General features: G+C 37.3%; 1 long non-coding RNA gene across 1 annotated transcript, besides 1 other annotated feature; it reads right to left on the minus strand.

Moving 5' to 3' along the window:
- Positions 1-25,282: 25,282 nt before the first annotated feature.
- On the minus strand, positions 25,283-48,537 carry LOC124904212 (uncharacterized). Its single transcript, XR_007066209.1, has 2 exons — positions 48,028-48,537; positions 25,283-31,188 (listed from the first exon to the last, which is right to left on the minus strand). It is a non-coding gene; the product is annotated as an uncharacterized LOC124904212 (long non-coding RNA).
- Positions 41,366-41,566: a silencer, noted in NCBI's record as "peak307 fragment used in MPRA reporter construct". NCBI's record gives its function as "represses an SCP1 promoter by STARR-seq MPRAs in K562 erythroleukemia cells {active_cell/tissue: K562}" and the evidence as "EXISTENCE:reporter gene assay evidence [ECO:0000049][PMID:32103011]".
- Positions 48,538-72,089: the final 23,552 nt, after the last annotated feature.

A 72,089-nucleotide genomic window follows, 5' to 3' on the forward strand; every position in this document is an offset into this window, starting at 1 on the left:
TGTGTGTGTGTGTGTGTGTGTGTGTGTGTGTGTGTGTGTGTGTGTGTTTGGGAGAGGCAAGGAAATGCCAAACTTAAAAGGCATTTTAAATATTAGGTCAGAAAGAAGCCTAAATTAAATTCTACACCAACAAAGACATTTGCATTCATAGGACCAAACTGGGTAAAATTAAAGCTGGAACTCAATAGATATAAAATAACAATAATAAAATAATTGGAGGTTTTAGATTTCAATGAGGGGTCATTATATGCTCTTTCTATCAATATAATGGGCTATAAAGATGAGCTCTTGCCCAGTTATAGTTATTAAATACCACTTTTTTCCCCTAAAAATGCGATGCCTGAAGATGCTCTTTTGAGACTGTAATTTGGTTGATGACATTTTGACACCTCTGTTGGGAACTCAGGTCTTCATCTCAGGGAAATTCTGCATTTTGTGTTCTAAGACCTGACCCTGACCTCACCCTGCCATGTCGCGTCTTGAAGATTTGTCTCTGTATCATTTTTCTATAAGCCTCAAAAAATTATCTGGATGAATTTCACTTTTTTGTCTTGACACTTAACATGTGGTAAGTAGACAAAAAGATTTGGGTTGATGAATAGCAAGGGAATGCAAGAAGAAGTTTAAATCGCAAACTTGCATTCTAGTTCAAAGACCCACGCATTCCATGCTGGTGAAAGCAGACCTGAAGAAGCACATGAATACACTGAAGTGCTTTGGGGAGGGTAAGAACAATGGAAAGGGGTTTGGCAAACATGGGATAGGAAAAAAAAAAAAAAAACTAAAGGCTGGGTTATGACTCAAAAGCCTTATAGGAGCCAAGCAAGTAATAAAGGTGAGCAAAACGGGGCAGCAATAAAGAATAGTTTTCACTGCCTTAAATAATTATTCTCTTTCCTATCTTTCTTGAAAATGCAGACGTCTCAGTCCTTCTTCCCTCATCTATCCTTTGATAGAGAAATAAGTCCAAGAAGTATTAAGTTTCATCTTAAGAAAAATAAAAGTGTAAGCAAATGATGAGTCACTGAGAGGGCCCAGGGAGGGGAGGCTGACCCATCTAATGAAGCAGTGGCTATTTAGCTAATTGATGCTATGTAGCAAAATGGTCAAAGTGCTTCTAGAGAGTATCATCATTAAGAGAAAATGGGGATTCATTATTTTATGTAAAAATCTCCCAACTTAAAAAATATTTGCTATGTTTTGGCCAGGCATGGCGGCTCACGCATGTAATCCCAGGACTTTGGGAGGCCAAGGCGGGTGGATCGTGAGGTCAGTAGCTCAAGACCAGCCTGACCAACATGGTGAAACCCCGTCTCTACTAAAAATACAAAAATTAGCCAGGTATGGTGGTGCGCACCTGCAATCCCAGCTACTCAGGAGGCTGAGGCATGAGAATTGCTTGAACCTGGGAGGCAGAAGTTGCAGTGGCCAAGATGGCGCCATTGCACTCCAGCCTGGGTGACAGAGCAAGACTCCATCGCCCAAAAAAAAAAAAAAAAAAAAAGGAAGAAAAAGAAAAAGAAATATATATGCTATATTTTAACCAAAAGGAAAGACCCTTGTGAAGGCCAATATTGTACGTATATTGTGAATCACATCTGTAGGGAAAATCTGGCCATAGGCATCAATGACATCTCTGGAAAATGGCTGACAAAAGAGAAAATTCAGAGCCACAGCCAGGAAAGAAGATCTAACAAAATAGAGTGGACTTCTTCTGGACCACCCTAGATGAGAAAAGTAGCCCCATGGATGAAAGTTACCAAAAAGAATATTTCAGTGCCTCAGGGAGAAAAATAGCCTACAAAGTTAAACCTCCGTGAGTAAAACAGGTTGGCTGATGATACGACAGGTGCTCCACGATCAGCCTCTAGCTGGATGGTCTTCAGTTAGAGATCTTGCTTAGGAAATTTTTCTTGGCTCCTGTGTGAGGGCTCTACCATCCTTTCTAACCAGAAAAGACAGTAACTTTAGCCTGGCTCTCAGCAGTTAAACAAAGGAAACCACATAGCTTAAACTAAGTTTAGTTCCTTCATATTTAAAGTTTTATTTACTCAATGTTGACTTGTGTTAGGTAATATCTTCATGGGCTCTGGAGTAAGACTGCCTGAATTTCAATTGAGGCTTTATCATTATTAACTTTGTAACCTTGAATCAACAACTTAAGTTCTGGGAGTCTAAATTTCCCAATATGCAAAAAGGGTTTGGTAATAATACTTCTTTTACAGTGTTATTGGGTAGATTATATTAATACATATTAAATGATTAAAATATATAGTAATTGATTCATAAATATTAATCAGTTGTGATAAACGTAAAGTATCAGCAGCAACCATAGCAATAGCTGTGGTAGTCCTATGATGATTGGGGAGGTAATGGAAATATATTATAAATTTGGTACTTTAATATGATTCAAGCTACTAGAACATAAACTTTATAACAGCAGGGACTGTGTCTGTCTTATTTGTCATTTTATCCCTGTGCTATTTCAACAAGTTGTTGAAATCAGTTTTTAAATCAAGGGAGATTCTACAGAGACCCTTTATAAACTACACTTGGTAGGAAGACTATAAATAATAACCATAGTGTGCCCAGGTTTTAAAACATGGAAACAAGCCATGTTTGCCTGATTTAAAGTACAGTTTAGCAGATTCTTCACATTCCTGATAAATGTATCTCAAACTTTGAAAATTCCTGTTTTTGTAGACATCAATAAAGCATTGTTTTGTGAAGTTTCATTGAAAAATATGAGACCCCTCTAGATGCCAGATAAAAGTAACCTAGCTGGTTCCATTCACTCATAATAAGTGAGATTCAATAGCACATCTCTACTAAATCACAAATCACAGCGATGACACTAAAAATCTGTGAAGCCCAATGAGTCCCATCAACTGATCAGAACAGACACCCAGCCAATCAGAATAGATGTCAGCCATGAGCAACCAGTAGAGATGAACTGATGGGTACTGGCTGAATATTGGCCCTACAGATCAGATGCCTGGCTCTTTGGATCATTTATTCATAAATAACTATAACCTTAAGTGTTAGATCCTCAAATGTTAAAGCTCTCCTGTTTAATCAGATATGCTTATGTGATTATAGGGTTCTATGGTAACACTTTTAATATAATACTCCACGCACACACTACCATTATTATATTTTTATCTGTTTGGGCTGAACTGATGCCCTCACCAAACAGCTGTTCCAAGATCTGAAAATGTGGACTATGTTTTGCTTGGGGCACACTTACAATTATATCCTGGAGTTCTACGTGTCCACTCCAAGAGACACTTGTTTAAAAGAGCAGAGCCTTCTATTTTCCCTCAGCAGGTCCAGTGTGTCCTGTGCCTTTTTAAGTACTTTGTTAGGATTTAAATCAACACTCTAATTACAGGCAAGAGCAGAACATTAGAAACCAATGCCAAGACTGGAGAAAGCTGTTTCTTCTCATGACCAAAAAGAGTTACACAAACTGCTCAGATCTGCTGCCCTCACTAATGTGGAGGCACAAGAGGCAGATGAGAGAATCAAACCTCCTTCCTCCCTCCTTAGCATTTGGGTTATCATTATTTCTAAATAATTGTAAAATCAACAGGATTTTTATGGGCAACACATAGAGAAAGAGATTGGCATCAGGGGATCTAAATTGTACACTTCTTGTCACTAACAGATGATTCATTTGGGGCCATTAATATAAATTGAGATATTGTCAACATATGCTTTCTGTTTACCAAAACCTTCACCACTTAGGCTCAAGATCTATGTTGCAGACAGGACTAGACATCAGAATTGAAAGATATTTGACATTCTCTACTTTCATCTGTCTATTTTGAAAATAAATTTGGATTTGGGAAAACTGAATCATCACTAACCAGTGTTTAGTAAAATTTGGTCCTCAGACCACCTACATCAAGATCCCCTGATGTGCTTGTTAAAAATGTAGATTCAAAATCCTCAACCAAGAACTACTGATCTATCAGGGACTATGTCTTATCAATTTCTGTATCCCTAACTCCAAGCATGCTACTTAGCCTAGAAGTATTCAATAAGTTTGTTGAATAACATGACTTATTAATTAGTAAGATCCTGAGATAGATGAGTTGGTTGGGATTAAATTAACCAGGGCTTTGCTTTTATCCTCCTTCCCACTGATCTTCAGTTGGCAGGACTGACATAGTTGGAAAAAATGCAAGTCAAAACATTTTCCATAGTTCCCTTTAGGCTTCCAAATTTCCATCAAGTCTGTAATCTTTAAGAGATGAAGTTAGTCTTGGAGCAGTTCTATGCTGGCTAAAACTCAAAATAATCTAAAAGGTCTAGAGTTAAAGCCCAAACTTCAGACAAATAAAATATTCAACACCTGGTGAAGAGTGGGGAGAACTGTCTGTGTTGGAAATGCAGAACTAAAAGTACAAGATGAAGAGGGGAGCAACCAAGAAGTGCATTTGTCACAGGTGTACACACAGGTATCCTATGTAACTGGCTAGGGCAGACCTGACCACAAAGGAGTAGATGGCTTCTGATATGGTAGGATTTAGGTGTCAAAACCCCTCAGAAACCCTACATCGTCTCTTCCACCAGCTTTTCTTGCTCAAGCATGAAGAATCAGAATATTATGGAAATATACTTAACCACTGATTTCTATCCTAAGTCCCACAAAACTGGAGCTTACTCAATTTAACATGACGGACTGGATTAAATAAAGTTTTCATTGCATACCATCTCAGAATCTTCACTACTCCAATGGGCAAGTTAACATACCCTCGAGAATCAGCAAGTGCCATTTGTGTCTGTGTAGAGACAGAGGTTGGTCTGCTCAACTCAGAAGTAGTAAGAAGGAGTAGGCCAAGAAGGTTGACAAAAGAAGATAGTGAAGGAGCCTCAGCCACCCTAAAACACAAGCCAGAGGGCAGCTGCTCTCATGAATGTTAGTTACTTCATGATTTCATTATGTCTTTATACAGGGCACTTCTTACAAATGACACTGCTGACAACCCTGGAATGCTGACCCCAGTACTGTGCCCTCATTCTGTGTATCTTAATTTGAACAAACCAGGTTTGTCTCCTCAAAAGAAAAATAAAGGAGACTTCCTGGTTCTAGGAGGGAGGTGTGTTGACAACAAATCCCAGTAAAGACAACAGTGGCTCATGAAGAAACTGACCATGTGTTATCTGGAAAAAGATTATTTAATAATAGGTCTCTTTGTCTATGGGGTGGCCTGTGCTGGTTTTTCTCTTCCTGTATGTTCTGTCTCTCGCAGTGCTCCACAGTTTGACTCCTCCAGGTCATTATATACATGAACAGAGCCAAGACACTTTGACATTCGCTTTGGGTGATAATGTACTTGAAGGGATTGGAACACACCCATGGTAGGTCCTGTCCCCGACACATACACAGTGGTATGCCAAATACTAAAATAAAAGAAAAGAAAATGGGGGGGAGGGGGTCATGTTCAAAAGCACTAATTTAAAAGCTTTTTAATTTAAAAAAAAAGCCAAAATTTATCTATTTTAGCTCAGTGTCCCATCTGATCAAAGTCCAAGAACATGAACTGGGTCATAAAACAAGTAAAACACCCCAGAACGGGAGGATGAGAGGACTGGAGAAACACTGTCGGGAAACATGCGTGCACTGATATGGCTACAAAACCATCTTGCAGTTCCCAGCTCTGGTCCCTTCCTTCCATTCACTGGGGAGTTGGCCCTTCACCCCAAGCTTTTCCACACGGCACAAGAGCAGCTTCTACCCCGTCCTTGGCATTGTCCAACCTTCCGTTGCTCTGGCTTAGACTTGTCTTCAACCTCAACAAACCTGCTATGCCCTGCTTTTCTTACCATCTTCACTTTGTATTACATAGGTCTTCTGTGTAAGAAGGAAACGTTTATCTAGATGGTTCCAAACCAGGTTTGAAGGGGAAGAAGCAGGATCTTACTTATTTGAATAAATGTTGTCATCATGCAAGATCTTTTATGAAGACTATTCTCTTGGTACAGCTCTTAGTGATTTACTCCTTTCCCAAAGCCTTCTTTTGCTTTTAAAGCATCTATTGGGTTGACCTGTTTTGACTGCAATACTTTTAATAAGTGATCTATGAATGACTTAACTGCGTGGGTACTGCTTAAATTCATTAGAAAATCTGGAATTGAACTTCTGTCAATTTTTCTCTTCAAACTCTTGCTAAATGCGGCTAGCATCCTGATGTGAGAAAATGATGTGCACTTTTAAAATTGAAGTTCCCTGCAACAAATCTCTGTTGAACCAGGAATTCTACAAGCAATTGGAAGTGACACCTATTAAGCTTCTACTTACTTCATGTCAGACACTTTTACGTACCTCATCGTCTTATCTTCACCGAAACTCTTAGGGAGGTGTGTTCCCTACTTCATGGACAAGTAAACTATGGCTTAGAGTTGGGACTCAGACACAAGTCTATGCTATTTACGCTACACAATATGGGCGCCTAGTAAGGGGTGAATCTATTATCCAGAGTCTCTCTGGCTCTACAGCTTCTCCTCTTAACCCCTGCACTCTAATGGCTGCTTATTTAAGCTTCCTTGGTGGAGTCCCATCACCCACACCATGAGGTCCCTCCTTAATTTGGCTTCTGCCTGCCTCTCAAGCCTCATTGTGCACCATTTATCCAATTTAGAACCATGCCCCCAACTATGTGTCGTTTTCTCAACAGGAAGTGCTGCTTCATAGCTTTACAACATTTCTCTGTATCTACCCAGATCATTCCTATTCTTCAAGAGTCAGCTCATGTACTCATTCTGCCATGTTTACCCTGACCTCTACACCACCAGGCAGTTAGATAATTTCTTCATTGTGTTTCCATATTCACATATGTGCCTATACCACTTGCGAGCTATGACTCTTCCAGGTTTTCTTCCTACGGATAGCATCTCCAGGACCCAGCACAATGCCTGATGCATAGTAGGATCTCAGTAAGACTTTGTTGGCTGAATATATGATTCTGTAGCATAAAGATCGAAGTACTGACTCCAGCAACCTTTAAAGTTCAAAAGAGGGTTACTTCATACTGTTGTTCATTTACTTACATTTCTCATTCTTCCCAATCCTGTTTTCCTATTTTGTCAGTTCTGGCTTTGTCATAAGCCTGTAACCCCAGTTAATGCTGTTCTCATTATTTTTGTTTCTGTAGCTTAACTATACTTTCTGACATGCTTCCATCATACTTTGGGCTCCCTTTCCAGTTTCCCTGATATTGCCGTTTCAGTTCTTCATTCTTAGTTTCACTGTACATGTGAACTCCCAACACTGGTGTGGCAACAATTTTAAATGCCCTCCCTAACTCCTCAGTTTTAACAATGCCAGCAAAAACTAATCTAATAGAAAGGGGGAAAAAATGGCTCTTCATGCATATGATTTGCAGCAAGAGATATAAGAAAAGCCCTTCCCAGCTGGAAACAAATGTTCCCAGCTTTGGGCCCCTCACCTTGTGGCCCCAGGTGAACAGTGAACTCTTGGTGAGCAATCAGGCCTTGTAGTCTCGTAAGTATGGGAGAGCATCACTGCCCATCTCATCTCCTTCCTGGCAGATAAAACATTCTTTTGCTTCTAATTAAAAAGATTAATAAAGGAATAGAACACATCAGGCGCACATCAATCATTGCCCATGTGGTTCTTATTACTGTAATTAAAAGTTATCTTTCCCAAATTTCGGGATAAAAGTGCCATGATCTGCAATTGAAAACACATTGTAAGTTTTACATTTGCCAACTTCATTTGTTTTTCCTCTTTACAAGAAGAATGGCAAAGCAATACTCTTATGGCTGATATGTTTAGAGGTGTCCTTAATAGCAGTCTATCTGAAAAATGCACTTCTTTATTTCTTGAAACACCCTGAAAGAAGGTGCATTTCCCTTTTGTATTCAAAATGTATGATTGCTTATTTTTATAATTCCTATGCCTGTCTTTTCTTTTTGTTCAGCTGTCAGTGCCCTTGAAAATTCTGATATGAAAGGCATTTTTAATGACAAGTTAAAAATTTACTAAAGGCTCCACTATCATGCTTGGGCTAGAACAAGACAAACTTAATGCTTAAAGAATTTCTGTCTCCCAGAATGCATCAGCTTCCCCGAAATGGAACAAAGCACCAAGCCCCTTGATTCACCTGGAAATGTGTGTGATTCTGGGGACACTGAATCCTTTTATACAATCTGAAGGAGTGAAGTCAACCCTGGGTCAATTTCTGGGGGATTAGCAATGCAATTTCACTGCAATCAAATTTCATTAAGAACTGACAGGTCAACCAGGCACCATGGGCTTATGAGTTTATTAGGCTGCAGCCAGGGTGGGAATGGCTGGAGACATAGAAGGCGGTTCAGAAAGTTCATAGCTCTCTTTCTCTTTCTGGGTATGAGGTCTCCAGGCAAGAATGATTCTCCTAGGAGGCCAATTGATTCTTAAGGTTTCTGGCTTTTTCTACACCAGTTTATATCCCTCTCCCTTCTTTGAATCTACAGTTCTTACTGGTATTCCTTCTCTCTCTGGCTCTTTGTACTTCCTGGTTGCTGGAAGCCTTGCTGGTTGAAATGCATGAACATTGCCTTTCCCAAGGCTCTCGGCCTTCTGACTCAAGGCTCTATCTTCTCTCTGTTTCTCTTATCTGTGTCAAAGCAGGGGGCTTGTAACAGTCTTTGCACATCTTGCATCTGCACAGTTCAAAGCAGAAGTCTGCAGCCTCAGTGTTTTTTCTTATCTACTAGGCTTCCCTGTGCAAACAAGGGCCTCAGCAGCTTCATCTACATGGCTCCTGCACAGCCCAACTTAGCACACATTGAGATGGGGTGACCGCCTGTAAAATTCTAGTTTCTTCTATGAAAAAGTGCATACAACTCCAATTTGCACAAATCTGAATCTGCTACATAAAAACCTGACGTTTTACTATAGGATGGAGGGACGGGGATGGTAACAAAACAATTAACATGAATAAATGACTGAATGAATAAAAAAAAAAAACTCATGTTTTTAGCTTATTGACACAGAGCACCCCAGGGGCCTTTGCATAAGACCAAAGTCCTTGTCCTCAAGGACTTAATCACCTATTCCAATAAGCCATTCAAATTTGTGTAGAGCCACATTCCCAGATTGAAATACTTCCTTTCCTAAAATCATATTATTTCAATCATTCACGTGGCACTAAGTGCAGTGCTCTTTGTATCTTAGCGTTTTGTATTCATTCTTTCTCACCTAGGTTGTGTGTCTTTGGAGGCAGGGAGATCTGCCTTTTTTCTCTTTGGTTCCCAGCACCTTTCACAGTGTTCTCACATTGCAAATGCTCAAAGAATGTTCACAAGGATGATGACTTTTAGTGATTCCCACAGTGGGTAAAGTCAGAACATTACAGAGTTAGCCCAGCAGGTGGAAAGCATGCACATGGAAATGCCTGTAGTTATGGATAATTAATACCCTTCTGCCATGCCTGTCTGTGTCAGAGGCTGTCATCTTGGCCTCCCCTGGATTTCTCGCAAGCTGATCGTCTGTGCTCAGAGCCTCCCTTGCCTACACCAATGTACTGAGGCAATGGGGCAAAGTATGGAGTCAGAATTTCTTTCCCTGAGAAAGGATCTCAGTTTATCTAATCAGTGCTTAGAAAAGTGCAACGGAGGAAGCAGCCAGTTAGCTGCACTTGCGGGATGGAATCTTAAAAAACCAAATTAGCATATTCATAGGAGCAGGTAACCTCTGCAGCTTTATGAAGAGAATGGAGCCTGGCCTGGGTACTAGCCCCTCTGCCAAACCCACAGGACATGGACCTAACCTCAGATGGAAAGCCAAACAGAGAGATGGAGGTCAACATTTTTTCAGCTCAGAACTAGAGTTTCCTAGTTTGGGTCCAGGGCTATAGAGAAGGACTACATATTGAATCCAGAGGCAGAGACCAAATATGCAGAAAAAGATTTTTAAAAACGGAAGAGACTCTATAATGCCAATACTTTAAATGCTCAGAGTATATTCTCCAAAGCAGTCAGTTTTTGTTATCTTGTCACCTGCTGTTTTGTTATCTTGTCATACCCCTATAGTTCTTTACTGAGGAACTTGCCTATATTGCAAGTTAAATTTTCCAAGGGAGAGCCATACATTTCAAATATTCTAGGTCTGCAAATATTTTCAATGAAATCAAATGAAAACATATCATTTGAGACCACAGATATTTTCCACATTTTTCTTTGTTCCTCTTGGATACTTTTCTAACTTATGTTTGGTTTCATCACTTTTTAAGACAAGAAAACATATCAGTGGGACAGTTAGAGCACCAGCCCAACAGAACACTCAGAAACAAGCAACAGAAGCACATTGTTTAGGCTGCAGATCCTTTTTTTACTTTTCCATATGTTGGTCTACATGGAGCTAGTGATAAGGCAGAGTGTCTGTCACCCCGACAGCTAGTCTGGAGGCTCTTGTAGGAAAAAAAAAATACAGCACAACACATTGGTTGGAAATGGAAATGGACGTTTGGATGAAATGTTTTGTAGGTAAGAGGCTTGCTTTCCAACTAGTCTGCAAAATCCTTGAGACAGAGCCATGTACCTATCATCCATAATGCATGGCTTATTTTTAGTATACATTTACATACAAAGTTGATTTGAAGTCCTCGATGAACACTTCTTTCCAAAAAAAGTTTACTGGCTGTTGCAGAGATACAATCTCCATTTAAACGGCATCCTTCGTGCTTTGCCTTGGTGGCTGGCCATGCATTTTAAAGACAGTTTCTCCTACCCTGTTTGAATAAGGAGTCCCACCCCCAAAACCCAAGAGCAACTTAGCGATGCTTCATCCTGTGTCATGTTTGGCCAGGGCTACAGTTCCTTTTATCCCTTTCACTCTTTGATTATCAGGTAAGTGACACTTACACCTATGCATAACTTTCAATGTTGTATATTAAGGGCATTGTTTTCTCAGATACATATTGAAGACATGCTGTAATTCAAGATTAATAGAAGGTAACACAGATAGCAGAGGCCAAAGAGATGGGAACTTTAAATGGACCTGCAAGAAACTCCTCCTCCTCAAATGACAGCAATAAGTAAGGAAGATGAGTAATTATTGCTCTATTACCATAACCTGCCATGTTGTGGAAATGAGTTTAGTTCTAAAGTAATACTAGTAGGCTGTGGGATTCCACTCAATTTGTAGAAGTCCTGTAAAATCTAGATTTACATTCCTAATGGGTCCCAGGAACACACGAGAAATTCAACAGTAAGCCAAAACTGCTCTTGGAGAGGCCAGAGAATTCCCAGCCAGCCTGAATACACACTGACTATGTGATGGTGAGATCTTTGCCTAGAAATCTTCCCACACCTGCTCTGACCTTCTCAAGAGTGACTTTCCAGAGCTAAGACTGGCATAGACTGGCTTTGAAGGTTTGTGAGAAATAGGGAGCAGTGTTTCATATAGTCATACCTCATCTTTGCCATCTAAAACAGCTGCTGAACTATTGAGCCAAGGTTTAGAGAAATGGATGGGATGAGCTACCTAGAGTTTAGTACTTGAATAAATGTTACAAAATCTATATGGTGAATACCGCTAAGTCTTCAGATATTTGAGGTATCTTTTCTAAACTTTACAATAGCCCTGAATTTGGTTTTAAGTTAGAACAAGAAAGCCACATAGGAACAATATTTCTTTTAAATTACTCCATGCTATGAGATTACATGGGGAGCAGATGAAGGCAGAATAATAGAGTTCAAAATATTGTATTTCAAGAACAAGAAATAGTGTTTAGCAGGACTTCTGAACATTTTGAACATGTCTAAAAGCAAAAAACAAGAGCCTAACCTAAACATTAAACATTAGGAGAAGGTTATTTATTCAGATCTCTGTTTCATGTTACACAAATAAATAATAAACAAGGGTGCTGGGTTTTCAAATAGGATGCATTCTGCATTACGAATTTAGATGCAAATGTGGTGTGATGATCATCAGTGTTTATCATTTTACCATCATGATATAGGCTATAGCTTGTAGGCAAACTGCCTTAGAAAAATGGGCTTCTCCAGCTTCTCCTGCTCCCCAAGAGGAACCACAGAAGCAAACTAAGCTTTTTCTTCAGTTTTCTAGACAGACCATCAATAATAGAGTGTAGAACAGTGAAGGGCCCCCAAAGCAAACTCACTGTGGCCTGGGTAATGTGAACCCTCATCATTTTGATGATGCCGTTTTGAGAGAGATTTGTTATGCTGCCTATGTTTCATTTCCAACTGATCTGCTGTGACCCATTTGAACTGACCAGGGACAATAGCCAGCACCTGAAATACAAGCATCTCACTTCATTCACTGAAATAGGGCCCTCAAGAGCCAGAAATTCTACTGGTTTCATTGCTTACTGGCTTGTAGTGCAGGTTGGGTAATGTAGAAGTAGACTAATGCTAAGGAAACTGGTAGCTGGATTAGTTAACATTATTCTCCTCCTTCCTCTTCTCTTTTCTTCTGCAATTCCTTGAAAAAGCTTTTTTAATGGCTCAGACAAACCATAATTGAGCATGGTACTAAATGCTTCAACATGCATCACAGACTTAATCATTGCAGAGGCCCTGTGTGGTTAAGCATTTTATAAATAAAAAACAAACAAACAGTAGCATCGACAGGTTAAGTAATTTGCCTGAGGTTGCACAGCTCATGAATAAACCCCAAGCCCATATAAATCAAAAGGTGTTAACCACTATGCTGTAACTGATTTTTACGAGCCACACTGGCTTCAATTGCCAAATTTCTGAAGAACATATCCCTTCATTCCCACTCCAGCTTATCTATCTTCATAACACCTCCTGTACATCACTTTTATCTTCTTCTTATATGACTTTTTAAAAATTACATTTGGGTTGCTTTCAGAATTATTCCTGATGTTTTGTTTGGGCAATATCTCCCGCCACTTCTAGGGAAACTGACAGAAAAGTGTTCAGTCAGCAGAGGCCAGTTCTTTATCCCTAGGAGCTTGTCTATAATTTTGCATTATAATTTTGAATTATGTTCTCAAAGTGGCACCTTTAATTCTATTTTGGGCCTCCAAAGAGCCAGATGCACCTTGACTATGGAAAGCAACTGCTCAAAAAGTCATAGAGGGATAGACAATGGCAGGTGGAGAATACATCATGCTGCCTCTGAAATTGAGGGTCCACAAAAGGAACATAAAAGACAAAACAGGAATGAAGTGGAGGTCAAAAAGTACTAAACTCTCTTAAGTAGGAATGAGGAAGAGAAAAATAGTCATAACAAAAGAGATATAAAACAGAAAAAGTCCGTACTGAAGATCAAAAACTAATGAAAAGAACAAGGTAAGATTCCTTCAACAAATTTGCATTGAGCACCTACTGTCTTCTAGAACTGGAATATAGAAATAAACAAGAGAGGCAAACTCCTTGTCCTCCTGTGGAGTCTATAGTTTATTGGGAAAAATAGATATGGACCAATTGTCTGTAAAGCTTGAAGAGTGTTTAGGGTGTTTTTAAGCTCTGCGAAGCACTTTAGTTGCTGAAAACTGAAGGGCTAGCACAACTTGTCTAGGAAAAGATTAGTAGAATAAAGAAGTAAAACTAATGCATGAAAAATGTCAAAGAAAAGTCTTAACAATGTTCTTTATCTCCTTATGTTTTGACTAGCCTAGTTCAGTAGGAAGTTCATGTTTCCACCATATTTCATTGCTCTGTTTTTGGACCATTTTGTACAGAGTACTCTGAAGTCTGTTTAGGGATCATGCTCTATGACAACTTGGAAAAGAAGATGGTGTGTCTGTATATTTTTTTCTTTTGCCATTGAGATGTTTGACATATTTGGGTGCACAATAAGCAAACACAGATGTGATTGAAGCAAAATAACACAAGGAAGTAATGATGAAAAGCTGAAAATGAAAAGGCCATGCAGCGTATTTCACAAATGATTTGAACACCAGAGGTCAGACCATATCAATCCTATGGTTGTGCTCCCAAATGAATATCATATTACAGGAAATACACATTGGAGAAGAATTAAAAAGGTGCACAAGGTGGTAACCAAGATCTGAAAGTCTTGGTATGCAACAGGGTTAGTGACTGAGCTCCGTGGAAGGAAGAGCTGGTCGTACAGTGGTGTTCCTCATTCTGAGACTCAGAAGACCTGCAGTTCCATGGTTGGGAAAAAAGATAGATGCAAGACCAAAAATTCCAATGAACTACATCTGAAGCAATGCCATTACACATAAAGTAATTTGGGAAGTAGGCTCCTAAAGTCATCAGGAAATGCTCCACATATGCACATACTAACAGAGAATTGGGAAGAGGAAGTGACTGAGTACAAGAAGCAGCAAAGTTGGGAATGGGAAGAGAGAGCTCAGCTGTCTTGATTTCTCCAGAATGCCTTTTTAACATCTCAGACAGTGAAGTGGAGAATGCATACAGGGCTGTTACTAACGTCACCTACTCTTCACGGCAAATGAAAAATGTCACCACTTGGCAACTAAGAAAGCTGGCAAGTAAAATGGGGGAACAGAAAGTGATCAACAAGAAATTTACCATGAAACCAACAGAAAATGCCTGGTAACTTAGCAAAGACTTATTTTCCTAAGCTATGAAAATAATTTTTCTATGGTATAGCTAGGAGAATTGCCTAAAAGTCTTAGAAACGCCCGGTGATTTACTGACTGACCTCGTTACCTCCCCTCTGCTCCTGTCCTCTGCATAAATTGTCCTACTTATCAGATAATGTTTGGGGAACTCTTTCCAGCAGCTGTCTATTAGCTATCTTCAAAAATTCTCTCCTTAGGCCACAGAAGTGGGTACTGAGGCATTACTGCTCTAAATGATATTCCTTAATAGAAAACATTGTTTTTCTATTCATTCCTTCATTCGCTCATCACATATGCTATAAGTGCTCTCTGCACACCTCATGCCATGTTTAGAGGCAGATCTGGAAAAGATGACTCCACGTCTCCACTTTTGCACAATGGACTTTCTGATTATCTCAAGGAGAGGGAGTAGATGATGCTATAAATGAATATTCTAGGGTGCTCTAACCTCGTACACAGCTTCAGTGAATGCAAATTGTTATCGTAGTCTTAGTGGCTTTGTTTCTAAACTACCTCAGGCTGGCTGGTCACCATAACTTTGGTCCTGACAGATGGATACAGGACTAACTGCAGGGTTTCAAGTATATTCAGAGTATAAAGCCAAAAACAAAAAATGCAAGAAAAAAGCATCATCAATGTATGTTAGACAAATAGTAAAAATATTATGCCATTATTTTTTCTCATTCTAGTGGAATATTCAATTTCTTATTTTGTATTTGTAATTCTGTGTTCCTTCTTAAAACAAGCTCCTTCCCCTGTCCACAGCTGTATATGCTTTAGGCCCCACAAAACTTAAATTTGCCCTTGGTGGAGAGATGTGAATTCTTCTTTATATGTTCTGCTGTTATCTAGCTGTGACTACTAGGGTTGGTCAGCAAATTTATTTATTTATTTATGGTTGTTGTTACTATTATCATTTTTTAAAAGGGGAAAAAATCCTTGTTTCTTTATTTTAAATTTTTCCCTCTTATTTCCTGTCAACAAAAACCCCAAATATTTTCCCAGTAACAGAAACCAGAAATCTGGGAGTCAGTCTGGTCCCTTAACCTGTCAAAGCCAAACCAATGTATGATTCTTTTGATTTTGACTTCCATATCTCTCTCAATTTCATATCCTTTCCTTCATCCACCTCCACTCTTGTGACCACTGTACAAGTTACCATCACTCAAAACACTCCTAGGTTCTAAACAATCACAGTGAACTTGTAGGAGATACATTTTACAAACTTTCTGCAAAATGTTCCAATAATTTATACTAAGTATCTTCAGGTCATTTTGTTTTATTTTAAAAATCTTATTTCTTTCAATATTTATTTATTATTTTACCTCATGTTTCTTTTAAACTTACATAACTTTTAAACTTACATATTTTCAATGAATGGTATTGGTGAGTTTTAGAAAACGTTAAGCAGTGGAAATATACTTGTCATGGTAAAATTCATTCTAGTTAAGGGATCATTTACAAACCCTCCAGCCCTCCCTACTTCAGCTTGGTAGTGCATCTACTACAGCAGTTCAGCCTCAAAGGTCATCTGTGGGACTTCTATTGATGTTTGGCTCTGGAATTCCTTTTTATCTTTCATATATTTAAGCCCTGAGTTGCTACCTAATCTAAAATTCCCTCAAGTGGACATTGAGTTATCTATCTCCTTATAGTTCTCATTGGACCTAGTACTGAAACACTGGAAGTCCTTACTAAGTATTTGTGAATTTGTTCAATTTATTTGAATTATGAGATTTTGCACTGGTAACCATCCATCCATCCACCCATTTATCCATCCATCCATCCATTTAACAAACATTAATTAAATGCCTATCTGTGCCACTATGGATGCCTAGAGTGGGAACAAATGAAAGCTGGGCTGTTCTGGTGGAAGTGGGCTGGAGGACCTGGAGTCCGGCCTAGCTAACTTCCTCCCGGTAGCATTTGAAGCTTACATCTGTGGATAGGTGTGAGCCATGTGTGCCAGGCACTATCCCCACAACCTCACTCTGCCAGGTACTTCCTAGGCCATGTGCTGGCGATATAACAGTTAACACTATACAGTGCCTTCCCTCCAAAAGCTCACATTGTCATGGGCAAGACCAGGAGGTAATGAGACAAACCGTAATGACTTCGCCTAAAGAAGCTAAAGAAGTTACACAGTGGGGATATCTTTTGAGCTAGGTCTTGAAGAATGAGGGAACCATCCAGCAGGCATATAAAGTGGGGAAGCACTCCTAGGATAGGAATTGGCATCAGCAAGGGCATAGTGGTGTGCAAGCACATGCCAGTGAAGACAAGAGGGGGCTTCTGTGGCTCCAACATAGCACACATGGAGGTGGAGCAGAGGTGTCACAGCAATGGGATACTGTAGAGCTTTGTTGACTATCCTGAATGCAACCAGCAGCCACCATCGCTTTTAAATGGGGAGATGTGATCAGCCTTGCATTTCAAAGCTAATATAGAAAACACCTTGCTGGTTCTGAGCCTCCAGAGCAGGAATCCTATACCCAGATTCCAAAATGATTTGTCACTTGGTATATAACTGTGGATGTCTGCCAGATGACTCATAGAAGCCGCTATCACAGACCCATCCCTCTGATATTAATTGTACTTAATCTGAACTGTGAAACTCCAATAGTGTTGAGGAACGAGAAAGAAAACATGTTTGAAACATAACTCTCTTATTTTAAAAGTTTTCAAAGAAAGTAAGAATTCTGGACAAGGAACTACAATATTCACTGTCTTTCTCTAACTGTACATTTCTTCTAAACAATTTTCTGAGATTTCTCCATTGATTAAAGTTAGGACTTCACTGTGGGAACCCTAGAGTTTTAGACAAACATAGATTACGCTTTGGATAATGCTGTGCACAGTGAGATGGAATATGCCTACTTTTGTGTATCTAAAAATGATTAAGAAGTTCTGTCCTGAATGTGAAAGCCAGAATGAAATGATACACATTAGGCACAAAGCAAAGAAGTAAAGTACCACCTGGAGAGCAAAAAATATGGGTTTTGACATGGGCATATCTGTAGGTCTATCAAAAATATGATAAGGCAGAAAAAGCTGCTTGCATTAAGATCCATGTCTCTGAATTCTCCCAGAATCCAGGCACAGTCAAGTGTGGGGAGATTGGCACTTCCCTAGGGAGGTCTTCTAGGCAGAATGAGCAGAAACGTTAATCATTAACTCCAATGCAAACCCGTGTGTTAAGAGTTCATATTTGTAAATGTTTTTTGATCCTCAGTTAAGCTGTTTCATATACCAGCACTCCCTAGGTAACTCCAAAACTTTTTCTTTTTTTTTTTTTTCAGTTGAGACCTTGAGTGGGGGAGGAGGTTGTGTTTGGGGAGAGAGTTAGAGCTTCTCTGCACCTGGGAAAATGCTAATTCCTGTTTTTAAGAAAATAGGCTAAGAAAAGGCTCAAGGGAGTCTAGGACATCAAAGAACTCTTTTAAAACAACTTTTTTTGACGATTTAAATGAAAATGAGGCAGACATATATGGATTAAATTTCCCCTTAAAGCAGCCTGAGGTTTAAAGATTAAGGGGGAAAGAGATGGAGGTAAAATGTATTGGGGGTTTATTATCAGAGTTTCAACTACCCAGACTGAGTGCATTAACCCATGATGCGTCCATGTGCACTCCCATATGTGTGCTTGCATGCAGACGTGCGCACACGTGTGCCCCACGGCCGTGAGACAGTCCCTCCGTAGCTGATGATTTATGCAGCTTGCCAGAAGAGAAGTAGGCCACGCCAGCCTTGAAAGCACTTTAGTTTGGTTGTTTTTACTCATGAAGGACATGTTGTCCTGTAATTACTCTGTCATTTCTTAAGAGGTGAAATTCTTAACAGGTTTGTGCTTTATGTGTTGCTGTGAGTGTTCTTGTCAGAGCACATCTAACCACGTTGGAATCCCCATTCCATATGGCCTTTATGGGGAACAAAGAGAAACTGGACATTTTAACATGTATTAAAGCATCTAGGAGAAAAAAAGCATGAGTCAAGGAGGACATAGATAAGGTGCAGAAAAATTGCAAACAACGTTCCTGTTACCTCTTCAGGCTTCAAAATACCTATGAAATAAATACTTCGTCATTAACTTCTTTTTTGTTCCATTTCTCTCTCTGTCAACAAACAAGTATAACATTTTGTATCTGCATGTGATAACAAAATAGGGTAGGGTAAAAATAGCTAATGTTTAACTCAAAGGAAAAAATGAAAAACATACAACTCTAACTAATGTAAATGTTAAAGTTACATTTTAATACTTAAGAGAATGTAAAAGGAGAGATGCTGGAATTGATCAAGTTAGTTATTTGTTCTGTGTACTACTGATAAATGTTCCAAGGTTAGTGAATTAAAAAAAAAGAAAAGTTTGAGAGCCTCAAATAATTAAGAATTTTACTGTTTCAAAGATCAAATGCAATAGGAATGTAATTCATTTTTTTCTATACCAAAATTAATCCGTCAGTTTGAAAAGTCTAGCACTGTGAAATGTTATAGGGCATTTCTGAGCCAAGTCAGAACGAACATTTTAGCAGGCTTATCATCAGCTTAAGAATGATGTTCTAATTTCATAAATTGTAAAAAAAAGCCTTGCCTTCTTTAAGTCCATAGGAAAGTCAGATCAATAGGTGAAATGTCTGCTTTGTATGATTAAGAAAGCGGAAGTCTAACCTCGGTGTATGATATAGGCAATTACTTTCTAGTGAGTTCTCAAGGCTAGGTCTCCTCCTGAGGTTCTTAAACTGTAATCATCAAACATAGTTACTTTTCATTTGGACCCAGCCCATAGCAACACAGCCATTTATCATTCCATCAGCTACCTGCTCTCTGCTGGGGCATTTTAGTAATCAAGCTCTCTGTCTTGTCCCCTCACCTGCACACTAGTGCTCAGAAATCTCTGTTAACTTGAACTTTTGAAAACATAACGCATAATGATCATGGAAGTCAATGCTGAGATTCAGCCAGTGCACAATGGGTTACAGCCACCGTGCTTATGTTTGGAGTCTTTTCTGATGGTGGCATCATCTTTGTTACTCAGTGCTCATGAAAAATTGATTTTTACATATTTTGAATATTATCCTTGAATGGATGCATAGTGATTGCTATCCTAAATTCTTCAGGTCAATGTCACTTCTTCTCAATTAATGCTGTCACTGACTTAGTTAAGGGTCTTGTGATAGTTTGCCAAGGCTATTGCAAAAGGCCCTGATACACCATGAGGCCAGGAGCGTTTGCCATAGGATATAGGCCGGATGAGATATGTCTAGGTAGGCAAGACTGCCCAAGCCTCTGCTGTCATGATAGATTTAGAACCTTCAAGGAAAACAAAATACACACACACAGAAAGATTCAGAGAAGACAGAAACTAAGAAGGGAGTTTTGGTTCAAGAAAGATGGGCTAATGTCAGAGGAGAGATGATTCTGAAGTTGACAGTGTGTCTACTCAGGAAGTCTCCCAGCCAATCTTGTAGCCTTTTGCCTGAGTTTCAGGACAAAGTGAATGCAGGTGAAAATCAAAAATTAATTTCACCTCGATCTTGGCAGGACTTTGGAAGTGTAGCCCTTGGCAGCATTGACTTCAGTACTTTCTCTAGCCAGAAGAGGTATCCTTAGCAGACACCTCAGTTCCATCAAAACCTTGATGTATATGCCAGTGGGTGTCCGCAGAAGCAGCATCCCCCTAGGCTCCTTGACAGTAGGTTAGCAACAAAACAGCCTGTTTGGATATTGAGAGCCATGGTCATGGGATCCATGACCATAGAAAGCCAGTGTCCTAATACATCCATTTATTGATTCCAATCAATACTGAGTTCTTACGAACTAAGAATAAGGGATTAAGAATATAGTAATATAGCAAAACAACAATACCTGCCTTTTTGACCATTAACCACAGTAAAAAATACATTTTCTATCCCAATCCAGTACACATGCATATATGTGTACATATACCACCATGTATATTGAAACAATGCTAACCCTTGCCATGCATACTCTGATGTATTCTGTATTTACAGATATTTTCTATTATGCCATATTTTATTTAAAAAGATACAATGGTCAGTCCTGCTAAATTGATTTATGTATCATTAATGGTCTGTGACCCACGGTTTGAAAAACACTTCTCTAACAGGGACTGAAGCTGTTATATCCAATGTTTATTAAGCATTTACTACAGTGCTAGGCACTGTTCTAAGTATATTACATGTATTAACTTATTTAGTCCTCATAACTTAACCATGTTCACTCAGTAAGTGGAGGAAGCAGGATTTTCCAGACAGTCTTAAAATTCTACACACTTAACCAGGGAGGAAGGAAACAGTGAATATTACAGAATAACTAAAGGGACAAGACACCTTTAAAGACTCCCAGATCTAATTAGGAAACAAATTTAGGGCAGAGTTTTCTATGAACAATCAAGAAAATGATGCCTTACGAGTGTTATATGATGCTTTTGCCTTATAACAGTGCTATGGCTGGAAAACACAGGCGACACCCCACTCCATCCCTGCTTCTTCTAGAATTGAGTTCTTTCAATGCAAATTGATCTTTTCATCCTCCGACTTCAAAATCTTCAGTGAATCTCCAGTGCTCACTTGGAAAATTCCATTCGCCTTAGCATGGAGTGTGTATTCCTTTGTGCGCCACCCCTGACTACATATTTAGCCTCAATTTTCATCACTCCCCACAGGAATCTACATTGCAACCAGGCCTCGGTATCTGCTAAGCATAAACAAGCTATGGCCTTTCCTGTTTCTGTACTTCCGTATATGTGCTTGGTCTTTGTATACGTTCTTTCCCCCGCCTAGCATTCCCTTCTCATATTCTCCACTGGTTGCTTCCTACTCACTCTTCAAGAACTTGTTGACTTTTTGGTGAAGCTTTCTTTAGCTCCCTCCCTGGCACAATTAAGTGGTATCTCTTGCTGTTTTACAGCCCCTTATATAGACCTCTATTATCTCACGTATTACCTGACATTATCATGATGGTTTGCCTAATCAATTTTCTGAAAGCAGAGCTTATGCCATATCACCTTCTTGCTACTCAAGAGGAGGACTTGGGGATTTTCTTTTAAAACACTAATAAAAAATCCACACCATAGGGGAAAAAATATTGTTTTCATGCTCCTTATTGTTCCAAGAACTACTCTAATAGCTGAGAGCCATGAGTCTAGTCACATTGGGCTGCAGCTAGAACAGGAAATGTCTATTGGAAGTAACATAGTATGCTTGGAGGCAGAAGCCAGGCCAAATTAAAGCATCTTAGAGAAGCCTGGAATTTAAACACTGGAGAGAACAATTCAATAATTGAGGGAGTATGTCACAGGGTTTTATAAAAGGGCTCAGTCTCAGTATTGAGTAATGGAATGTTGCTTAGCAATTGCCAGGATTATCCATGACATCTATTGCTCACATTTACAGAAATGGGTTAAGCAGATTACATTTCTATAAAATATAAGGATTTCTAAATATAAACACAAATGTCATAAAAGAAAGCATTAATAAATATAAATTTATAAAAATTAAAAAGTTCTCCACATTTAAAAGCATAATAAAGAGAAAACAATAGGAGGATGAGAAAATTTTTTTTAACATATTTGATGTATATCTTTAATATACAAAGAGCCTTTACAAATCAATAAGACAATATAATCCTCCCAACAGGAAAATATAGAAAAACAATTTACAAATAATAAATAAATACACACATATTCTGTGTCAGTCAGAGTTTAACCACTGAAGAATAACCAGTATGAGATACATATTAAGATATTGACTGTGGGGACTTGGCTTACATGATTGTATGTCTGAAATCCATCACGTGGGTCCTCAGGAAAGGTAGACTGAAGCTGTCCATAGGTGAAGTTTCCTCTTCAGGAAACAGCTATGCTCTTAAGTCCTCTTAATGATTGAATCAGGCCCACCTAGATTACCTCAAATAATCTCCCTTCCTTAAAGGCAACTGATTATGGACTTTAATCACTTCTCAAAATATCTTCACAGCAACATCACAGTTTAATGTGTCAAGTTAATACAACAAAAATCGTACTGTCTATCCCTTGAAAACTTGACAGTTATACACATTTTCCTAAACCATATTTAATCTCCAAGCAGAAAAAAAAGTCATATATTTCTACCTAACCTGAAACAATTATCTTTCATATAACTGAAAACACAGTAACCTTTTCACCAGAAAAGGATGCAAAGTTTTTTGGGAGTTGTTCCTTCTTTTTTTATATCCAGTAACTTAAATAATGTGATATAAAGTTAACTATTATTAATACATCTTATATTAAATGATGGGGGATAAGAAAAAAAGAAATCAAAATGTCATTTACATATATATATACACACACACACACACAAATACATACACACACTCATATGCCCACATACAAACATATTCATAACAAAATAAGGAAGAAATACTTACAACATTTACAGTCATTGTTTCTGCAATTGGTCACACACTTGTAGCTGATATTTGTAACTGCCTTCTCCCACTAGGCACTCCGTATTCCCTTTTCCTTCAGCAGCACCTCTGATGGTCATGGTTGTTTGCCTGGTGGAGTGATCCAAACCTTCCTTTCTGAAGAGTCTGGGCCACTCTCAGGTTTGTTATAGTTTTCCATTGGCTTTAATCACAGGACATGGGAGTACTAGGAGATGCCAACCTAAGGGCCTCCTGCATTCTAAACATAGTGTCCGTTACCTCCATTGTGGAGTAGCAGTTTAATTTCCCCTTGATGATTAGGACTGATAATCCCAGCCAGTACAGTAACTCTCTTCTTTGCCTGTGAACTCAGAGACATGAGGAGCTTACAATGGTCAGGTAATAGCTTCAATTTCCAGATCAATGGAATCATTGTGATGTCTTCTGGTAGAAGCACTCCTAACTTTGGAACTAAGACTTCTAGATCAACAATGCAAAAGTTCAGGGGGATGGCAAGCAAAACTCCTGATAGTGGCTTCCCAGGAGTAAGAGTGAGTGGAGTCATTTTCATCCCTTGATTTTCTCGTTTTCACCCCTTGATTCCTGGACCCATGAATCCTGGCTATGGGAGAAGCAGCACCATACACTAGATGCAGATTTACAGCACATACAGCCTCCTGGAGGAAAGTACTTCAGTCCTGGAAGGTGTCGCCATGTAGTTGGTGCTGTCTCTGAATTTCCAAAAGGCCATTCCAATATTCTATGAAGCAGCTACTTCAGGATGCTGAGGAACATGGTAAGATCAGTGAATTTCATGAACGTGGACCCATTACTGCACTTTATTTGCATGAAGTAAATTTCTTAATCAGAAGCAATGCTAGATGGAATACTGTGATGGCAAAAAAGGCATTCTGTATGTCCACTGATGGTAGTTTTGGCAGAAACACTGTATGCAGGGAAGGAAAATCCACACCCAGAGTAAGTGTCCATTCCAGTAAGAACAAAGCATTGCCTCTTCCATGATAAACGCAATCCAATGCTGTCATACCACTACATTGCTGGCTGATCACTGCTGGGAATGGTGCTGTATCAGGGACTCGGTATTGGTTTGTTTTCCAGCAGACTGGGCACTCAGCAGTGGCTGTAGTCAGTCCAGTCTTGGTGAGTGGAAGTCCATGTTACTGAGCACTTTCATAACCTCCATCTCTGCCACCATGGCCACTTTGCCCATGAGCGCATTCCGTAATGACAGTACTGGCCGGGGAAAGAAGCTGACTGGTATCCAGAGAACAGACCGTCCTGTCCACTTGATTATCAAAATCCTCCTATGCTGAGGTCACCCTTTGATTAGCATTCATATGGGACACAGATATCTTTACACTCTTTGCCATCAAAAAGGTTTTTCCACATACCTCTTTCCCAAACCTCTTTGTTACCAATTTTATAATCATTTTGTTTCCAAACCATTGGCCACAGATCATATATCTGTATAGACTCTTACCTCTGGTTATTTCCTTTGCCAGTGTGTCTCCAGGTGCTGTGTTTGAAGTTCTGCCCACTGGGAGAAATTTCCTTCACTGCCGTCTTTCAAGGATGTCCAGAAAGGGGCTGCACTGCTGTTGCTGTCCACTTTTGAATGGTGCCTGAATATTGTGCAGAAACATCTGTAAATCAGGCCCAAGTTTTATCTTCCTCAGTCAACTAGTTGCGTGTGTGTGTGTGTGTGTGCGCGTGCGCGCGTGCACATGCACTTGGGGGAAGGTGTATATATTTGTGTGTGTGTGTGTGTGTGTATAAATATATATATATATATGTCTATATCTACTCATCCTCATTTAAAATAAGTTAGTATACAACAACAAAAAAAATAAGTTTAAGCAGTTATGCTGCATCTTTCCAGGCAGCTAAGGTTAGCATGCATATAAAAACTGTGTATTCAAATTCTTTAAGTCTCATAAAGTGCAATAGTATGTACAGTATTATTTCTCGGTAAGCTTAACACAGTCAATTTTTTCTCTTCCACTAGAATAGATCATTTCTTTGGTTGCTCATCAGATAATTAGCTTGCCAGGAAAGGAGCTAAGACCATGTTACAAGATTTACATATAGATATCTAAACACCACAGAAACAACAGCAAAGCAAGTTACTCACCAAATGACAGCCAAGAGGGAACTAAGACCTTTAGATAGAAGAGTAAATGTCTACCCCTCTCATCTCATGAGCTAAATAAATAAACAAGCCAATCAGCCAACCAACCCAGAGTAAGGATTATTTTCAAAGTCAATACAAAACTCTATTTCAACACTAATAACTGTTTATTAACACTTACTGTCTTTCAAAAACATGATAGGTTTTGGGGATATAAAGATGAACATATCTTGTCATTGAAAATATTCTATATCAAAGATAAAACACATGTCTTTGACCTTAAGAAGTTTGCATTCTGAAAGATATGAAGAATAATTACTAACAAAGTGCACTGAAACCTATGTAAGCATAACAATCTATACATAAAAACATAAGTATTTATATATTTATGATGAAATAGGAGCATTACTTACATCTTGCTGATAGTATAGCTTAGAATAATAGCATAGTAACAGTTACTAAAAATATATAGTGTTTATTTTATGCCAAACAATGAAATACATGCTTTTTCTCAAATGCATTAGCCATTTAATTGTTCCAGAAAAACCTACATTTATTATTATCACCATTAAGCAGATGAGACGATTGTGAATAAAAGAGATCACTTAACCAATGTCCCCATACTACTATAAAGTAGAGGTGGATTTCTGGTTTGAGTCTAAATCTTATGCTTTTATCCATTAAGCGAAGCTTCTTACAGTGAAATAGCAAATAAACAATTCAGTCCCTCATCAGTAAGAACTTTATGAGGTGATCCCTTTGCCTTAGTTATACATTCACAACTAACATGGTGTAAACAGTAAAAAATGCTGGGTTCAAGGTCTGGCTTCGCTAATGTCTGGTTGTGTGACCTTAGCAAAGTCATTTAACCTTGCCAATGCTCTACACCTTATCTATAAATGTGTTAAATAGTAAATAGCTTATATCATTGGCAAGTCTTAGACATTAAGTGTTTTGTAAATTGAAAAGGTGAATCTAAAGGTAAAATGTTATCAACTTTGTTTGCAATGTTGCAAGAGGCTAAATGAAAATTAGAAAATAATGAGCAACAATTTTGAAAATTCCTTATATCAGTATTTTATCCTGGAATTAATATCATCTCCATGATAAAATATAAAATCAAAAGAAACCAACTAAGAAAATCAATAATTCCTGAAAGAATTTGATGAGGGAGTTAAAAAGATCTCTATTTGAAAGGCAAGTGAGTGAACACCTATACCGACCAGTTGAATGATGTTAGCTAAGTCATTTACTCTCTAGGCTTCAATTTCCTCATTTACCAAGCTATAGGTTTGGGCTAAATAATCTCTAAATGCCCTTGCAAGTCTAACAGTTTATCATAGGAGACCCTCAGGATCCTCTGGCTGGGACCACTGTCCTCTACTTTGTTCTGACCAGTTTAGAGAATTAGAAATATCTTCCACCCAGTTGATCAAGTTGCATTTCAACCAAAGAAACTCTAAAGATAGTGGGCCTTTGGTCTGCTTTTCTGAATTGAATTAACAGTTTTGTAAAATGTATCTTTCATTGACTTCAATACCAACCCCTTAATCCCTGGAAATTAAACGAGGGAGTTTGAGTTTGAATTTCCCTGGTGTTATTGGTGTATGGAAAATCTTGTTACTTAAATCTCACTTTTGTGTGTTACATTGTAATTTTTAAGAGATCATCATAGCAATCTCCTATTTCTGTTAACTCTGAAAATCCAAATGGGTTTACTTCTTAAATTGCTAATAACCTTACCCAGCCAGACAAATTATCAAGTATACGGACTACAGTTGAACACGAACTCTTTATTTGATGAAGGCAAGGAAAATACTAAGATTTCCATTTTGAGAATAAAACTGCCAGGGTGAATTACTTGAAATGCAGTTCGACATGATGAAATGCCATAAATTATACTGAACATTTCTTTATGTAGATATTCAGCTCTGTATGCTTTTATTGATAAAGCCGCAACTCCCCCCACCACACAACACTTTTTTTTATGAGGACTAACAATTACATTACCCTGAAAAGGAACTTGACTCCTTTATCTGACTACCGGACCTTTACAGACAACTTATTGTCTTATACTAATTTTGGCAGAAAAAAACATATATCTCTGCTGAGAAGCTCTGCCTTGTACCTTGTGTCCTTTTGGTCTTTGTAGCAAGAGAAGAAGTCATTTTACTCGTTAAAAGCAGGAGCCAAGGTGGAAAGTATTCTCAGATACAACGTAACAAATGTACTGCTGCATAAAGATGCTTTTTCAAACAAAAGTCTGGCAGAGCTCAGGAATCAGAACAGAAGGTAATACAGAGTTCTACCAGGCTGTACTCGAAGCTCTCGAAGTGTGCTGGATGATTCCCCACACACTTTTCCCCAACTGGGCATGCGTTTTGGCAGTGAGTCTTCCGTTTAGGTTCTGCCATTTGATTTTCAGGGAATTGCTACAGTATACAAAAGTTAAAAAAAAAATCAAGGTTTTAAAGTTCCATATGTTTGAGCAAAGTCTTCAGTAGTGACCAGCTGTATTCCAAAGAAACCTGTTTGAAAGTTTGGACAAAACCTCTGCCGAGTTGGGGAGGAAAAGGCCTCGTTCCCTTTGCATTAGTCACTCCATAAAAGATTAATCCTAATGAGCTACTTTCTACAGGCAGGCACACCCAGGCTTTGTATTACATACCTACGATTTCTCAGTATTTAGGCCAAAATGTGTACACTCAGATGCTGATAGATATCGTCTTTCCAGAAACCATTAACCACGGTATTAACTGTAATAACTTAGTGAGTTTAAGGAATGAGGCCAAGCAGGGGGGGAGTCGCCGGGGAAAGAGTTCTTCAAAGCAGTGCAAAAAAACACACTGACGGAACTTAACATTTCTAAAAACAGAGCAAGAAGAAAACCCAGCCCACTATTTTTTCATTTCATCTGTTCTACCCTGCCATCCGTTCCTCTGCTAGATCAGTTTTCAGCAGGTAGTGCTGCTGGCTTAATTGATTTCATCAGTTAATGGCAGCCACTCTGATGGAGGTTAATGCTTTTTATCAGCAGTTCACTACTTTTGCACTATGACACAACTCCACTGTAGCCCGGTCCCAGGGAGCTGGCGGAGATGCCTGTTGCTCTGAATACGTTTCTAGGAGTTAAGGGTTTATACCTAACCAACTTTATTCTAATGCAGTTCTAAAATTAAATTTCCTTTATATTCCATGACTGTTTTGCCTTATGAAAAAGGGCTTTTTAATTTTATTTTTCTCACCTGTTGCTTGAAACTTTAGTGACTATTGAGACCAAGAAGACAAAGAGGCAAAGCAACTGGAAGAGATATACAAATGGAGATAAGGAGGGCATGCGAAGCAGGGTGAAGTCTGAATCCAGTCAGTGGTAGCAGTCAGTTTGAATTTAAACTCAACCATTGACTGAGCTGTATATACGGCCATATGCACAGCACAGTGCTAGGTGATGTCCCTTTAGCAAGCAGATCAATGACCCTCACCTTTAAAGACTTAAATTTTAGTGAGAAACAGATCAATAAATATTTGCTAACATTATTTTTGTAATTTTTTTGGTGACAAACTCTGACACAAAGTAAAGCACTTTATAGGCTGTATCACTTATAATCCTCACTACATCATATTATTAAGTAAGTATTATTCCCACTTTGTAAATAAGGAATGTTAGGCTCAGAAGACATAACTGCCCAAGCCAATAGATGGGCATTCGGGGGATCAAACCTAGATTTTTCTAAACTTAGGAATCATGTTCTTTAGGATTATGACATGGCGATTCACCAAGGATACAGTAAAAAATACTATGAGCCTATTGGAATAAAGCCTAAAACAGAGGTAAGAAGAAGTTCTTTGGGATAACAAAATAAGGAAAAATTAATTTTAGCTAGTTTAATTAGGAAGTTGTAGATCCTTGGCTGTTTCAATGCCTTCAAGATGTTACTAAGAGTTTTGAATGTCAGTTTAAGGTATATGAGTGTTATTTTCAGGAAGTGAGGTGCAGTCCCATCTTTCTAATTCAAGATGTAACATGCAAGCAGAAAGGAGGCTTTGAGATGAGGGCCTGCATTTCACGATAGTCTGTGCTGCCCAGTGCAGTAGCTGCTAGCCCACTTGTAGCTACCAAGCACTTAAAATGTGGCTAGGGAGACTGAGAAACTAACTTTTTAATTTAACTTAAATTACTTTAAATTTAAATTTTAAAATTGACCCTCAATTCAGCTTTTGGAAACTGTTTTTGTACATTTGAAATAACTTAGGTATGTGCATCTAATTTTTCAACTGTAAATTTTATAAAATCTAAACACAGATCAAGCACTTTTAATGAACGCTTAACTGAGATATTCTGTAAGTGTAAATAAAGTACATTCTAAATTTTGAAGACTTAGAAAATATGAATGCAAAATATCTTAATAACATTTCATATTATTTTGGATGTGTTGGAGTAAATACACTGTATTATTAGTTTCACCTAGCTCTGTTAATTTATTTTTAAATGTAGCTACTAGAAAATTTTAAATGACGCATATGGCTCATATCATATCTCTAGTGGACAAAGCTGGCTTAGTCTAAGGGCAAAGACTTTACTACTAGGCAGAAATTGGAGAAATCAGTAAAATCTGGACAAAAGCCTCAGGCTCTGTGAACTTAATATCAAGGGCATTTTGCTTTGGAGGAAGCAATAGAGCAATAGATGTGTACCTGTACCTGAGGTGAACAGCCTGTATAATCAAAGAACAGGACCAACAGAATGAGGCACTAGGCCCACATGAAGCTAAGGTAGTCATACAATTCTAGGACTTGAAACAAGCAGCAGATGTCACTTGTATGCACACAGCCTTCCTTTCTCCATGAGAAGATAAACACCAAACAATCAGCAACTGGTATGTACTTTTCAGTCACATATTTGTCTACATCTGTTCTGAGCCTATTTCAATAGTCTCTCAAATTTCAATTTGCCTTCACTTTGGAAGGAATGCAATATACCTTTACCTGGTTTCTTAGGTACCCTCCTTTGTTGGTGTCAGAAAGATTAAACCATGCAAGCCCTGGATCATGAAGGGAAACTTCACTTTCACCTCTAACTACCTAACCATCATAAACCCAAGACAGTCTCCATTCTCTGCTCTCCCAACCATTTTCAGACCTGCTTGGGAATCTGTTCTCCCCAGGAATCTTCAATCCATGATTAATAAAAATGTTCATACTCTCTTGGTATGTGTGTATGGTACCATCAGTCATGATATCTGAACAAAGTTTCACGTGGGGAGCCCATTCATTGCTGTGGGGTGATTACAACAACATATAATTCTAGTTGACAGCTATGTGGCTTCAACTTACTGAAGGTACTATTCCACTCTCTTGACTTTTATTGTTGCTACGATAATTCTGCTGTCTGCAGTCAGTATAATATTATTCTTTCAAATGATTTTTCCTTCTTTCTGGCGCTTTAAAGAAACTTGTTTTTTATGTTGGTGTTCTGAAGTTTCATTATGATATGTCTAGGTGTGGATTCAATTGTACTTATCATGTTGAGGCTACTTTTACTATTTGAATCTGATGATTCATGTTCATATCAGTTTTGGAACAATTTCTCAATTACCATTTTAATTGTGTATTCTCCATTTTCTCTGTTCTCTTCTTCTGGATTCCTTTGAAATAGTTCTCTTACATGTTATCCTTTTCTTTATCATTCTGTGCTACATTATAGGGGTAATTTTTAGAGATCCATCTTCCTGTTTCCTAATTCTTCCTTTAGCTAGATTTCATATGTACTTTAAAAAGATTGTTGGCCAGGCTCACACCTGTAATCCCAGCACTTTGGGAGGCTGAGGCGGGCGGATCACGAGGTTGGGAGATCCAGACCATCCTGGCTAACACAGTGAAACCCCATCTCTACTAAAATTACAAAAAATTAGTCAGGCCTTGTGTCATGCACCTGTAGTCCCAGCTATTCGGGAGGCTGTGGCAGGAGAATGGCGTAAACCTGGGAGGCAGAGCTTGCAGTGAGCCGAGATTGAACCACTGGACTCCAACCTGGGTGACAGAGAGAGACTCCATCTCAAAAAAAAAAAAAAAAGATTGTTAGTTTTATATTTTCAATGATTATTTAAAATTTTTATTTTCTCTATTTCAATAGCTGACTAGTCTTTTTATACTACCTTTAAAAATCATTCTCTCATTGCCTTTAAAGGTATTTAATACTTTAAAACATAATTATTTTATAGTATCTAGACTTCTTATGTGAGGGTAGGATGCGCATAATCCCATTTCCTGTGTGTGATGACTCTTGTTTACAGAGAATTCTTTTCTTTTTTTTCTGAGACAGAGTTTTGCTCTTGTTGCCCAGGCTGGAGTGCAATGGTGCGATCTTGGCTTACCGCAACCTCCGCCCCCTGGGTTCAAGTGATTCTCCTGCCTCAGTCTCCCGAGTAGCTGGGATTACAGGCATGCACCACCACGCCCGGCTAATTTTGTATTTTTAGTAGAGACGGGGTTTTTCCATGTAGGTCAGGCTGGTCTCGAACTCCTGACCTCAGGTGATCTGCCAGCCTCGGCCTCTCAAAGTGTTGGGATTACAGGCGTGAGCCACCGCGCCCTGCACAGAGAATTGTTTTCTAGTGTGTTCTGTAAATTCTGAATTATTAGCTCATTTTGAATAGAGATTTATCTGTGAGAATCATATTCAGCTTGTTGAGGATATATCCCTTCATAAATGTTTTGTGTTTGCTCCTACAAAGCATTCCAGTTTGGGACAAAGACATGTAAGTATCCATGTTTAAAGGGATCCTTGCTTACATTGATAGTATAATTTTGAAAGCACATTGGCCTAAGGGAAAGTAAGAGGTTATAAACTCTTAAGTATGTAGTTCCCCCTTCCTCTTAGAGCTTATGTTTATTTTTTTAAACCATCTTTATTGTTTTCCCATACAAGTGGGAAGGGTTTTGAATTTATGCTGTCCAGCTCCAGACTTATAAATGGGGTCTGAGTAACACCTCTCTCCCTCCTTGGGGCTCCCTCCTTCGGCCTTGCCTCTTACTCCTTGGCTGCTGAGAATTGTGGCTCTTTCTTACCAGCACTAAAGCATCAGCTGCAGCCCACTGTCCTGCTAATGTTTCCTGTTCATTTTTGAAATTTTTTTTTCTGACTTTCATGTTAGCTGGCCCATGCCATGCATTTAAAAAGATGTATGGTATTATAATATTTTTTAATTTCTAGGTATTTCATAGCTGGGACAGATGTCAAGTTATCTTAGTACATCATTGGTAGAAACAGAAATCCTCAGAAAAGCTTTTCCTCCCTTTTGTTCCATAGCATGTATCTAGTGTGCTTTGAAAGTGAAAAATACTAGAATGTGGAACAAGTCAAATTTTACAAGTTCTTGGATGCATTTGGAGTAAATAAAGGAGTGGTACCTTTACACACTAACTTAGACCCTTTATGCTACAAAACAAATTTCTCTGATGCAAGTTGGAGAGTAGTTGTGTTGTGTTGCTATATGTGCATACTTATTCATAAATGCATATTTATTTGTGTGCATAAATGGATACATATATAGACATTGATATTTCACTTTGGAAATTACTGCTTGTCAGCGCCTACTTCTGTATTACCCAGCTGTGTTTCTTAATTACTTCTCCTGAGGGGTGACACTCACCATGGTTCCCAAATAGCCTGTATTCAGATCAGGCAATATGTGTTTCTCTCGCAGCCCCAGTGCACTGAAATCTGATCACTCCTGCCCTAACCATTGTTCTCCAAGGTTTGGGTGCTACTCTTCAGACCAAGAACCATTGCCCTTAAAACGACCATTGAGCTACTGAGTTACTGCTTTTCTTCATGTGCCCGAGTTCCTAGACTGAGTTCTTTGTGTTTGCCCACTGTCTTGAAATCCCTATTCTGAGAGATCCTAGCCCTAAATCTGAAATCTGTTCCACTTTGTTCTTGCCAGTGTCTCTTTCTGGGACAGAGCACCTGCCACCAGTTGGTGATAACATGATGGAGGTACTCCAACCATGGTCAAACCTCTTAAAGAAATCTCCCAAGTATAACTTGCTTGGATTCTGCATGCACATGTGTTGCCCATTGACCTGGGGCCCTGAGACTTCCTCTTGGAAAACCTGGTACATAATATTTTCTAATTTGTACTAGTCAAGTTCTTTGGACACCATGCCTTGCATAGCTTTTCTGTGTTTATGAGAGTTACCATTAATGATTACAACCAAGTTCCCAGGTAAGTAATTATCAACTATTTGTATAAGGTGAATATAAATATTAATCTTTAGGAGTGGTCAAATATGTGCTTATATTTACATGTATATATTACATATACATACACACCCACACCCACATACACACACACACTCATATATATGCTCTTCATTTTACAAACAAAACACCCAATAGAAGATGGGTTGTCAAAATATTCAGCCAGGCTAATAGTTTTGATATTTATTTGCAAACTTCACTTAGCTATTCATTCTTAAAATAGAGATAAGACTTTCATTCTCTTTAGATTTTTATTTTTACAATAATTCAATACAACAGTTTTTCCATGATTATTCTTAATATGAGCATTTAATTCCTATTTTCTCATCAATAACTTAAAGTAACTATGGAAACTCTATAATAAAAGTTGACCACTTAAAATGTACAGCCTCAAAAAGTAGATATTCTCAATATTTTAATAATAGGGCAAAATACTTATTTCAGTCTCCTATGAATATGGTAAAAGGTGAGGGAAAAAAAAAAAAAAAACCCATGAAGTTAGTAGGTGAGGGAATAGGACAGACTGGAATAAGAACATGGTGCCAACAAGGGTATTAAAGAGAATGAGGGATGCGTCGTGAGAGAGCAGGGGGCTGAGGAGAAAATTGGTAGGAAGGAAGAAGGAGCTATTCAAAGAAGGGGAAGACAGGTCCTGCAAAGAAAGGCTAAAAAGGTTTGGGAAACATTTTCAATTACCCAGACAAAGGATCTGGGCGAACGCTTCTAAAACGGTAGAAAAGAACAAAGTCCCAGTAGCAGAGAATGAGGGTCCTTTTTGGGGGTGGGAGAGTTCAGAGGTAGAATTTGGTGGAGTTCTTCTGGCAGACATTTATTCAACTGGATCTTGTAAAATTTATTTCTGGAATTTAGAATTGGAAAGTTGGATGTAACAGAATATTTAAGTAAAAAAAAACTATGTAAAATATACCAATTGCAAAAATATGAAGTCAAGTCTTATATAATTTTTAAAACATTAATCTTATTTTTCCTCAGGAAATGATTATAATTCCATCCATAACCATAAGAGTGATTAATTTGAAAGTTAAAAAACCTTCACATGCTCAAATTATTCTTAATACTATGGAGATAGAATGTGTTTTGTGGGAGTCAGAAATAAAAAAAAAGTATATAAAAGAATGCCATCAAGTGGGAAACCAGCCGAGGCCTGTTTCTTAAGAAGTCTTAGTATCTACTAAGCAGCCCACATAAAAGGAACATGTATCTTAACGTATCTGTCATATTCAAACATATTAGTCATATTCAATGCATTTTAAAATATCACCATGTATTTTATAAATGTAATTCAGAAAAACTTTGCTAATTTTCACTTCCCTAATCTGCAAACCCCCAATTCTCACAAAGAACCCTGCAGTCTCACTTCACTTCTCAGCAAAGATTTAATAGCTGAGAGCTCTATCGTGTTCTCCTATTACTAAGACTTCATTACTTTTACATGCCACACTACAGGACACTTACTAATATACTATTAAGTATTATCATAAATAATTAAAATGCAACTACACTTGACAAAATGAAAGAACAAAGTGTATTCTGTGTTGCAGTCAACTTGTGTGTATGTTGGCTGGAGTGAGCTGAGCACATATTTTAAAAATAGAAAATCAATTACTAAGAGCGACCTCAGTCGCTCTTAGCAATGGGCCTACCTCTCATTAGTGTGAGTTAGTGAGGTCTTTTTCCGGCTCCTACCTGCCAGTTAAATCATATAGTCATTATATCATTATCACTGTTAAATTAAAAAAAAATAAGTACCAGTAGAATTTTGTCTTTGTGCCAGCCTTTTTCACATAGCCATGCCTTTCATTCCTAGTTGATTTGGTATATCCAGCACTTTTTATGCTCCCTTGCTTGCCTCACACATCCTGAGGTAAGAATTTACTATCTTATTAATTGGTCAACATATATTTGGAAGCACATACCATGTGGTCAGCATATATGAACAGTGTTCAGGATATATAAGTGTAATAGCCTTTGTCTTCAAGGAGTTTACAATATAATTTGGGTAACAAGATCAGCATAGAAGAAAAAAAAAGTCCAGGTGTGGTAGCTCATGCCTGTAACCCCAGCACTTTGGGAGGTTGAGGTGGGTGGACCACTTGAGGTCAGGAGTTTGAGACCAGCCTGACCAACATGGTGAAACCCTATCTCTACTCAAAATACAAAAATTAGCCAGGTGTGGTGGTGCATGCCTATAGTCCCAGCTACTCGGGAGGCTGAGGCAGGAGAATAGCTTGAAAGCTTGAACCTGGGAGGCGGAGGTTGCAGTGAGCTGAGATCGCGCCAATTGCACTCCACCCTAGGCGACAGAGTGAGAGTTTGTCTAAAGAAAAAAAAAAAGAAAGAGGTACCAAGTGACCAGTATTAGAATACATATAATTATGTTTTAGATTGTGTGGTCTTTACTCCTGGGGCAACATGTCAGATGACACTGAATCCAGAAAAACTTCCTAGATGCCATGCACCTGGGTTAAGTGTCAGTCATAGGTGCTCTGCTGGCATCCTGCATTTACTCTGTAAAAAGTTGTTCATTTTTATGTAGCTGTAATGGGATTCATGTCGTGTAATGTAATATTTCTCACTAGACCATATGCATCTTGAGGACAAAGACTGACTTTAGTTCTCAGCACCAACCCACTGCCATGGAACGCCAGGCACAGAAAGTGATAAGGAGTGTGCAGCAGCATGAGACTGGAGAGTAGGTGAGGCTGGACCACACTGGCCTCACCTGTGGCCCTGCTGCAGAGTTTGGCCTTCAGCCCCACAGCAATGGAAAGCTGGTGAAGGCTTTCAAGCAGGCAAAATGACAAGAGCAGATTGGAGTTTTGAAAAAAAGCCCTCCATCCACAGTGTGTTGAAGAACAGAGCAAAAGTGAATGCAGGAAGCTCAGATCATTTGAAATAAACATTTAGTTAAGTAAGGAGGGGTGGCCAAAATTAACATGTGTTTGTGGTGTGATTTACTCAAATGTGGGTAATAGCCAGGCTTTCTTGGCCAGTGGCATGGAAGTGTGGTTATTGCTCTGTTGTTATGAATCAGCTCATTATTTCTGAAGGTAAATAGCTTAAATTACATTACTATCACTTTTGATAATCTTTGATAGTCTATAGTATGTGCTGTGTTCGAAGTTGGGTATAGACATAGAAGCAAATTAAAAGTAGTACAAAAATAATACTCAAAAAGTTTCACTTACTCTGTTAGTAGGTGGCTTTGCTAAGATATTCCAAATGGAACATTTTGTTTTCTAAATCTATTATTAGTTGCTAATCTTGCTAGGTGTGTGGTCCAGATTGCTGGATTTTTAATACCTATTTGTCATCCTCCTTTGCCAAAGAATATGAAATTGTCCAGTCAGTGTTTAAGGAAATGAAATTAGTGTGAACCTTTAGGATTCTCCTGGTAAACTGGTATCACTTTGGTTTCTAGAAGATGTGGATCTGGACTTGGAGTAGTGTAGGGGGTAGCACAAAGTTTTTTGGGTTGCAGGTAACTCCCTCGATACTAGCAGGAACAACAGGTTTCTTATTACGTTACTCTCTGTGCCTTAAGCCTTTCAGTGGCTCTCCATTGCTCTTTGGATCACTTCCAATAGCTTTAATAGGGTCTGCCAAGCCCTGCGTGGACTGGCTGCCTCCTACCCACACTCCAGCTTCAGTTCGCACCTTCTCCCCAGGGGTTTAGGTGCACAGGACTTCTTTAATATCCTTAAATGTGCCCATCTTCCTTTGACAAGGGACATTTTGACTTCTTTCTGCACTCTCCCTGATATGCTTCTGACCCCATTCTCATCCTCCCCTCCAACTTTGCTTAGTTGATTCCTACAGTTAAAAAACAAATCTTAGTTCAATAAATACGTTTCTCAGGCACACCTCTGAGATGCCGCCACCAATCTCTACCCCAGACTGGGTAAAACTGACTTATTTTATGCTCACATGGCATTATATAATTATCCTTCACAGCACTTAATACTTGTACTTTTAATTAATTATTTTACATCATTATTTGATTGATGCCTCTCCCTCATCAAACTGTGAGCTCTGTGGGAAGAGCAAGCATGTCTGTTTCTGTGCAACATATATCCCTAGTGGTTAGCACAAGATCTGACTCGTAGTAGGTGCTTGATAAACATTTTTGAATAAAGAAGTGAATGAATATGTAACTCTAATAATACGTTTCTTAATTTTTCCCCCTCTGTGGTCTCATAATCATTTGCTGGAAATTGTGTTTTTGTCTGTATTTCACTTTGAATTATCTAAACTCTCTAGGTGCAATTGTACATCCTCCTATCGCCTTACCTAGTATAGGAGGTGGGAGAATGGTAGCCACTAAGACAGAGGCTCAATTCTAGAAAGTCCTGTATAAACTCACTAGGGGAAACATTTCAGCTTCCCAACATGCTCTCTTGCCGCTGAGAAGAGATAATAAAACAAAAATTGCAAAAGGGCCAAGAGGCCCTAAAGAGACCTCGTATGTACTAGACCTCTTGGCTCATTCTCTGCCATTTAAAAGGAGGTACTCTGGACATTGTGAGCCTCTATTTTACTTTTCTAATAAAAAGGTGAGATTTAAAGGGAAGTAGATTCAAGTAAAAATAGAAACCACTAAAAATCATGGAAAATAAAGACTTCATAAATTCACTTAAAAGTTCATCTTTCAGGCATTTCTAGAAACATAAATAGGGTGGAAGTTCATTCATCTTTCAGAGAAGCACAATTTGTTTCTCGCCTCTCTTGTAGTACATATGTGAGAATCTTATCCTCATAAAAATTGCTTTAGGGTAAATATAACCTTCGTCTAATTTTTTATTCCTCTTAAATTCATTCTTACTGTTCTTTGCAGAAAGTGGTCACTGTGGTGGTAGAGACAGAAAGATTTGGGGCAGCTGGGAAATGAAGAAAAGCAGCAGGTAATTATGAAGTAGGGGCAGTTTAAGTCCTGACTTGTCCCACTATTCGTTCTGTGGGCCAGAGATCCTCCAGTTCCTCTGGCTTCTGGTTGTCACAGGCACAGCCTTGGAAGCGGTGACCGTGGGGTCCCAGGGAGAGTGGAGAGGGACTGATTCCAGCAGCATCAGCTGTAGGAATGCAAACATGCTCTCTGGGGTTGAAGCAGCAAAGCTGGCCAGGAGCCTTCTGGGAGACTTGTTTTTAGTCCTCTTTAAAGTTGTAATAAAATGGTAGAAAGTAGTTTTGAAGCCTCCTTTGAGCAATGTTATTGTCTGTTCCCTTTGCCACAGCAGGGTAAAGTTGATAAACTGCTAAATAATCAACCTTTGTATATTTCATTAGAAAACTTTAAAATTTTAAATACTCACTTTATGGCCCTGATAAAGCATGACAGATACCCATTGCTGTCCTCATTGCACTCCTGTAGTGGGTGGATTAGAGATGCCTGCTTTAACGGCACGCTAAGGGGCTGTCACTGGCCTGGATTAGACCCCCAGTTCATGACTCACTGATTGGAGAGAGTAACTACTCCTGGGAAGCAACAATTTCACATATTTCAGGGAAGAGGCTGGGCCCAAGGTAGAAGTGAAATCTAGTCTCTTGGGGTTGGTTGGGGGATATAAATAATATTTATTGGGAAAGAACCACACACATAAACGTAGATCCCAGACTGGGATAGGAGGAACCTAAGAACATAATTATTAACACTTTGGAATAGTCACGTTTGTTTGAATATGGGGATTGGGTCTTATTCATTTTTGTATCCTTACTGTTTTGTGCAGTGCTTGGCACATATTAGGTGCTTAATAAATGCATCTAATATGCATTATGTTTGATGAATACATAAATGAATGAAAAGACAAACTGAGTAAACCTCAAATAGAATTGTCCTCTATATTAGTTTCCCAGGATTTCTATAATGAAGTAGCACACATTGTGTGTCTTAAACAACAGAAATGTATTGTCTCATGGTTCTGGAGGCTGAAAATCTGAGCTCAAGGTGTCAGCAGGGTCATATTCCCTTGAAGGTGCTAGGGAGGGATTTGTTCCAGTACACTCTCCTAGCAGTTTAACACTAATCTTCACATGATGTTCTCTTTGTGTGCATGCCAATCTCCACCGGCACCAGCCACATTGGATTAGGGGCCCACCTTATTCCAGCATGACCTCATCTTAACTAATTACATATGCAATGACTCTACTTTCAAAATAAAGTCACATTCTCAGGAACTGGAGGTTAAGACTTCAACATATGAATTTTAGGTGAACACAGTTCAGCCCCTAACACCCTCTTGACTGCACTATGAATACAGTTAGAAGTTTAAACTGGCTGGATGCGGTGGCTCACACCTGTAATCCCAGCACTTTGGGAGGCCAAGGCAAGTGGATCACCTGAGGTCAGGAGTTCAAGATCAGCCTGACCAACATGGTGAAACCGTCTTTACTAAAAATACAAAATCGGCCGGGCATGGTGGCACATGCCTGTAATCCCAGCTACTCAGGAGGCCGAGGCAGGAGAATTGCTCGAACCCAGGAGTGAAGTTTGCAGTGAGCCGAGATCATGCCATTGCACTTCAGCCTAGGCAACAAGAGCAAAACTCTGTCTCAAAAAAAAAAAAAAAAAAGAAAAGAGAAAAAAAAAACCAAGAAATTGAAATTGATTATAAAAATATTCAAAGGGCATTCATTTGTTAGGTACTTTTCTGGATGTCAAGAGATACAGGTTCTGGACTCAGCTTAGTTATTAAAAACTGTGTGAACACAAACAAGAATTTCATTTGGATTAACAAGGGGGCTGGGATATAAGGTCTTTAAGGTACTTTTTAGCTCAAAAGTTCTATAATGTTCTTAGCTATCCATCTGAAATACACTTCTTATATGTGTTTTTCTTAGTGTTCCTTGCCTGTTGCTGCACATTTAGATTAGACTTTCAGAATTCTACAGCAATTGAGTCCAGCAATATTTCTTTAAAGAGTTTAAGAGCTTGGCCCTCCTGCTTCAAAGAGGCCAATGTTCTGAATTCATGAGGTCCAGGGACCACGTCTGTTTCACCTACATGACATTTCAGTAGCTACATCTTGCCTGGAACTCAATACTCAATAATAGTAAACGCTCAATAAATTTGTGTTGGATAAATATTGAATGAATGAATGTACTTATTTCAGTATTATTTTCATAAGTTTTTCAAATGTGTTCATTCTATATATACTTAAATATTTTTTCCTCAGTATTTACATTTTGCTATAACTATCAATCCCAATGTAACTTAGAATTCAAAAATTTCATGTTCAATGTCCATAGATCAATGGTTGTCTATAAAGTCCTTTCAAGCTACCTAGGGGATTATATGGAATATTTTGAGCATTGTGAAGAAATCAAGATATAGTAAACACAGCACTGCATGAAAAATGGTATGAAGCTACAAATGTCCAGTGAAATCTGGTGGAGAAAATTAGCACCTCTCTATGGACTTTTCTTAATAAATCTTACAGTTTCTATTTCTATGTAGATATGTAGATGGTTCTATGTATTGGGACACTCATGAAATAAAAAGCATAGTAAAAAGCTGAGATTATAGAAAACATCAATTTCTGTGTTACCTCAATGTTTGGATACAATGGATCGTGTACAGTACTCAAGGAAGGGTGCATAAAAATAGTGCAGAATACTTTATGAATTATAAACATTTTCTTGTTATTATTATTTAAAGCCCCAAAGAAAATTGGTCTCTAATACTATTTTCAGGGATTTGACATTATTTCTTTATTTTCAGTGCTTGAAATTTAAACTTGTCCTAGTGTATTAGTCCATTTTCACATTGCTATAAAGACATACCTGAGACTGGGTAGTTTATAAAGGTAAGAGGTTTAATTGACTCATAGTTCCGCTTGGCTAGGGAAGCCTCAGGAAACTTACAATCATGGCACAAAGCAAAGGGGAAGCAAAGACCTTCTTCACATGGTGCAGGAAAGAGAAGAGGGAGAAGTGAAGAGGGAAGAGGCCTTTATAAAATCATCAGATCTCATGAGAACTCACTATCATGAGAACAGTATGGGGGGAACCGTCCCCATGATCCAATCACCTCCCACCAGCTCTCTCCCTAGACACATGGGCATTACAATTCAAGATGAGATTTGAGTGGGGACACAGCCAAACCATATCACCTTGTGAAATGTAAGAAGAAGTATTATTTCCAAAGCTGCTGTGTCATCTCTGGCTAAGCCAAGAGCCTTTGTACTAACCTACGAATTCTACCAATAACAGGACTGCTAGGTGTGATAGCAAGCAACATTAATTAGGTAACCTAATTCTTGAAAAAGTTTAATAATTTGAAAGAGAATTTTAAGTTAGAGAGAATAGGATCCCAGGAGTATTTCATTCCTCCTATTTCCACCTAACCCTGTAACCCCTTGCTAGTCAAACCTCAACTAGCCATTAGCCTGAATTGGGGGAACTGTTTGAAAAATCTTACAGGGTACAAAAGGTGCCTCGTCTTACTGAACAGTTAAAGGAAACAGGACTCTTGCAACGATAATGTTAGAAAATTATATCTAGTTTAATTTTTCTCCTACATCCCGGTTTCATTTATGAGACTGTTCAGTTCTCTGAGGCTGTAGCTGAAAATCAGGAAAGCCTTTCTGCCAAAGAAGAAAAGTTTCCATTTGACAGAAATACTGTTCAGAGTGATTGATTTAAAAGTGCTGAACTCATATTCAGAGTCTAAAATCCAGGAACTGCCAGCTGGGTTGGGATTCAAAATTACAAGGCTGGAGTGAGTTTCTGAGTTGGGACGCATTAAGCAGTGGGGGCAATTGCTTTTCTCACCTGTCTCACAAGGGAGGGAGAAAGGGAAACATTAAAAAATTAAGAAAAGAGATCTTTGGACTGTTGAGTTACTGCATCTTGCTCTGCTAGAGGCAGAACCACCGTCTGCATTTAGCAGGGAAACTTTGGTGAGGAATTTTGATAACCATGAATTGTTTGAAAGGGTAGTTGGAGAAGACAAAGTAAATAATAGAGGAGGAAAACCGTATAGACCACTCACTTGACTAAGGCTGGACATACTAAATATGTAGGTGTCTGAGAGCATAATGGACCTATTTAAAACAAGCAAAGCATTTCCGGGGTGTAACTAAAAGGAGTTGGTCTGCTGGAAAAAATAGCTTTTGAATATTCTGCAAGAAACAGTAAGCACGAACAATGGTGCTAGGAGATTAGGACATGTAATGTTAACTTACTCTTTTAATTTGTGTACTGTGGTTTTTAACAGATGGATTTATCAGTGGTTTGTTTCTTCTTCTTTTTTTTCCTAACGCATGCCGAGCTGTTTCCTTGCATGCCATCTTAAATAAAAATATTTTTAAAGGGGACACAATGTTAAGGGAGACGTATAAATAAGGCAAGTGCTAATTACAGTGTCTAAAAAGAATGTCTTTATCCTGTAAATCGCAGCACAACTGCTTACACAGAGAATGAGAGAGCTCCATTCTGGAGCTGCACTTTCTATCAAGTCATGGCGTATAAATCTGGGCAATAAATGATCAGGAGGTACTGTACTGTGTAACTTGTACAATGTTCATAAAAGAAATTAATGAACAAATAAATATTCTCTGATGGATGAGCTGGCAAAAATATATCTTGCAAAAATGTCTTCCTCTTTAGTTGGAGAGAATGGCACGGAAGTGACATCGCTTTGAACAGCGCGCCTCGCTTCACAGAGATTAATGCTTGAAAAGTAATCTTAGTGCCTGATCAGAGAGCCTTGACATAGACCATAACCCTGTGGCTGTCAGTGGGGGATCTGCCTGGGGTGAGGATGCAGGATCAAGCTATTCTCTCACCTTCTGGTCACAAAGCCACCAACCTACATGAAATTCTCAGAGACCTAAGTATTGATTTGTATCCACAGAAAGAAGTTTGTGGGTCTTCACTGTGAATAGAAGTAACCCTACAAGCTCAAAAATCTGTAAAGGCAGAAGACTTTTGTTAAAGAAGTGCTCAAAGAATGACAATGCCGGTTTATGTCCTGTGAGTTTTGATTACACAGTGCAGAAGCAATTCTGATCTGGTTTCATTGAGATAGATATGTAGGGTGCACCATCAGAAACACCACTCGTGGGATGTCCATTTCTTAGGCAGGCATATACAAATGCTCTATGGCCTGTGTCAGCCAGTCTAAATTCTGTGGTGTGGTCTTTAACATTTCAATTAATATGACTATGCTTCCCATTCATAAATACATCCCACCATTTCAAAACAGAAGTATTTTTACTTTGTTCTTACCTTCCACATAATCTCTGGCTTCAACCATCCTTCTTATTCTCCTGTCCCAAGCATTGCACATATTGCTTCTTCCTTGGCCCTACACGTACCTTCCTCTCCAAGGATATATTCCCAGCCCATCCTGCAAGGCACACATTAGGCCCCCGTTTCTCAGGGTACTACCCCATGGTGATTTCTCCATTCTTTAAACTTTTGGTTTTAGAACTTGATAGCACACTGAATAAATTTTCTTGTAATTGTTTCACTTCTCTTCATATTATCTTCCAAAGTAGGCCTAAGCCTTTTGAGGTCAGAGTCAGTATTATACAAGGCAAGGTTACGTGTCATGTGAATATTTAAAGTAGGCAATTTGATATAGTGCAAGTTAAAATATTAATAGCTCTTCACTTTATGCACAAAATTTGAAATAATCATTTAAAATTAATTTATAATTTTAAAATGTCATCAAGAACCTCTAATTTCAAAGTTTTATGCTTTAGTCTTACAGTAGTATCTCTTTAGCTGATAAGCAGAAATCTTTTTTTTGTCAAGATCATGTGAACCACACATCTGTTTACCTGCAATAAAATGTTTGCAAATCATTTTGGTAACTATTTTGAAGTTATTTTAATTGTAATATAATTATACTTTTAAAATTATAATGTATTAAAAGGGGATTCATGTATCAGCATTAATACTTCAGCTCCAAAGAAATGTGCCCCAAATAAATAACTTTGAATTGGAAGTTAGATTTGATACGAAGATACTAAGAAAGCCAAATAGTCACCATGATATGCTGTGAATCATTTAAGACAAAGTCCTCTGTGAAATTCTAGAGACAGCATGGTGAACAAAAAAAGCAACATTAAAATAAACACATTTTAAAATTCTCAAAAACTGTAAAATAATCCAGCCAAAAATGATTTAAAATTGGAAAAAAAAATAAACCCACCTGGTGTTGTGGCTATAAGATCAATACCCCCAATCTGCCCAAGGCGATAATGGCCATAGATGTATGAATGAATTCTGGCATGCCATCCCCTGCTTTGTATTTATTACATTAATTATGTAAATTTGGAATTCTGGAGAAACACACACACCTTTCTTTTGCTATGTTGTTTTCTATAGCATAAGGTTGTCACATAGAATATAGGATAAGTTTAAATTAAATTTAGAATTTCAGATAATTTCAGTTAAATTTGAATTTCAGATAAACAACAAAGAAATTGTTGGTATAAGTTTTCCCCAAATATTGCATGAGACCTACTTGTAATGAAAAATTGTTCACTGTTTATCTGAAATCCAACTTTAACTGGGCATCCTCTATTCTAGAACTAGTTGGATGATTTGTAGTAATTAAAACCCAACGAGTATGTACGTGCTCATGTGCTTATGCACGTGCACACGTGTGTGTGTGTGTGTGTGTGTAAAACCTAGTTTGGAAGATTTTTAATTCTAAGTTATCTGGCATAAGCTTCTACCTAAGACCAGAGTCCAGTTTATAACAGCTCTTTTAGATTATCTCTGATTTAACACAGTGATGGAATTTACTCCACTAAAAGACAGCTATAATGATTACAATTTTAAAACAAAATTATCTCCCAATCTTCCTGCCCTCTCCACAATAGAATATAAGTGTACTCACTATTTCAGAGGATATCTTTATCATATGTAAAGATAGGTGTGATATTTCATCCTCTGTCTAACCCCTGTTCCTGTCTCCCCACTGTTTTATTTTCTTTAGGCTGAGAAAGTTACTATTTTCTTAAACGATCCCTCATAATAATTTAGTTTCCAGAGCCTTTACTAGTTCTAGTAATAATTGACATTGCATAGCCTTTGAAGTGCACTGTTGCATAAGAATGTCTGCTGTCTGTCTGTCTCTCTCTGTCTCCTCCACCACCACTGAGCTGGGCACATAGTAAATGCACAATATTTTCTCTAGGCCCTTCGTGATTCTTCAAGCTAAAATTATCCTATCCTTCCTCTGTTGTCCAAATGCTCTCTCTTGTTATTCACATAGTCAACAAATATTTATTGGGCACCTACTGTCAGCCAGGCGCTGTTCTAGGCTTGGGAGACCAGTAATGACTGGTAAAAAAAAAAAAAAAAAAAAATAGACAAGGCACTGCCTTCATTGAGTTTATGTTCATGTGGCAGAAGAAAAGAAATAACCTAAAATTATATAATTTATCTGGCAGTAATAACTAATCTGAAGACAAATAAAGCAGGATAAAGGGGATGAGGGCCATGTTGATAAAGCTGCCTTTGAGCAGACACCTGAGGAAGAGAGAATGTGAACCACACAGATATCTAGTAGGCAAAGAACCACAGAGGCACCAGCCTGAGCAGCACGTTTGGTGAGTTCCACGAATGGCAAAAAAGCCAGCGTGCCAAGAATGGAGAGAGCAGGGGGTGTAGGGAGGAAGTGATAGGAGAAGAAAGATGTAGCCTGAGCTACATTCAGGTTATTTCTGAGCGACTATTGCCTGAAATGCAAAACAATCCATTCCTGTAGGGCCAGGACTATGTCCTGGGCAATGTGGGCATATTGTTTGTATGCAAATCTGGTTAGGGCATTTATTCTCCGTGGACTATAGCTTTGATGTGGCAAGTCAGAAGGGCTGAGGAGTTGCCCTTCTTTCCCTCCTTGCTCCACTGAAATTTCCTCCTAAAGATGAAAACTTGAACTATTAGAGTGGGCTGCTTATATCTAAGGGAGATGTCGTTTGGCTGAAGCTACATCAGCAGGTGCATCTGCTGGCTGAAACAGCCAAAGGAATTCTTGCTTTAATGACACTGGTAATCTTTTTTTCTTAGCAGCACCCAAAATTCTGCGTAACACATAGTAAATTGGAAATAAATGTTTGTTAAAAGGAGTTGTTGAGCCACTCAATCCACATTTTTTTCACCTCCATTCATTAGGTTGATGCTATTCGGTAACTTCAAAAGTCTCATCAATTCACTAAGGATGGAAGTTTCCTAACTCATCCTCTTTTACATGATGCATTTGTTTACCATCTTTTTCCCAAATGTGACATTTTCCAAAGATTCTTTTAAAATTTTAATTCAAATTGCATCAACTGGCTATCATGAGTGACCACTAGAAAAATGACAATGGTAATTTCTTTAACCCAGTTCCTTTCTTACTTCAGATGATGCCGCTGTTAATAGATAACTCCACACTGTGTTCATTTGTTGTAGTATTTTCTGCTCATTACCAACAGGCACATACTGACCACAGAAATAATAACATTTTGTCTCCATCTGGTATTTATGTTATGCATGCTTGTAAAATTCAAAGTCCTAAATGCGTGAAGCAAGATGAGTCTCCTTGAGCCATTGGTGATCTTTCCTTCTCTCTCGGGAACCCCCATCTTCTTTCCCGTAAGTTCTAGTGTCCTCACCTTTGAGCTGGCAGGCTTTTAGAATACCCTAGGACTTTCCTCTGTTGCCCCTCTACCCTTGTCCAAAGAAGCTTCTTTCCATTTCCCTCTTCTATAGGACTTTTTCTTCTGTGTATATTGTGGTTGCTCAATAAATAATGGTTGACTGACTAGTTTGTATCTGTTACACTGCCTCACTTTCTTTTTCCTCAAGCACCACTTCCTACAGACACCTACTTGATAAAATGCCTCTATAAAGCTATCATCATGAATACATTTGCTCATATTTGGCAAATATGCTTAAAGTTACAGACAAAGGGATGAAGTGGGTTAGGGTGATGAGAGAGTAACCAGAAAGCCCTCCATTGAGTTAAACCAAAGAAAGTCCCATTTAAACTTAAATACACATTGTGAGCCATAAAATCAGTACTTCCAAAGGTTCTTGGTCTATCCCATATGACAGATGATCAGCAGGTACATTTTAAGAGGCGCCACGTCCACAATCCACAAAGATTTCTCTTTCAGAAACACTAGTTAAAAAGCCAAAAAACAAAAACCCCACCACATTCATCTCCTTGCTAAGCTTAGAAAAACAGGCAAAATGATGTCGGGTTTCTTCTTGCCATGACCTGTCCTCTTTCTTTTTTAACCCAGTTATAATCCTTTTTTTTTTTTTTTTTGAGACGGAGTCTCGCTCTGTCGTCCAGGCCGGAGTGCAGTGGAGCAATCTCGGCTCACTGCAAGCTCCACCTCCCGGGTTCACGCCATTCTCCTGCCTCGGCCTCCCGAGTAGCTGGGACTACAGTAGTCGCCCGCCATCGCTCCCGGATAATGTTTTTTATATTTTTTTTTAGTAGAGACAGGGCTTCACCGTGTTAGCCACGATGGTCTGATCTCCTGACCTCGTGATCCGCCCGCCTTGGCCTTCCAAAGTGCTGGGACTACAGGCGTGAGCCACTGCCCCCAGCCCCAGTTACAATCTCACTCCTACCCCGAATCAACATCAAGATGAACAGTTACCTTCAAGTGCAAATGGAGAGGACCAGGAAGGGATTTGGGGGACTCATAACTGTTGCCCAGTGGCCAGTCATTTCATTTCTGGAAACATGGTCTTCACATGTATTTATTCTTCTGCCCCACATGGATGTTCCCAAAAACCATTCTGTGTCTCTCCTCCTTTCTGTGTTTTCCCTAAATTCTACTATGGCAGTCTGGGCACACATCCAACATCAGTGAACGAAAACCTCTTCATGCAGTCCAGGTTCAGCATTGCATACCAGCAGTTAAATGCTGTCTTCCCCGTCACACATCCAAACAAGAGCATATACAATATCAATAAGCTGTTCCTTTAATCTTCCCAGCACTATCGAGGTGTTTATATTTGTATGGGACATTTAAGCAATTCTAGCCAATGGGCTTTTGCGTTAGGGTAGGCCCCAGGCAGGGAGCAGCCTCAATTGGAAACAGGAACTGAAAGTGTTCTTGGTAAAACTCTCCCTCTGCCCAAATCGAGCTGTCTAACTCAATGCCTGACCTTCTTTAAACAGGTCACCTCAGAATTATGGAGCAGTTTGATAAGCTGGACTATACTAATTTATTGGCCATTAAAAAAAGAGGAAATTTTATTATGAATTACTCTGCTTTCTTGAAAACTTTTTTTATAATTAAAAACATCTGGGAGGCATTTTAATATATCATAAACAAGAGGAAATCCAAAGCACGTGACTTCTAAGAAAATGATGCAAATAGAATTCCTTGCCAAAATTTACTGTAATCTGTTTTGCTTTTTTTTTTCCGGGGTGGGAGTATAGAGGCGGAGGATTCAAGAAAGGAGGGCAAGTGAGAATAGCATTGAGCATTCTGCAGAGAAAACAGTTATTTCAAATTTACTCTACTGATAGTTTTTGCCAGTGTTAGAAGGCATTACACATTGGCAGAGCCTCTGAAATATATTTGGTTTGTTTTTAACAATTAGTCATTTTACTGGTCATTTTTTTTCTGAAATGGACAAATAAATAAACACAAACTGCATTAGGAGGTTGTAGTAAGATGTAGAATCAGAAAGGATACATCTTTCAGGGTGAACTTAGGTAAAGAACAGATTATTTGCTTAGTGTTTTACTCTTTCTATACCCATTTTTTATTGGTATAATGGCATAATAAGGTTACATGCATTTCTAATAGGTATCACCTGAAATTGATGCTGCTACATATAATACTTCAGATATTTCCCAATTTGTCTTTCATAAGAAAGGAAATAGGCTAGCTTAAAATATAAATGATATGTTTGAGGACTTTCTTCTTTAGTTTAAACATGGAGCTATATGAAAAATAAGCATCAAGCTCAAGAATTGCATTGTTTTAAAACTGTGTATAACACACCCTGCAACACCCACACGCTCACCCTTCCATAAAACAGACTTAGCAATAACAATGTGGCTAATGCTTACCTTATTTGGCTTCCAAATATTGGATATACACTTAATAATTCCATGAAAATAACAACATTGTTTGGTGTAGAGTATATTTTAAGTATACAAATAGTTTATAAAAACTCACTGCAGTACTCTAAATCTGTAATTATACAAAGTATGTGAAACAATAAGTGCCATTTTAAAAGACACAGGAACTTCTTATTTTCCTGAATAAATTCCAGATTTGGTTTTGAGGGAAAAGCACGGAACCTGAAGGAACATCACAATGTGTTCAAATCATGACCTTGCACTTTATAGCAGTGACTTCTTTGAGTTTCATGTTCCTCATCTCTAAGATGCAAATAATAGTACCTATATTTTCTAAGAATTAAATGAGATAATATATACAAAGGACCTGGTAAAGTTTCTGGAACATAATGGAGTATTGAGTGATAGCTGCTATTATTATTATTATTATTATTATTGATACTGTTGGTATTAATATTATTGTCCAAATATTCTCATAAACGACCAGCTTGTGGCAAGACATTTTGGTTTTTGTTCTCATTTTATTTTGGGGGGTTGCTATTCTGTCTTGCCTCTTTCTGTTCAAGAGGTTGATCATTTGATTGAATGATAGACTCATCCCTTCTTCATATTTTGCCATGTGGATGTGGGCTCTGACCGACATGCAGACACATTAGAAGAGTTAGATGTCCTAACATTCAAGAATGTTTTTGTCTATGTAGGGGAGCAATTAACTCTAAAACATCTATTCACTTAATACTGACATTGTGAGTGATGCTGAAGACAAGAAATGAGTGAGACAACTTTCCTGCTAGGCTAGAGGAGTTCGAGGAGTATTTGTCTCTCTGAGCATAGGTAGAAGTATAAACAACTGGCTAACTCAAAAGGAGGTCATTTATGTTGACTGTGAGGTTTGCGGGGTAGGTCAGCGGCCAAGGTATACTTGAATGCAATGTGGAATACTGAAATTAAATTCATAAAGGTCAGCTAGGGTCCTATTTACAAATATCTGTAAAGAAAAAATATTTATAGAAAAATGTTATGAATTAATTAAGGCAATGAAGGATCATGAGGGAAAATGTAACAACTTTACATTTTCCAAATCATTAGAGCCAGCTATGGTTTTATATTCCAACTGTATAATTGTCTGAAGTGAAGCATTGAGCAAGTTATATAACCTTTCTTAGCTTTGATTTCCTCACCTGAATAAAGTAAATAATCATATGTATTTAGGGTGTTAAGAATTTGGCAGGTGGTAGCATTCAATAATAATGTCTGTTGTTGGTCATTATTATTATCATCATTAAGAAGGCCTAAGGACTTATTGAATTTACAAATCATTTTTCTGCAATTAAAATATAATTCATATCATTTATAGATTTATACATTCCTTCTACATTGTTATGAAATTTAGCTGGTGTGTGGTCATTAGCCATGGAGATAAATTTCTGCAGTATTTTTAAAAATATTTATTATTATATGTGTTGAAAGTTTTAATTATTTACTAATTTCCAAGAAGTTTATTAAAATATATAAAGTTTAGCACTTTCAAAGACAACATTCAGTATTCTACAAACTTTATGTTAAACTAATGTTAAAAAAAAAGCATCGTTTAACACCGATATCTGAAGTATATGATAATGATTATATTTACCACTCTTCTGACTCCTCTTTCGTTAATAGGAACACAAAACAACCAGCCTGAAGAATAATTACTCAACTACAGATTAGTGAGCAAAAGCAAAACTTTTAGTACCAAGGAAATTACAAGGCTAATTTGCATTGACTGGTTTAAACAACAGTCTGCCAACCACACTAATCTTAGAAAATATTACACATAGAAATGAAAGGAATAAAGGTAAAATAATGTTTTTTTTAACATTCATATTTTAGAATCATATATCTCGAAATAGATTATCAGATGTGTTAATGGGCCTATTTCATTTTAACACAATACCAAAAAAAGTTTGTGGAAGCTGCACTTTAAAAGGCTTTTGTGAGCCCAAATCCAATAATTATTAGCTACACAAGAGGAAGAGAGCACATTAAAGCCTAACATGAGAGAGGTATATTTAGTAGACCCAGGGATTTCATCATAAGTATTGCGGTGAGGAATGTAGTGTAACAAAAATTAAAGCAATCAACTGCAGACAAAATACTAATATTTAATAAAAATATGCTGCTTTGAGAGAAGCAAAGTAATATATACTAGTAGATATAAAGGAAATATTAATAGTTAGTTCACCAATTCTGTTTAAGCCCTGATGTGTTATCTACAACCTTCATGGGATTCAGAAATGCCTTTTTCTCATTTTGCATTTTGTCCTATGGTGATATTCTTTAAATTACAGTATCTGTCCTATGGTTTACCAATGGTATTGTCAACCAGTCTGTGTACATACATTTTGAAGAGATTCTTAGTTTTTGCTAGTGGAGCTATTTCCAGATCAGAGAGTAAAACGACAAAGAAATCTCTCAGACCAATGTTTAAAAACAAACAAAAATAGGAAAACAAACAAACAAACAAACAAACACATCGACAACCAAAACTCTCTAGAATTAGAACAAAGTAAGTCTATTTAGAACAAAGTGAATATATTCAACGGTCACTAGCTGTAACCTTATGTACTTAAGGACTTAAGGATGTCAGCCATCATTTAACAGATAAACAAGGATAAAACAAATTTAAGGAAGTTACTCAAACTGCCCATGTTAAAGTATTACTGCTCTAAGAGGTCATCAGTAAATTTTAAAACAGTGCCCAATTACTCTTTCTCTGTGTTCAGTTGCTGATGCTATCTGCCAAGATATAGTCAAAGTCTGTAAATGTAAATAAATAAACCAATAAAACCCTTGGGGAAAAAGTTATTAACCTACAACACAGTGATCTTGTAACTTGGAAAAATAAACTTTTGAAAATACAGAAGTCTCCCCTTATCCACGGTTTCACTTCCTATGGTTTCAGTTACCCTTGGTCAACCATGGTCTGAAAATAGGTGAGTACAATACAATATGATATCTTGAATAGTCACATTCACAGTCACATAAATTTTGTTACAATATATTGTTATAATTGTGCTATTTTATTTGTGTTATTGTTGTTAATCTCTTACTGTACCTAATTTATAAATTAAACTTTATCCTAGGTATGTACGTATAGGAAAAAGCATAGTATATATAAAGTTTAGTACTATCTGCAATTTCAGGCATCTACTGGGGGTCTTGGAATGTGTCCCCCATGGATAAGGGGTGACTACTATAAACTTGCAAAATAATAGTAGGAACAGTGTTCATCTTTCTATCTATGGTGTTGATAAAAACACAGCCAGTGTGGTTCATTGATTTAATGAAATAATGTTGAGCCAAGCAGGGTGTTGGGGTTTTTTTGGAGAATAAGACAGACGTGGGCTCTGTACTCATAGAGTTTATAGTCTAAATCTCCCTTCATATCTTCCCTTTAATAGCCAGGGAAACAATCATCCAGCCATATAAACTCTGCCTGGAATGTAAAGAGCAAGAGCATGCACCATCGGAAATAATGTTGCAGAGGTGGGAAATCTGAAGATTCAGAGATAAACCTAATCTTAGCAGTAGTCCTCAATTTCTCAATGAGTAATATTACAAATCAGAGAAAATGTCTAATTTCTTCCTTCGTTATAACGTGAAAATATGAGACGGTACTAGGTAATTTTGAAAGGAAATATGCTGTATAAATCTCGGGTGTTCTCCATATCAAATGAGTCAACACGTTTTCATTGCACGACCATTAGACACAAGAAGAAATTCATCATGCCCTAGCCCATTTATTTTAAATGGAATATAGCATATTCACTGGAAATCTTAATAAAAGGCAGAGAATAATAAATCCTACTATGAAAGTAAAACACTCTAGGATGGGTCCTCAGAAGATGAAAAAAGATATTTTGACAGAAGAAGTTGGCTTTGGGCTGAAATTTGACATAGAGGTAAGATTTAGTGTGTGGAAGTGACAAAGCAGGGACATCCAGGAAAAAAAAAAATAGACACAGGATCAAAAAGGCCTCTATTTAGTCAGTTGAAAAGTTTCATCCTCCAAATTTTGCAAAGTACTATTTATGATTCAGGTACAAGCTAGGAGCTCAGGATTCTGAGGTCTGTGACAGGAATACTGAGAGACAGGCTACAGTGGGATTGGGAGCCAGATTATGGGTGATCTTTACTGAAAATTAATGACTCTTAACCTTGGTCAGCAAGGAGAATCACTGAAAACTTTTGATTATAGTCTGAGCTGGTCCTTAAGAAGATTAATTTACCAGCATTTGCCCAGTGGATTAGTGATAAAGAAAGCACTGGAGAGCAATCTGGTAAGAATTAGTCCAGGAGTAATGGAGGTGGTAAGGTTTGGACTGATCTAAAAATTAAAGGATTTGACATTGAATGGATTTAGGACATGAGGGAAAAAAAATTACTTCCAAAGTTTCAGACTCAGGGTGACTGGGAGGGTGGTATGACAGTATTCAGCAGTGTGCTAGAAACATGTTCAAAAATCAGCCTTTAGAAAAGAAAAGAAACCCCTGATTTGTAGCATTTGCCATTATCTGTGGTGTAAATACTCCCCACATGGCTGACTTCAGGGCTGGGGAGACATGCAAACCATAAGCCCTCAGAAACTGGTGTGAGCCAGCTCCAGCACAACACTCCTAGAAGCATTCTCAGGACGTGAAGAGGAGGAGATCTGAGAAGGATGTCAGGGACTTCAGCTTTGAATTTAAAGTTAAAATTAAAGTGATTGGTGGGAGCTCCTAAATGGCATTATTCGGCAAACAGTCAGAAATTCTGGATTGTAGTCCAGTGGAGAAGTCAGTTGGAGACAGAAAGGTATGTGTGTGTGTGTGTGTGTGTGTGTGTGTGTGTGTGTGTGTGTGTGTGTGTGTATTTATGTTTAGGGGTTGTCTGCATAGAAATAATACTCAAAGTGCATACAATTACTTACAGAGAGAATGCAAAGAGAGAAACACTGGCGATAATTACAGAATCTTAGAAAATAGCTGTATTTAGAAAGCAAGAGGAGGCAGAAAAAGAATAGTCTGGAGGGATAGGAGGCAAATCAGAAGAGTCCTACATTTTATCAACCAAGGAAAAAAACATTTTAAGAGGATGTGGTTAAAGTGTCAAGGATGGTTGTGAGGTCAAGGAGAATTAAATTGAAATAATCATTGAGTGTGTCTTTTTAAGCCACTGGAACTCTGAAGGAAGCAGTTTCAGTAGAGTTGTGGATTGAGAGAGAGTTTTAGCGATGTATACATATTCTCATTTTTCCAGTAAACTTGGCAGTGAAAGGAATAAGAAAAGATGAAAGAATAGCATCTCTTTTTTTGAGTTATTATTATTTCAATGGAAATGTAGCTGCAATATTAGAAGAAAAACAAACCCTTGTAAGCCTCACTAGTAGCAAGAATGGCTTTATTCCAAAGTCAGAAATGTGCGGCCCCATCAGGGCTGACCCTTGGGCTGCCTGTTACGAGCTATGAGCCTCGCTTGGTCAGACCACTGGGGAGAAGAAAGACTCATGGACAGCTGTGACCAAGCAAACAGAAGCAGTGGAATGAGCCAATATCAGTCACTGAAGAGGAAGAATATGACGAAGCATTTGCTTTATGAAAAATACGGGGGTGGGGGGAAAAAGGAAGGCAATGCCAAGAACAAATATCTGAAAATACATTTTTCTAGAATGACTTGTGGTCTTCATTCAATTTAAAGCTTTACATAAGAGAGTTGTCCTCTGAACCTACAATGCTTATTTCCCAAGTCATTCCCCATGTTGTTTTCTTCTTGCCTGGAACAGTCTTCCCTGACACATATTATTTTCAAGTTCCTCAGATAACCTACACCTTTTTACCTGTACAAGAAATAATATAGAACAATAAATATCTATCAAGTAACTATTTCAAGCAATGCACACATGTGGACACATTTCTTAGTCTTCCATTCTATTATGACTATTTAATGTATGCATTTTGTTACTTACATTTGAAGAGCTATGACCTTGTTTATTCCTGTTATAAACCTCTCTTCCCTATATGGTACACAGAATTAGAGGCTAGTTTAAAAAGTATTAACTGATGCTTGTTGAATTGGATTGAAATAAAAACAAATGAACAGATTTTTATTGAAATCTTAAGGATAATAATACATGGAAGCTATTGTGTAACTGAAGATAAACTGTAGAATATCTTTTAAAACACTTTGTTTTAAAAAGTAGCTTCTCAAGAAAAGGAATGGTTCTTCTAATAAATGAATTTGGAAATAACTGAAAGATAAAAGTAATTTATCAGTATCAGCAGTTTCGACTATAACAAGTATAAGATTTTTTGAAATAAATTAGTTGACTCCCCCCTTATTCAGCCAGAGGCATCCATTATCTCAGGCAGGATTTACATTATTAAAGCAGGAACACAAAGAGGAAAAAAGTCATTGTTCAAGAAAGTCTTTTTTTTTCTTTTTAAATCAGTGTTTAGTAAGACAAAAGTCTTGTGAATCAGGATTTGTGGCAACAGAAAGAAGTCTTCTGGCTGGGTGTGGTGGCTTACGCCTTAGGGAGGCCAAGGCAGGGGGATAACTTGAGGTCAGGAGTTTGAGACCAGCCTGGCTAACGTGGCAAAATCCCATTTCTACTGAAAATACAAAAAAAAAAAAAATTGCCAGGGGTGCAAGAGCACGCTTGTAATCCAAGCTACTTGGGAGGCTGAGACAAGAGGATCAGTTGAACCTGGGAGGCAGAGGTTGCAGTGAGCCGAGATAGTGCCACTGCACTGCACTCCAGCCTGGGGGGCAGAGTGAAGACTCCATCAAAAAAAAAAAAAAAAAAAGGAAAGAAAAAAAGAAAGAAGATTTCTAAATTCAAAGAACTTCTTACATATCCAGATTAAGCCTTCGAGGTATGAAAATATGCTTTTAGTGTAAAGAAGAAAAAGAACTTGATGTAGGGAAAGATCAACTTTGCCCAAAAGAAAACAGAAGGTATGGTACTGATAGCAGTGCTGAGAGAATTCAAGGGAAATGAAGCAAGAATTCAAATGGAGTGTCCTGGCTTTCCCATCAGGAAAAGGCAAAAGGGAAGAAAAGTGGGGTCTGAAACTTAGATAGGTTTGAAAAATTCTCAGTACTTGATTTTTCCGGGGGGTTGCTCAGAAAAATTACAGACCTCTGAAAAGAAATACCTCAGGCCAGCATGATGATAACCACGCCATATCACCTAGGGTGTTTTTAGAAATTTCTGGCCTGTCATTAATCGGAGAGCACGTGAGAAGTCTTCGCAGAGTGACTCACATCGGCCTTAGGGCAACCTTTAAGAAGGAGAAAGGGCAGCATGACATGCTCAGGCAGAGAAAGTGGCAGTGTGGAAGAGATCTACAAGTTCTGTTATGGATCCAGGAGGCATGGGAAGGCAGAATTGAGACACAATCGACCTTCAACGGGACCACTGTGGTGAGGCTAGGAGCAGATGAAAGGAAGCTGACCAGAGATTATGCACAATGAAGAACTGAGTAGGCCAGTGAAACTTGAGCTAGACATTTCCTTGAAGTTCACCAGACGTAAATTTCAGCCACAGCACAATGCCTATCCCTCTCCACTACTCCCTGGCAAAAAGCATTATCAGCAACAATTTGGTGGCCATTAGTGTCAGATGCCTAGTGACTGGAGGAGACCAGACTGCTTTTGTCAGATCATAGACCAGCAAAGATGTGAAGGACAGCTTGAAACACTTCTTCCTCTTGGCAAGCAGGACACAAAAGCTTTTCCATGGATCCAGGTACCATCTTGAATAATGGAAAGGGAGGAGATCACTAAGAAGAAGCTAGACTATAAATTAGCTGAATATTTATCCAAAATACTTTGTTTTAAATGCCCAAGTCTGGGATTTCTTACCAAGTTTAAGTTTGTACTCCCCAATACCCAAATGGGATAGTGGGATTTGAAAGTTTAGACTAGTCATAAAAAATAAGTGGCAGCAATTCTTTTGCACATTTTGAATCATAGTCTATACATTTTGATATAAAAACTAACAGAAGAGTAAAAAATAATTGGAAAATATTGTTTAGTAGATATCATTTTTTACTTCCCATAATGGTTTTTGTCATTTTACATCTTTCCATGAAAAGTGGAGAAAAAAATAATTGAGAAGAAAGTATTGGTTTTTTTTTTGCCTTGTGCAAGACAGTAAAAGACACAAAGCAGTGAAATTTGAGTACCAGTGGTAAAACAAGGCACGATGTCATATGAAAAGGTTCAAGCTAAATTAAAACTGTAATGCTACTTTTAGGAAACTGAGTATAACCCAAAAAATTTTCAGCACCTGAAGCATTTACAAAGGAAAGAAAGAAGTTTATTTTCTAAAACAAAGTAGCTTCAATATAATAAATTAGGGTAAAATTTATTGAAAATGCAGTGTCTAGAAAGTTGTGTTCATTTAAATCTTGCTCCAAAGTTGTATTTTTGTTCTAATAGACTTGGAAATGTTAAAATTTAGCCATGTGTAATTGTGTATCGCTTAACAACTAGAGCGTGAGTTAAGAGAAATACATCGTTTGGCAATTTCATTTTTGTGTGAACATCATAGAGCATACTTACACAAACCTAGATGGTAGAGCGTACTATATCTGTAGGCTATATGGTATGGCCTATTGTTCTGACCACCATCATATAGGTAGTCTGTCTTGACGTTGTTATGTAGCACATGATTGTATTTATGTTACTTATTATAACAAATGTTTTATTTTATAAGAAAAAGCTTAATTGAGGAAAACTACTATCTCCTTATCTTCATGGGATACTTTTCAAGACCGCCAGTGGATGCCTGAAACTGAGGACGGTACCCAGCCCTGTATATACTATACACAAATTTATTTTTCTTTCTACAGTTTCATAAATAGAGTATTCATTCTTACTGTGGATCTTAGCAACCTCAGCATATGATTTCTTTCCTTTCCTTATTAAGTTGAGAACTTTTACCTTTTAGAAAAGTCAAGGAAGCACTTTATGGCTTCTTTTTAGCATATCCAAATTGCCAGCGTCACTACTCTTGCACTTTGAAACCACTATTTAGTAAAATAAGGAGAACGTGAACACAAGCACTGAGATATGGTGACAGTCAGTCTGATCATCTAGATGGCTACTAAGTGACTAATGGGTAGGTAGCATGTCTCGCATGGAGACACTGGACAAAAGGAGAACTGGGCGGGGCAGACTGCATGAGACTTCATCAGTTTTAGGAATGGTACACAATTTAGAACCTCTGAATTGTTTATTTCTGGGACTTTCAGTTTAATATTTTTGGGCCATATTTGGCTTTGAGTAACTAAAGCCTCAGAAAGTGAAACCATGGATAAGAGGGACCACTGTATATGAAATTCAGAATTTTGTGACTGTATGATGCCTCGTAGAATGGGCTCATATTCATAAGCCGGACATCTCCAATAACCTGTTGGTAGTTACCCAGACAAGAGATGTAGTTTCAAGGACAAGTCCCAAAGCTGTCAGGTGGCAACAAATATCACATAGTAAAGTCATGATTTTATAAGTAATCTCTATAGGACATTCTGATTATTGTAGAAGTTGACGAAAACTTGTCAAATTTGAGGTGGTTGTTTTTTAAATTATAGAAATAAAATGTTACCTGGAATTACTTCTATCTCACTAAAACTTTTGGTTTATTGAAAACAAAATTTTGGAACAGGTAGTGAAAATTTTATATTTATTACTACACAGTTCTTTCGATGCAGTTGAAAGAGTCATGCATATTTATTGTCATATTATTTTCCTTAAGAAAAAAAGTCACCATTCATAGCTCTGCAAGAACCACATAATGCCACAAATGTTTTTAAATTTCAATAATAAAAACATTAAAATAACTTGGTAATTGTATCTTCTGTAAAATATTTTCATTCTCAATTCCTTTTTTTTTCTCTACAAAACATTAAGAAGAATTTTGAAGTTGAAACTTCACCACAGTTGTGCCTTAGGTGAAGAAATGGAAAACTGTAGAATTAAAACCCAGAACGTTAAAGGAAGAAAGACACATGAGGTGTATGAATCTGCAAACAATTCACTTTACTATTGATCAGCAAGTGAAAACAAGATTTCAAATTTCTGTCCATTGTTTGATGGGAAAGTTTTCTGCTTTATTTTTATTAATACTTAACGCTTGCCACCATGCAGCGAAAGAGATCTCATCATTAATTAGTGGAAGCATAATTTGGTGAAACCTTCCTGTAAAGCCCTTTGAAAATGTGAGAAATGCAAATCAAAACCACAATGAGATATCATCTCACACCAGTTAGAATGGCGATCATTAAAAAGTCAGGAAACAACAGGTGCTGGAGAGGATGTGGAGAAATAGGAACACTTTTACACTGTTGGTGGGACTGTAAACTAGTTCAACCATTGTGGAAGTCAGTGTGGCAATTCCTCAGGGATCTAGAACTAGAAATACTGTTTGACCCAGCCATCCCCTTACTGGGTATATACCCAAAGGATTATAAATCATGTTGCTATAAAGACACATGCACACGTATGTTTATTGCGGCACTATTCACAATAGCAAAGACTTGGAACCAACCCAAATGTCCAACAACGATAGACTGGATTAAGAAAACGTGGCACATATACACCATGGAATACTATGCAGCCATAAAAAATGATGAGTTCATGTCCTTTGTAGGGACATGGATGAAACTGGAAACCATCATTCTCAGCAAACTATCGCAAGGACAAAAAACCAAACACCGCATGTTCTCACTCATAGGTGGGAATTGAACAATGAGAACACATGGACACAGGAAGGGGTACATCACACTCCGGGGACTGTTGTGGGGTCGGGGGAGGGGGGAGGGATAACATTAGGAGATATACCTAATGTTAAATGATGAGTTAATGGGTGCAGCACACCAATGTGGCACATGTATACATACGTAACAAACCTGCACATTGTGCACATGTACCCTAAAACTTAAAGTATAATAATAATAAAAAAAAAGAAAAAAAAGAAAATGTGCATTGAATGTCTACAAATGTTCACAGGGCTTAAACCACAATTGCCATACCTGAGACTCCATCTTAAAGACATACAGATAAGTCAATGTTCCATGTACAAGCACTTTCACTACATATTTATTATAATAGAAAAGTGGAAATAATCTAAATTTGCAAAGATAGGAATCAAATTAAAAAAACAGTTATTTTGTTTTGTTTTGTTTGGCTTGCTTCAGTTTGAAGATGGCAATATGGACTCCTGAGTTCAGTTTTCTATTGGACAACATCAAACTTGACATAATGGCCATTTTATGCTGTCATTAATACATTTGTTAATGAAATAGTTTGCTATTGGTTAAGAACATGTTATAAGGAGCATATAAAATAGCAGTAAAATGCCAACCATAAAATATTGTGTTTGTATATGTGTGTATTTGGGTGGAAGGGAAAGAGAAATAGTTCAAAATGCTAATAGAGATTACCTCTCAGTAGTAAGATAATACAGCTTTTGTTGTCTTCTTTAACTTCTCTGAATTTTACAAAATTTCTACTATGAGACTTTATTCATTTCAAAGTCAGAAAAAAATAAGATTATTAAAATTAAACACAAAATAAGTCCTGAAAAAAAATCATACCTGGTATATTTTACAAATAAAATTCAAATTTCCCAAACTCACCTATTTGTGTATAATATTCTCTTATTAAACATTCTCATGAAAATAGAAATGAAGATCAGAAACCTTCCAAAAATGATGTTAGATACTGCCCCAAATCATGAATAATGAAAACAATGTTTCACATTTTTATAGAAATCCACATTTTTCAAAGTGGTTAAATGTACATGCATTATCTGCCTCTTCTGCCCCCAACTTGTTTCATCAGAGAATCAGAGAGTCTGAGTTGGAAGGAACCCTAGGAGCCAACCAAGTGAAATCCCTCTTAGTGCCAAAGAGTGTATTATATGACACCCCGAGAGACTCTGTCTTCAACCATGTGAATGTTTCTAAAGCTCATAACACCACAAGTCATTTTTGCTTTCTGGACAGTTCCGGTTATTATAACGTTCTTCTTATATTGAATATATATACACATATATGGAAAAACGCCAACTGGCTACTTATTTCATACTTCCTTGTAGAAAAAGACATTGTCCATCTCTAGCCCTGAGCTTCAATTTCTGCCAAAAATTAGGGAAGATAGCTGGCATCAGGAGATGGAGGTTAAAGCTGGTTACTAAAATTGTGATCCACAGAACACGTACATCAAACCACCTGAGAACCTTTTGTGAAACAGATTTCCAGGCCCTATCTGAGACCTACTGAACCAGAATATCTGGAGGTAGAGCCCAGGAATATGCCTTTCCATAAGCTTTCTAATTAATTCTTGGATGTCTGGATGGGTAGAAGGCCCTGCTAGAAAGGAAGCCATTCTTAGATCTAAGGGCCATTTCATTCCAGCATTAATCCATTGTTAAACTATCATTCATTCAACATTAATTATCCATGACATCAGGCACTATGCCTGAGAGCTGAGGATACAAAATGAAGAACATATGGTGTCTACTGGTGAGGAGCTCATTGCCTGGCATGGCAGCATGTGTTCTATCTAGCTGGTATTAGAATTTGATGCTTTTTCCTTCGTTACCTTGCTCTAAAAGGTAATATCAATTGAAAAGTACCTGCTGTTAGCATAGATGCTAGAATTTATTTAGCTAAGAATTGAATCTGATGATTCCAATCAGGCTTTGCCCCTTCTTTATTTTGCAAATTATCCCAGTTAAGAGTATCCCCATCCTCAGCCTGGATGTCTTTTACGGCCTTTATTTATCTTTATTTCATCATATATATATAATGAAATATACACATACACACACACATACATACACACGTGTATACACATACATACACATATATATAATTTACCAAATGAAAATAAAAATTTACATATATAATATATAAATATATATATTTAACCATTTTAAAGTGAACAATTAAGTGGCATTCATAATGTTGTGTAACTACCACCTTTATCTAGTTCCAAAACATTTTCATAACCCCAAAAGGAAACCCCATAGCCATTAATCAGTTACTCGCCATCCATCCTCCTCTCTGTGGAAAGGAAACCATATTTTGTATGGTTTCTTTTTCAGTTAATTTTTCACACCTCTTTACCTCCTGCTGAGTTAAGGCTTTTTAATACTGAGAGATTGTTTCTGGCTCCATCCGCATTCATTCTGTGCAATGTTCTACATTGTGGGCACCTAGTATCATCTTATTTTTTTACTTCTATAATGAACACCTAACTTCCAGATTATCTGATGTAATACGACATTTTTTGTGATAGTTATGGCATAAACTTTGTTAATTATAAAAGTAATATATGTGTGTTGTGAACATTTAAATATTATATAAATAAAGTAAAACATGAGAATCTCTCATAAGTCCCCTACATTTACCAGAATAACTACCAGTAATAAAGTGCTGTGTAACATTTCAGATATTTCTTGATTCGGTTACATGCATTTCCCCCCAAAAATTATATTACAATATAATTATATCAATAAACAGTTTTACCACTTGTTCATTAATTTTATGTTTCATTTATTCATTTATTCTTTCAATCAATATTTACTGAGTGCTTATTAGATGCCAAGAATTCTTCTAGGAGACAAGGATACAGAGGTGAAAAAAAAACCATGTCAGCATTTGTCAGATCATTATTTGAAATAAGAATATGTCATTTCATTACCTAGAAGCATCATGATTTAACACAATTTACTTAACTATTTTTCTACTGATGGACAGAAAAGATTATTTTGACCAACATTTATTGAATATTTACCACATGCCAGGCACTAGACTGAGATGAGTACATTTCTTTCTTGTTTTTATAACTAAAATTCAAATAATGTTCAGCTTCACTTCTATAGTGCCAAAATAACCTCTCTTTCATATTTGAAGCAAAGTTGGGATTTTGAAGGTCTGTGAGTGAAGCAGTTTTAATCATTCCAACTATGTGCTCAGGACTATGGGGAATATATTTACCCATCCCTAAAATATTGTACAGCAGAAGAAATAATCAAAATAATTAAAATCTTTCTGGCCGGGGCACCAATCATTCAAATGGACACCTGAGCAGTGAGAACGGATAGAAGCTAGGAAAAAATGAATGCTTATCAGCTTAAGTATATATCCTAGTATGCGCTGTAGGAATATCCAGTCCTCAATTTGGTTGAGTCCTTTCTGTATCTTTTTTTGTGTGGTTTGCTTATTTGTTTTGTTTTGTGGGAAATGGGCAATATTTTTGCTTTTTCATTTACATATTTGGCTATGTGGAAACCCGAGGGAATGAATCATTCTGGATAGCTGAAAATTTTAATCATTTTTGATGGAAATCTTTCTAAAATGGATTTCACACTTCCCTGCCTTCTTAAACAGAGTGGATGGAATGTAATTAATCTTTTTTGATGACTTGGTTTTATCATTATGAACATTAATGACTGTGTGTGCTATCCAGAGATGATGTCCTCAACACTGATTGTGGTATGCAGGATGGTCTGGATTCCTATGATTCTCTGAATATTTGTCTCTAGTTATATTCTTCCCTTACTGGTGGACCATCAGTTGTCACTTCAGCTGACAGTGAAGCAGCACAGTGTGGGTGCAAAAAGGTAGGCTTAGGGGGAAGAGGAAGTTGCATTTTGGGATCAATTACTCTCTAATTTCAATCTCTTCATCTGTAAAATGATCACCATAACCCACTTAACAGAAATATAATAAAGATTAAATGATGGGTCTCATGCATAGTGCAAAATAAACATATGTTAGTCCCTGTCCCCTGTCCGGGTGCTGACTTATAAAAACATATTTTCTGACTACATTGCATTTTCTACTTTGCTGTGGAACTGAAAGCTGGGCAGTGCAGTTGATAGGATTGTATGCAAAATAAGATTAATGAAGTTTTTGGGGGGCAAGTTACCAAGAGCTCTCAGTTTTGTTCCATATAGACTTGTGACATCAATTTCGAAACCTTAGATATACGGTTTCTTCTTCTTCTTCTTCTTTTTTGTTTTTTGTGGGGGGGTGGTTTTAGACAGGGTCTTGCTCTGTCACTCATGCTAGAGTATAGTGGCACAATCATGGCTCACTGCAGCCTTGACCTTTTGGGCTCAAGTGATCCTCCCACCTCAGCCTCCCAAGTGAATGAAACTACAGGCACGTACCACCATACTCTGCAAATTTTTAAAGTTTTCATAGAGATGAGGTCTCACTATATTGCTTAGGCTGGTTTCAAACTCCTTAGCTGAAGGGATTCTCCCACCTTGGCCTCCCAGAGTGCTAGAGTTACAAGGGTGAGCCACCACTCCCAGCTGCTATAGTTACTTCTTGAATCCTAAGAAATGTTCTGCCTCCACGAAATAGAGTGCTAGAGGGAAACATAAAACTTAGGTATTTTGAAGTCCATACATAATACGGATAATGTTTTACATCAAGTGAATATTTAATTTTTAATATAATAATCAATGAAGATCCCATGGGAAAGGTGACATTTGAAGAAAGACTGAAACAAGCAAACCATAGATATTTGGCAGAAGACTCTTTCAAGCAGAGGAAACAGTAAATACAAAAGGAGGCAAAAACTTGTGTTCAAGAAATGGCAAAGAGTCCCAGAGGGTGGAACAAAATAATTATGTCAGATGTTGATAAGAGCAAAAGACAAAATCAAGCAGAAAATGGCATTGGGAGTATCTGGGCTGAGGTGGAAAGGATGGAGTTGTGGTGGAAAGCATGGAGTTAAGGTGCAACTTTAAATAGACAATTACATTAAAGATGATTGGTCTAAATGCTCCAATTATAAGACAAAGACTATTATCAGATTGGATAAAAGTATAAGGTCTTGTTTATGCCTATAAGAACACACTTTCAATATAAAGACACAAGCAAATTAAAAGTAAAGGATGGAAAAAAGGTATGCACATCATGCTAGCATCGATCAAAAGAAGTTTGGAGTGACCATATAAATATCAAAGTAGATCTTAGAGCAAAGATTATTACCATGGATAAAGGAGATATTTCATAATAAGTGTGAAATCATGAAGAGGAGATAATGATCCTAAATATTTATATATCTAATAACAGCTATACATAACACAAAATCTATATAATTTCAAGGAGAAATAGATAAATATGTAATTATAGATAGAGATTACAAGTAAGCAGAAAATAAGTGAAGATATAGAAGATTTGAAAAACATACCAACAATCTAGATGTAGTTGATGTTTATTATACAGCTGTCTTAGTTTGATTTGTTGCTATAACAGACTACCACACTGAATAATTTATAAAGAAATAAAAAGTTTGCTTAGCTCATGGTTCTGGAGACTAGGAAGTTCAAGAGCACGGCACTGGCCTCTTTTGAGAGACTTCTTGCTGTGTCATAACGTGGTGGAAAGCATCACTAGATGAGAGGGCAAGAGCATGCATGTGTGTCAGATCAAATGTCTCTCTTAGAAAGTCACCAGTGCCATCATGGAGGCCCCCACCCTGATGATCTTATCTATCCTAATTACCTTCCAAGGGCTCTACCCTCCAATCAACATATGAATTTGGGGATTAAGTTTTCAAACCATAGCAACACCCTACCACAAGACAGCAGAATGTACTTTCCCCCCTATTGCACACAGGGTATTTACCAAGATAAGTCATTCACGAGGCAATAAAACAAGTGTTAAAAAACTTAAAAGGATTAAAAGCATACAAAGTGTATTTCCTGATTACGATGTAAATAAAAGTAAATAATGGAACGATCTCTGGAAAATCTTCAAATAGTTGAAACTAATTAACACAATACTACATAACTCATGGATCAAATATGAAATCAAAATGGAAATTAGAACCTATTTTGAAATCAATAAACATGAAAACATAGTATATCAAAATTTGTGGGATGTAGTAAAAGTTATGTTTAGAATAAAATTTATATCCTAAAACACTTAATTAGAAATAATAATTAAAGGTTCAAATCAGTAGCCTCAGTTAAAGAAAGTAGGAGAAAAGCATTAAAACAAAGTAAACTGAATAAAGAAAAGTGGTGATTGTCAGAGTAAAAATCAATTTAAAACATTTTAATAGAAAAAAATCAATAAACCAAAAGCTAGTTGTTTGAGCAGATCACTAAAATTGATAGACCCCTAACTACATGATCAGGAAAATCTTAGATGATAAAATTACTAATATCATGAATGAAAGAAGTGACATCACTACAGATTTCACAGATAATAAGAGGATCACAAAGGAAAATTAGGAAAGGTTACTCTTAGTAAACCTGACAACTTAGATAAAATAGACAAATTTATTCAAAGTAACAAACTATGAAAGTTTACTCTAAGAAATAGGTAACCCACATAGTCCTATATATATTTAAGGAATTGTTATGCATTTAAAAATCTTCTCACAAAGAAAACTACAAGCCCAGATGTTTTAATTGGGCCACTGTTAGAAGAAATAATACCAATTTAACAAAACTCTTCAAAAGTACATAGGAGAAGAGAAGGGAATACTTTGAATGCATTTTGTAAAGCCAGCATTATTCCAGTACCAACACCAAATAGAAAGAAAAAAAAAAAAACCCTACAGATCAATATACGTAACAAACAGGTGCAATTTTTATTATTGCAAATTTTAACAAATTTAATCCAAGAATATAGAAAAAGGAAATACATCATGACCACGTGGGATTGATGTCAGGCATGCAAGTTTGGTTTGACATTTGAAAATCAATGAATAGAACTCATTATATTAGCAGACTAAAAATGAAAAATCATGTAATTATCTCAATAGACCAAAAAAAGCTTTGGGCAGATTCAATATCCACTTGTAATAATAATAAAAAAACCTCAGCAAACTAAGAATAGATAAAAACTTATTCAAACTGTTAAATTCCATTTGTGGAAAATCTACATCTAACATAATCATTTTTAATAATGAAGGACTGAATGCTTTTGCCATAAGATCAGGGACAAGGAAAGAATATGTACTATAATTACTTATATTTAAAATTGTACTGAGGGCTTTAGGTAGTAAAATAAGACAAAAAAGGAAAAAGACATCCAGATTGGACAGGAAACAGTAAAACACTTCTTACTCACATATAAAATGATTGTTTATGTAGGAAATACCATGGAAACGTGAATTAATTAGGAAGGTTGCAGGATACAGGATCAATACACAAAATCAGTGTGTTTTTACATATTAACACCAAGCAATTAAAATTAAATTAAAAATCTATGTCACAAAGCATACAATGAAATATGAAGATATATATACAAAAAGATGTAAATGATATTAAAACCTAGAAAACATTGCTAAAGAAGACATAAATAAATTGAGAAATATAGATTCATAGATAGAAATACTTGATTTTGCTAAGATGTTAATTATCTTCATTGTATATCTAGATATACAATATAATCCTAATAAGAATTTAAGAATAATCTTTTAATATTGAAATTAAGAACCTGATTCTAAAATTCATATGAAAATGCAATGAACTAGAAATGCCCAACAAACTTTGGAGAAGAATGAAGTTGAAGAACATACACTACCTGATCTCAAGACATTATAAAGTTGAAGATATTATTACAAATATCAAGACAGTGTGGTATTGGTGTAATGATAGACAAATATGCCAATGGAACAAAATAGAGCATTTAGAAACAGAACCACACTTACATGGTTAATCAATTTTTGACAAAGGGACAAAGGTAATTCAATGGAGAAAAGATAGTCCTTTCAACGAATAGAACTAAAATAATTGAATATCCACATGTCAAAAAATAAACTTCAATTCATATGCCACACTATGGAAAAATAAACTAAAAAATGGGCTATAGACTTAAATAGCCTATATGGAACCCAAGTGTGATAGTTAATACTGTCCACTTGATTGGATTGAAGGATACAAAGTATTGATCCTGTGTGTGTCTGTGAGGGTGTTGCCAAAGGAGATTAACATTTGAGTCGGTGGGCCGGGAAAGACAGTCCCACCCTCAATTTGGTTGGGCATCATCTGATCAGCTGCCAGCACAGCTAGAATACAAAAAGCAGGCAGAAAAATGTGAAACGATGAGACTGGCCTAGCCTCCCAGTCTACATCTTACTCTTGTGCTGTATGCTTCCTGCCCTCCAACATCGGACTCCAAATTCTTCAGTTTTGGGACTCAGACCGGCTTGCCTTACTCCTCAGCTTGCAGACAGCCTATTGTGGGACCTTGTGCTCGTGTGAGTTAATACTTAATAAACTCATATTATATATATTATATATAATATATATAATATATTATATATAATATATATAAGTTTATATATAAATACTTAAACTCATTTTATGTATATATATAGGATATATATGATATGTATGATATATATGATATCTCCTATTAGTTCTGTACCTCTAGAGAACCCTAATACATCAAGACTATAAAAGTTCAAGAAAAATAACCCAGGAGAAAATCATCTCTTGGCTTAGGTAAAGATTTCTTAGGTATATTAAATGCATAACCCATAAAAGAAAAAAATTGATAAATTGGACTTAGTGGAAATTTAAAACTGTTAATTGAAAGACAGGAAAGTGAAATATGATACAGACTGGGAGAAATATAAACTCAATAATAAGAAAGCAAACAACCCAGTAAAATATTGTGAAAGATTTAAACAGATACTTCACTGAATAAGATATAAATGGCAAATAATCACATGCTATGCTCAACATTTTAAATCATTTGGGTAATGCAACTTAACACCAAAATGATATATTTCTAAATACCTTATAGAATGTCTAAAATTACAACATTGATCTACCAAGTGTTCATGAGCATGTAAAGGAATGGACCACTGCTGATGGGAATGTAAAATGCTACAACCACATTGGAGAAATTTAGTAGCTTCTTTAAAAGTTAAATATACTAATATATGACCCAGCTGTTCTGCTTCTATGTATTTACCCAAGAAAAATTAAAGCATGTGGCCATATACAACTTATATATAAATGTTCGTAGTAGTTTTATTTCTAATAGTTCCAAACTGGAAACAACCCACACATCCATCAATGGGTAAGTGGAAATACAAATTGTAGTCTTATCTATACAAGTAGTATTGCTGAAGAATACCACTCAGCAATTAGAAAGGATAAGCATGTAAAAAAACATGGATTAACCTCAACCTAATTATGCTGCATTAGAGAAGTCAAGCACCACCCCTCCCAAGAATACATATGTAATTTCATTCGTGTAAAATTGTAGAAATTGCAAGCCAATGTGTAACAAATAACACATATAAATGGTCACCTGGGGACAGGTATGTAGGGGACAGGGATATAGGGAGCAGAGATGAACGTGGGGATTACACTGGGCAGGAGAAAACTTTCTGGGGTGTTGGATATATTTACTATCTTGACTGTGGTTATGGTTTCACTGCTGTTTATTTGTCAAAATTCTTTACATTTTGCACATCAAATATGTACAGTTTATTATATGTCAGTTATACCTCAATAGAGACATTAAAAATTTTAAAATCTAAAATTATAATAAAAGATGGCATGTGATAAGAAAGTTCATTCTAAAATTTTCTTGATGACAGATATTTTAGAGTATTTAAAAATTAGGCAAGCAATTTAATTTTTTTTTCTTTTAATATCTACTGATAAAATGCTTAGTTTGTGCTAGGTACTATTCTAAGTGCTTTACAATTTTTAACTCATTTAGTCCTCATCATAATTCTATTACATAAATAAGGCATTATCCATACCCTTTAGACATGTGAAGAAATGGAGACACTGAGAATGGCATAGTGTGTAAATGCAGAGCTGGGATTTCAACCCAGGCAGTCTGGCTCCAGGGATAGAGCTCTGTTTAATCTTGCTTATAAAGAAAGAGTTTATTTTGACTACTTCACAGATTCAGTGACTGTACTATAGGATTTTACTTTCATTCTGTTGCCACCACATTTTTTTGAATAGATTTTTGCACACAGGTTGAATTATTTACTGCCTTTTATAGGATCATACTTTTAACACATACTAAGCACTGCTTTGATTAGCACACACTGTCCTGCCCACCAGGCCCCTGCCTTAAATACCTCTCTGTCTCCCGATTCTTCACTTCTTTTCCAAATTGTTTCCATTCTACAAAGCACAAGCCTTCAGGTTTTTAAATAAATACAGCAACACGTCACTTACCCTTATTTCCATCCAAATTTGTTTGCCCCATTGTAAAGTTTCCATGGCATTTATTATCCAAATAAAATTATAGAATACCTGATTACATATTGCTTCTACTGATTCTTGTATAGTGAATGTAAATTTTGTGTTGCCAATTAGATTATGTGTCTTCAAAATCAGAAATCAAGTCTTTACTTTTGCCATACATATGCAAAAATACAAGTTTTTGACACAGAATTGCCAACTTCTCTGGACTCACAGGAGCACACATGCCCCACTTAAAAACACATTCCTACTGTCCTTTTTAAGCACTCATAGAGAATAAATAGCTCGGAATATGAAGACTGGCAATACATCCATCCCTACCTCCACTGCTATTTCTAAGTTTCGCCTTGGGTGTGTAATGAGAGATGTCCACTCGGGCATGAAAAACAGAGGCTAAATGAATTGTATTTGAATTCTGAAAATGGCACATTTATTGGTTAGGGCAAATTCCAAGTTTTTTTCTTCTTTAAAGAATGTGACATTTGTATTGAACCAATGAAGAGTGGGTGTGCAGCGGGGGGGTGGGGGGGCGTCCTCTTGGAATGGATAAAAATTCATTAAGCTAGTTCAGCAGGGAATACCACGATCCACATTTTACCCAGTCCTTCCTCCTCAAATAGTTTTCATTAACTCTCTGAGTTCTAAAACAAATCACTCTTGTTTTTTCATTACATGTTTCATATAATTTATTGTACATAATAAATAGTTTGCAAGAGTTGGGTTTATGAATAGCTTGAAACAGGTTTTCCATGTCCAAATCAAGCTGCCATAGTAACCATTTTTCATTTCTGCCAAACGTATGGTCTTTTCCTTTTTTTCTGCCTTGAAATATGTTGTTTAAAAAAATCCCAAATTATTCAGGAAAGTTGATCAGGTTTCATTAAAATAATGACTTCATTGTTAGCAAGTGCTCATTTCAATCTCTTATTAAATGACTGCTTCTTGCATTATGAGTATCAAACTAAAATATATAAAGAGAGCATTAAATTTTGATTCAGTGATATTTATCACAAAAATAAATTAAAACACATATTTGTTCTCCTCTCATCTCTCCACAAAGGAACCCTCTATCCTTTCAAACAATAGAGCAGAAGCAAGGCCAAGTTAAGATTCTGCCAGCATAATCCCGTGTAGAAAGTCCAGGAGGACAGTAGAGTCGCCTGAGTATTTATATCCAAATAATCTCACGAGCTTCTATTTCTTTGGCAAGGAGGATTTAAAGGTTGTTTCTACAGGTGTTTTTCCAACTTCCCATTTTTATAATCTTTTGCCTTTTTCGGTAACTAGCATTGCAAGTCAGAATCCTCCATCAAGCAACCAGTACCTCCTAGATAAACCTACAAGTTCCAAAAGCCAACCCAATTCCATAC

Source organism: Homo sapiens, chromosome 1 (genome assembly GCF_000001405.40).
Source record: "Homo sapiens chromosome 1, GRCh38.p14 Primary Assembly".
Classification (NCBI taxonomy): Eukaryota; Metazoa; Chordata; class Mammalia; order Primates; family Hominidae; genus Homo; species Homo sapiens.